Here is a 72,089-nt window from a genome sequence, read left to right as displayed (position 1 = left end):
TTTGGCGAAAGCTTTGCCATTGCACTTGACATCTCAAAGGCTTTCGATCGAGTCTGGCATAAATCTTTAATTTCCAAACTGCCCTCCTACGGTTTCTATCCTTCTATCTGTACCTTCATTGCTAGCTTCCTTTCTGGTCGTTCTATAGCTGCTGTCGTAGACGGCCATCGTTCTTCTCCTAGATCTATCAACAGTGGTGTTCCTCAGGGCTCTGTCCTATCACCAACTCTCTTCCTTTTATTCATCAATGATCTTCTAAGCTGTACATCTAACCCTATCCACTCATACGCTGATGACTCCACCCTTCACCTTTCCATTCGGTTCCCCCAACGCCCATCTCAACAGTTACTTCAAGAAACAAGGGATGAGGCTATGGCACACCTAATGTCTGACTTGGCTCATATCTCTGACTGGGGTAAAAATAATATGGTTGTCTTTAATGCATCTAAGACTCAGTTCTTACACCTATCAACCTGACAAAATCTTCCACAGGTATACCCACTAATGTTTAATAATATTCAGATTAATCCTGCATCATCCTTGAACATGCTTGGGGTTTCATTTACTCGGGACTTATCTTGGAAAGATCATATTACATCTCTTGTAAAATCTGCTTCCAAGAGATTGGGTGTGCTAAGCCGACTCCGCTCTTTCTTTACCCCTGCACAATTGTTGACTCTATACAGGGGTTTTATCCGCCCCTGTGTGGAGTACAACTCTCATGTGTGGGGAGGCTCCCCACATACAGCTCTTCTCAATAGGGTGGAGTCAAAGGCTTTTCGTCTCATTAACTCTCCTCCTCTTACTGACTCCCTTCAACCGCTGTCTCTTCGCCGCACTGTTGCATCTTTATCTCTTTTCTATCGCTACTTAAATGGTCACTGCTCCTCTGAACTGTCTGCTTGCATTCCTCCACCTCTACGACGGGCGCGTAGCACCCGTCTGGCAGCAAACTCTCATCCCTTTTCTGTCCAACTCTCTAATGCAAGAGTTAACCGTTACTCCCAGTCTTTCATTCATGCAACAGGTCAGCTCTGGAACTGTCTCCCTCTGTCTGTATTTCCTGCTTCCTATGATCTCCAGTCTTTCAAACGCAGTGTGTCCAGGCATCTCAAAATGATCGGATCTTGAATTTGGCTCTCTATTGTATTTTGTTTTTCTCTTGGAGGGAACTGTTACTGCGGGCTCATGGCCTTTGGTTCCTTCTTCCTCGCATAAAAAAAAAAAAAAAAAAAATTGGTGTGCCATAGTCTCATCCCTTGTTTGTTGAAGTAACTGCTGAGATGGGCGTCGAGGAAACCGAATGGAAAGGTGAAGGGTGGAGTCATCAGCTTATGAGGGGATAGGGTTAGATGTACAGCTTAGAAGGTCATTGATGAATAAAAGGAAGAGTTGGTCATAGGACAGAGCCCTGAGGAACACCACTGTTGATATATCTAGGAGAAGAACAACGGCCGTCTACAACAGCTATAGAACGACCAGAAAGAGAGAGAGGTAATGAGGTAAAGAGGTCAAAAGTAGCTTTAAAAGTTTATCATTGTCAAAGAAAAATTAAAATGATTATATTGTTTTATAAAACGATGAGTGATGTATGAAGTACATGCTAGCATGAAGGTGTTCTGTCAAAAAGTTACGTGTTTTGTAATGCAATGATGTCAACTGTAAGGACTCGTACTAGATTAGCTGCTGCTTTTAATTATTCTGAAAAAATGTCAGTTCGCTTAATTTAAGGAAAAAAAAAAAAGCATTTGTGCCTGGCTTTATTCTACATGACTCAAAGAGAAATGTAGACAAATTCGAGATTAGGAGTTCAGTGGGCAAATATTTTCCACCAACACATTACATGCTGTGTCAAATCGTCAGTTTCATATTTACGTAAGTATTCGCCAAGATGCGCTTTGCATCGGTCACTATAGTTCGGGAGATACAAGATCAAATACTATTCCTGAAATGTTATACCATCTTTTATTTTGTGTTATTTCTGACTAAGGAAATATTTGAAATTGAAAAACGGCAGCACAACTACAAGGGGGGAAAGTAGAACAGCGCATGCCAGTCTGCCGACACTGCAACTTAGGCTACTCCCCAGTTTTTTAAGGGTTATGGTTGTTTATTTCAAAGCTTCGTACTTCAGTGTGATGATGTTATGAAGAACTCTTATTATAGAATTGAAAAATTCCTTGATATATATCGGTACTGATACCTACTGATGATATTTTCCCAGGATTAATCTCTCTCTCTCTCTCTCTCTCTCTCTCTCTCTCTCTCTCTCTCTCTCTCTCTCTCTCTCTCTCTCTCTCTCCTTAAAATGCGTTTTTTGATGAAAAGATAAATCTCTCTCTCTCTCTCTCTCTCTCTCTCTCTCTCTCAAATGTACTCTCGATGAAAAGAAATCCTCCTCTCTCTCTCTCTCTCTCTCTCTAACATGCATTCTCTTGATGAGAAATCCTCCTCTCTCTCTCTCTGTATATATATATATATATATATATATATATATATATATATATATATATATATATATATATATATATATATATATATATATATATATATATATATATATATATATAATGCGCTCTCCTGATGAAAAGAAATCCCTCTCTCTCTCCCTCCCTCTCTCTTTCTCTATCTCTCTCTCTCTCTCTCATGATCTTTGAAATTCTCTCTCCTGATGAAAAGATTAATCCTCTCTCTCTCTCTCTCTCTCTCTCTCTCTCTCTCTCTCTCGTGTGTGTTTTGTGAATGGTATAAACTCTACCATATGGACTCAGATTTATTTATCTATCTATCTATCTATAGCCCGACGCCCTAATCCCGCAAAGGGTGGCCGCAGACAAAACGCCTCCAAGTCGCTCTGTCACCCACCATTTGACTACCCTCCCCCCAATTCACCCCCCCTTCCTCATATACCTCTCAACTCCATCCCTCTACCTCATCCTCGGTCTACCTCTCCCTCTCCCTCCCTCCACCTCACCTACATACACTCTCTTAGTCAGTCTTTCATTCTCCATTCTCTTCACATGTCGAAACCACCTCAGTGTATTTCTCCTAATCTTCTCAACCACATCCACATCCACCCCACAGCGTTCCTTCACTTCTTCATTCGTCAACCTGTCCCTCCACGTCACTCCACATGCTCCTCTCAAGTAACTCATTTCCACTGCTCTCACTCTTGACTTGTTCCCCTCTTGTAAGGTCCATGCCTCGCTTCCATATGTCAGGGTAGGGATCACAATACTATCATGCAGTGACTTCTTAACTTCCATACTCACCTCCCTATTTCTCATCACTGCTTTCAGTGTACCAACAACCTTCCTTCCCTGCTGTACCCTTTCATGCACTTCATCCCCCAAAGTTCCATCCTTACTCATCACACTACCCAAGTACTTGATTGCACTCACATTCTCCATATCCTCACCATCCAACCTCACTGCACACTCTGTGACTTCATTCCTCTCAAACACCATAGCTTTACTTTTGTTTACATTAACTTTCAGATTCCTCCTCCTACACACTGTCCCAAATTCATTCACCAAACCTTGCAAACTCCCATTCATCTTCACTCAACAGTACTGTATCATCAGCAAACAGCAACACCGGAAGCTTCCATATCTCACCCTCATTCATTAGAGCCACCCCCACATCCACTGCCCTACCCTGCACCTCCTTTACAACCCCATCCATGTATATATTAAACAGCCATGGAGACATCACACAACCCTGTTTCAATCCCACATTGAGATCAAGGAACTCACTCAGCTCACCATCCACTCGCACCATAACCCTAACTCCCTCGTACATACTCTTCACAGCACTCAACAATTTTCCCTCCACTCCATATATTCTTAATACCTTCCACATACCTTGGCTATCTATTCTGTCATAAGCTTTCTCCAAGTCCATGAAGGCAGCATACACTTTCCTTCCCTTCTCTAGATACTTCTCCACTAAACATCTTAGAACAAATATCTGATCTACACACCCTTTTCCCTTCCTAAATCCCCCTTGTTCTTCTCCAACTAGCTCCTCTGTCATATGCCTAACCCTATCAATGAGTATTCTACCATATATTTTTTCCAGTCCCACTAAGGAGGCAAATACCCCTAAGGTTACCACATACTTCTCTCTCTCCTTTTCCTTTGTATAAAGGAACAATTATACCTGATTTCCAGTCCTCTGGAACCCTTCCCTCTTCCCAAGCCAATCTACACAACTTCCATATCCACTCCACAACAATCTCACCCCCATACCTAAGCATTTCACCACACACTCCATCAATTCCTGGGGCCTTTCCCAACTTATTATTCTTCATCGCTTCCACTACTTCCACCCTACTGATCTCTTCCTCCCTCCTCTCATCTCTTCTTCTCCCAGCCATTCCCCAACCACTTATACTCGCATTGCTCTCACTCTCCACATTCAACAAATCCTCAAAGTGCTCCTTCCATCTCCTCAGTTTCTCTCTCTTCTCCACCAACAATCTATTATTCCTATCTTTCACTCCCCTACTATTTCACCTTTCACACTGCTTTACTTTCTTTACCTCCTTCCAAAACAATTTCTTACTCTCCCTCCATTTTACACTCAGATTCCTCCCAAACTCCTCATCCACTTTCTTTTTACTCTCCTTCACCAGTCTCTTAACCTCCCGTCTCCTGCTCACATATACCTCTCTCTTCTCTCTCTCATCTTCTCCTCTACCTCTACTCGCTAACCATTCACTATATGCCTTCTTTTGTTCCACAGCTCGTTTCACCTCATCATTCCACCATGCTGTCCCTTGCACACCCTTGCATCTCCTCCTCACTCCACAAACCACCTCACACGCTGCGCCTATCTCTTCCGTGAATATCTTACATACGTCTTCCACCCCTTCCAAATGCTCTAGCTCATACCTTCCCAGTCTTTCTTCCACTATGCTCTTATACTTTGTCATTTTCTCACTATCTTGCAATTTCTCCACTCTTCTCACAGGAGTTGCTTCCTCCTGTCTTCCCCTTCGTCTCTTCAACCACTTTCTTTGCAGCTCTACCTTGGTCATCACTAAGTGATGGTCTGAGACTCCATTCCCCCACCCTCTCCACACTCTTGCATTCAACACTTGTCTTCTCATTCGCTCATCCACACACACGTAGTCTATCATTGCCTTTCGTTCACCAAGTTCACTATCCATCCTCCTCATTACTCTCCATGTATACCGGTGGATCATCTTATGTCGAAAGTAGGTGTTGGCTATTGCCAACCCCTTACAAGCACAGATGTCCACCAATGCACTTTCATTCCCATCTACGTCAAGTGGCACAACCCACTGACCAACCACTCCATCCACTCGTACATTCCCAACTTTGCCATTCATGTCTCCAATCAACAGCACTCTCTCGCTCCTCTCAAACTTGTCCATACACGCTTCTACACTCGCCCAAAATCATCTTTCACTCTTGCAACTCGATCCTCTGTCGGAGCATACACACATACAGTCGCCCATGCTTGTATACCTACTTTCATCCTCACCCATACAATCCTTGCACCCACTGTTCCATACTCTCTTATATTCTCCTTCCACTTCTTGCTTATCATCAGACATGCTCCCTCTCTTGCCCTCTCATTTTCACTGACTCCCGCACATATACCTAAACCATATTCCCATTCTGTCACCCTTTCACCTTCCCATTTAGTTTCAGTCAATCCACATATATCCACTTTTGCATCCTCAAGCACCTGAACAATCTCTCTCTCTTTCACTTCATCATTCACTCCTCTCATATTCCAAGTTCCCACCCTAAGAATGTCCTTCATCCATTCCTTAGTCGTCAACGTATGGTCCGTCCGGGTCCGAGGCGCTTTGTTCGCTTTTTTAGTTAGTTCTTTTTATGGGGTGGGGCACTAACCCACCACCAATCCTTTTAGTCGCCTCGTACGACAAGCAGGGATACTGGGGGAGTATTCTTGAAACCTCCCTACCCCCAGGGGTTAGTAATACTTAATTTTAAATTCATAAAAAGAATACAAAAATGCATATATATATATATATATATATATATATATATATATATATATATATATATATATATATATATCATCATCCTCATCATCAGCCGTTTGAGTATCCACTGCAGGACCGGCCTATTCCGACCGAAGTCGGGACGATACAGCCAATGTATCTCTACCAAGTGGCTTAGGCTGTCTAGTAGAGATTGTATGTAGGGTGAGAAGTGCTTGTTAGTGTAATTGTAGTGTTGGAGTGGCTTTGGATGTGTGTATAGTCTGTGAACCAAGTGTAATCGGCCCGCACAAGCCGACTGGGTGCAAGCATACTTTATAGTAAGCGACACTGGTTCAACCACAGCACCCCTGGTGTCCGCCAATGCAGTACGTGGCTGGGTGAACACTCCCAAAATTTATTACCCTGGCGGGGCGCGAACCCTGGCTCACCCGTGTACCAAACGCACACTACCACTGTACAACAGAGGCTCAGATTTAGCTTCTAAAATTAACAGCTGGAGACTACTGGTTGTTATATTTTCGACTTAGGTAGTATGATGTAATCGACATGACAGGTGTCGTGAACAGGTTAGGTACCGGTACGGCGTTAACAGAGCAGGTGGATGAGCCACAGAAGTGTTATAATAACCGTCAGATTTTGAAGTCTTAACCAGCAGTTATTAAGTCTGATTATCGTATAATATCAAAAAATATTATAGATCTATCTTAATTAATGCAGTTCCTTGGTCTAAGTAAACCAACAGATTGCCATGAAATGTAGGCTAGGCTATTGTAAAAGTCTGACTGGTGCCGGGTCGCCACCCGATGGCCGTAGATGTTCCAGCGGCGGCCAGTTATTGTTGTAACCAAAGTGATTTCCTACTCCTTGCAATCATCACCTGTTTGTGTCCAACTGTACCAGCTAAGCTTTGTGTCCACCCACCTAACTGATCCAAACGAACATGGTTTACGCACCAAAACTCGTCTCAGTACCATTCAGCTTCACAGTCTGATTGACAGACAAATCTGAACCAATTACTCGTAACACGAGTCCCAACTCGAGACCCACTGACTCCCCCTCATCCTTCCCCACCACACGCTCACTCCTCCCATTTGCCAACTTCGCTCCTTTCTAAACGAAGATCTCGGCACCGTCTCTCCACTGACAAATTTCCTAAATCCGAGGACTTTAGTCTTGGACTGTACATTTCAACAGTAAACGTACTAACATCTGCATTCATTTCGGCCGTATTCCTCTTATTAAAAGTAAAAGTCGAAACGCATATTTATAAATGGATTTAATACCTTTTTCCACACTTAAAAATCAGTCTTCTAGACACTTGCCACTATTAGGCCTATTCTCAGTCAGATACTTCTTCCAAAGCAAAGGAGGTAAGTGATTAGAACACTGCCATAAATGGTTATAAGCAGTGCAAGTATTAATGTGCTAAAAATTATTATGACTAGTAACTGAAAGGAAATATGAGATTAGACAACCTTACCAGCCAAGATCCGTAATCGTTTTATCCTCACGAAGGTAAGCATTCGTCACTGACTTCGCAAACGGCCGGCAAAGATTAGAAATTACATACATCTTTGCTCATTCAGTTTTAAGAATGTTCCTGTTGTACACAATCTGCGTAAATTACAGCACACACAGGTTGTCCTGCTCGTTCATACGCAAACACATTCAGAGCACGCACACTCATAAAAGCCAAAACACTAAACACTTCTTTCTCTCAGAGACTGGTTGAGAACAGAAAGACTTCCCTTATGGGAACGAAAGAGAAGAAATATTCTCTCTCTCTCTCTCTCTCTCTCTCTCTCTGTTTATTCATTATGAAGTGTGTGTGTGTGTGTGTGTGTGTGTGTGTGTGTGTGTGTGTGTGTGTGTGTGTGTGTGTGTGTGTGTGTCCAGCTCTGGGCATAGGCTTCACAGCCTGCTCCTAAGGCCCAGTAGTCCTCCTACATACCTGGCACCTCTACATGTCACTCTTTCACTGTTTCGGCACTAACACCAACCATCCACAATGAATACATGCTTGGGCTGTCTCCTACAGGACTGGTGTACCGGTATTAACGGGGGTATTTTTATGACATGTCGGCGGGTATTCTGGAAGGTTCATAAAGTCTGATTTTACGAAATTCAAATCCTTAAACTGTTCCCTGCCCAGCTGGGATTTGAACCTGGGTCCGGTAGGACTGCAGGCCACCTATCTACCGATTGAAATACTGCCTTCCTCTGTGTGTGTGTGTGTGTGTGTGTGTGTGTGTGTGTGTGTGTGTGTGTGTGTGTGTGTGTGTGTGTGTGTGTGCGCGGGCTGATTACAAATATAAATAATTAATCCTTACTTTTGACTATATCTATTCATTTCACTCACAGTGAAGCCAAAATATATAATCTCCACTAAGTGTTTTTCGTTCTATTATGTGCTCTTGCCATCATATGAAGGAGACTCCTTCAAGCTGTGTACACAATAGCCTTGTCAGTTTTTTCCTATACGCAACAGTACGAAAGTGGCAGCACTTCCAGCCTCTTACACAACCTTCTGTAATTCCCTTACTCACCCCAGTGTAATTCACCAGCCAGAAATGACCCAGTGCTTTTGTGCATGAGCTAACACTGTCTCTGTTTCACATGTTTCCAAGTTTACTTTCTTCTTTGGTCTTGCTGTCGCCAGTTGATGTACTTAGTTTTAAAAACAGATCCCTCGTAGTGAATAGTTTAGAAAATATATCAAATCGAGTTTTTGTACCCTGATTTCCTATTTTTTTATTTACAATATGCTTGTTGTTTATGTTGTTCCTCTTAATGATGTTGTGACCCCAAGGTGATCTGAAACTTAAACTGGGTGGGTTCAGGCTGAAGCTGGCCTTCTCCAGCAGCCTACCAACCTCATTCTTGGGGAGAGGGAGGAGGTGAGGGAGGTTTTTATAGCCAGAATGCCCGATACATCGGAGTAACCACGACATAGGCTTGAGAGAGCTTTCTCGTAACGAAGGGATTCACGAGGCCTTCTTAAGAAAGTGAATATTGTCAATTTGCTTTCATCTATTGGAATTGGACTACCCATATAACTTGATTATAATAATTATTATTAGTTTTGGTTTGAAACTCGATGAGCCTTGGGTTTGAGGTAGGGTTGAGTATCTTCGGGTGCAAGTCAGTTTTATCCTCCAGGCTGACTACACTTTGTCGTCACCTAAGCTGAAGGACAGTCAGGATTTTTGTCAGGTTACAGTACGCGCAGTAAAATACCTTTACATAATATTGCTCACTGGTGTACGGGAATATCGTTCACGAGAAGCAAATCGCTTCGTGGTAGATAGCATGAAATATGCAAAAGTAGTTAGTATTTCAGGTATTAATGAAGCCTGATTCTTGCTCTTTCTGTGTTACAGCTATTTTCCAAGCTGAATCAAATCAGGAGGGAGTTGCCTGAAATATATGAATACTTACTTAATGGAGATTGTATCATACTCCGCAGTAAATGCACATAATATGGAATAAATGGAAACAGTTTCTGCCGCATTTTCTGTAAATGGCCTCTCCGAGGGCGAATGCCATCTGCTCAAGGTAACAGGATTCAAGCAAATATGACGTTACTCTGCGGCAGGATATAAACAGGTTTGCTAAAATAAAAGAATAATCAAGATCAAGCCCTGCTGAGAGCGGTGTTATAACTGTGAGTCGTGTGAGTGAGACTAACACATAGCTCTTTGTTGCTGTTGTTGTGGCTCCAGGCCCGAGTGAATGCTGAACTCAATGGACAGTAGGCTGAAGGTACCCTATTGTGCACCCCCCCCCCTTCCTTTCTTCCTTTAGAGGGACTGGATAGAGTTGAGGGACGATTGTGCACCTAGGCAGTGGAGCCGCCTGGGTATGTAAGTGCTATGCGTAAATTCGTCCCTATCCAGGATGAACAAGGAGGCTAAGTAATGGTAGCATTAGGAAATGGAGTGGCTGCTTTAGTCCATAAACTCGACTCAGAGAGGAAGAAGTGGTAGATACGTGGCAGATGGAAATGAAGTGGTTGACTGAGGTGGCAGGGTCCATTTCACCGCTGGTGAATATGGCCATACCTGATGGCGGTGCTGTGTTGATGGATGGTTTTTGTGGGTGGTGAAACATTTTGGTATGAGATAATAGATGAAAAGATGACTGCTATTTTACCTGATTTAATGGTAAAATATCGACCCCAATGAAGATCACAGTTGTAATGTACTGGCACTTATTTTTACGCATCCGAATTTGTAATATGCGAGGAAAATCCACTCCAGCGATCTGATAGTCCACACACTAGACCAGTGATTCCGAATCTTTTCCGTTCTTTGCCCCTTTCAAACAAAGTATGATAGCATTTGTGGCCTCCACTTGAATGACAGTGGTCGATTAAACGAATAACAGCTGATGAAATTAAAATAGAGATATGCTGCATGCACGATAAACACTCAAAAAGTAAGCTGAAACCGGTGTTACTGTTGAAACTGCTTTTTGGTTTCCAGATGGGTTATCACTGGCCACGGAACAGTAAGAGCACAGACGAGATCATCTTTCGCATGGAACTCAATGCTTCTTCAGTTTGATGTTCAACAGCTTGGAAAAGCCTGCTTAGTTGAGGTAGGCAGATGAAACCAACAGATACTGACAGGTAGCCACAATGCTGCTAATATTATAGTAGCGTTGTATTCGGCCCTTAAACTCCAACAAGTTCTTTTTCCAGCTGTTCTTAGGCAAATCCGTCATTCCGAAGTTCTAGGAATTGATCTTGCATTGCTTTAAGGTATCATCTGCACAAGATGGTTAATAGATTCTTTTTTAAACAATATTTGCCTCATGATAGTGATAATAATTCTCTCACCAGTGAATCCAGATACTGAGGACAGTATTTACCACAAATGTAAATCGCCCATCATCACTAAAATATTATATCAGTAATCCTCTGGCAATTGTAAGCATATAATTGCAGCTGCGCCAAAATTTAATGAGTTCAAGCCACATATCCTGTGATACTGCTAAGAGAGTTTGAATACAATTTGCCCACTTGATTTTGAGATATTTTGGTAGCAGACACACAAACACACAACAGATTCAGGTAGTTATATAATCGCCTTGCTAGGTGACCGATAACGAAAATGACAAAACAGAAAAAAGTCTTAGGATTTCATCCGCCGCATTTCACTATTTCGTTGCATTCCCGTCTAAATGAAGTTATATCTGGCAATCGGAGGCATATCACCACAACTTCGCAAAAATCTAGCCAGTTCAAGCCAAATATGCCGGGATACTGCCCACAAAATCTGAATAAAATTGGCCCACTTGATTTGGAGATATTTTGGTAACAGACAGACGCACATGCAAACACACACACACACACACACACACACACACACACACACACACACACACACACACACACACACACACACACACACACACGCACACACACACACACACACACACAGGCGATTACATTATCGGCTCGCTATGCAGACGATAAAGATTACTCCATGGTTCCCATGAGAAATACCTCATGATCTCTGATGAGATTAAGACCCCCCGTTTGAGAACAGTTGTACTAAGTAGTGACAAGGCTGTGTTGAGAGTGGTAGACTGACAGTGAGAGTGTATAAGTGGGGTGTTTGGAGGTAGGATGTGTGAAGCCCAATGGAAAAGTTGAGAGATAAAGCGGGAGTGTACGAGGGAGGAAGGTGTGTCCTGAGATGAGAGATCGTTATTAGTTGTGGAAATAAAAATTTCCAGTTACTTTTTTCGTGGCTACTTCTTACAGGTTCCGGTCTGAAGCAATACGTAAATTATAATTCTTTTATCATGACCTTACCCTGATTTTTTTTTCCTTTTACAAGTTACTTCATGTAACTCAGTGGCTGAAAAAGGCAATGCTACGGTTCTATGTCTTTTCGAATTAGACTTCTCCTTGATTATTATCATATTCTAGTGTTAATATCAAGATGGAGAGATGACAATTTAAGGCTGAGCTATAATCGTTGTTGATCAACCTCAGTCTATCTGGCCGAGCAGACCCAAGAACCCCAGGCATGCAACAACCTCTGTAGGGTTATGATAAGGAAGGGGAACAGACACAGAGATAGAACGAGTAAAAGGAAGGAAAAAATAGGTAGCGCTACATCAAGCGAGAGGATGATGGTTGCCACCTCCTACGATGCCAAGTTAAAGTAAAAACAGTAAAGTTATAGATTAAGTATTTATAATATATCAGGTGACTCAGACGTTATAAGGCTGAGTCATCGTAGCATTAATCCTTCCCTGCCCCACCAGTCATCATCCTACAACAGCTTATAACCTCATTAGACTACTTCCTCTGTCTGATCTCCAGCCTTTCATTCATTCACTTTTTGCTTCATTGTTATATTATGGGATACTTTCTCTGTATCTTTTTATGTTCAGTTTGTTTTTCTATATAAATCTTTATAATAATGAAAGTAGTAGAAGCAGCAATAGCAGCAGCAGCAGCAGCAGCAGCAGCAGCAGTAGTAGTAGTAGTAGTAGTAGTGGTGGTGGTGGTAATAATAATAGTAATAATAATAATAATAATAATAATAATAATAATAATAATAATTGTCATGCTAGGTGTTTTAGGGTCGGCTTCCCGTCCCTCTAATGCCTAGTGTGCAGCTGGGTTCTCTTTCTAGACCGGAGGTTACTGCTTAGAGAGTCAGGACACAAAAACTCAAGGCAACAACCTTACATGTATATTGCTAAGTTCTACAGTGGAACGGGGAGATGTCACAAATACAGGTATACTGGACAAATATAATTCTGAGGCCTAGTTATGGGGTATTCGTATCGTGCAGGATACTACTCAGGACAAGATTGGGTAAGGTGAATAGCACTTAGAGCAGAGAGGTTATGCACTATTATTATAGGAAAGTCTAGGTTCTGTGTACTGGTGGAGGTGGTGGCATTATTTCACTGAGGGTAGGCTAATGGGTTTGTTGGTCTGATCGTTAATTATTACATTTACACTGGGGCCTCCTTATGATCTTTGTGTGAGGTGGTGTCACCATCTGGTAGCGTGTTCACTGAGATAGACCCGTATTTCACTGCCTTGCCATGTTCACCGTTTCACTGTTACCTTGCTCATTCCACCACTCTTTTATATTATTACTGATCCTTTTCTCACTGGCTTCCCCTATTCTGTTAACTCACTGTTCTGCCCTTACTTCACTACATCACGGACGCTGTGTTTCACTATCACTCACTTTCGGGTCTGGGCATAGTGGTGGTCAGGTACAAGGGCGGCACAGGTGTCTCAGCCTCACTACTGATGGGGCTGTGTTCTGCCAGGGGCCTCTGCATTCAGGGGCCATGGGATCACTCGTAAGGGCATCCTCTCTCGTCCGGGGCTGCTGGCGGTCACGGGTTCCGCACTTTCAGGGCTTGGGGCGGGAGTCTGGCCCTCAGGGCTGGGGCCGAATAGCTGCCTGACCTTCTTGCTTAGGCACCTGTGGAGGACAAAGATCTCCGGCATCGGGGTGTAGGGAGGTCCCGCCCGGGGGTCCTGGGGGTAATCTGGAGGTCCCAAGGGCTGCGGTCCCCAGCGGTCGAGGACGCTGTCAGGAGGGGGCTGCGGCGTCGGCCTATGTTGGGGTCTGTCAGGCGAGTCCTCTCAGGAACCGGCTGAGGGGAGAAGAGCCCAGTGGTAGTCACGAGGCCTCTTCAGTACTCCTCCAGGCTAGGGGCTCCCTCTGGGTCGTACGTTGGTGGGCAGGAGTCAGCACCTGACGGAGGAGTGGCTACCGGCCGTCTTCTACCATAGGGCCCGGCTACTGGCCATGGCCTTCTAGGGGCGCGGCTACTGGCCGTGGCCTGGGGAAGGGAGTGACCACAGGCCGACTCAGGGGCACCTTCAGAGCAGCTACCAACCGTCTCCTGAAGAAGGCGGGAGCAGCCACCAGCCATCTCCTTGTTACATCCAGAGCGGCTGCAGGCTGTCTCCTGTAGGAGAGTCGAGCGGCTACAGGCCGTCTCTTGAGGGGCACCTTCAGAGCGGCTACTGGCTGTCTCCTGACGAAGGCAGGAGTGGCTACCGGCCGTCTCCTTGTTACCTCCGGAGCGGCTGGAGGCCGTCTCCTGTAGGAGGGTCCAGCGGCTACCGGCCATCTCGTTACGGGCACTTTCAGAGTGGTTTCTGGCCATCTCCTGACCAAGACGGGAGCAGCTATTGGCAGTCTCCCTGTTACCTCCAGAGTGGCTGCAGGCCGTCTCCTGTAGGAGGGTTGAGCGGCTACTGGCCGTCTCAGGGGTGCTGACTGGAGCTGGAGTAACAGCTCCACCCCTTGGTTGTCGGTGGTTAGCTTGCCCGGAAGGTAGTCCCGTATTCCTGCTATGGTGGCGGCGGGCAAGCTCCGGGTCATAGGGGCACGCAGGCAGAGCAGACTTATGTCCCTGTCGCTTGGAGTCCAGGCGTGCTGTATATGCTCCTCTGTGTGCTCCTTCTGGGGGTGTTGGGTTGCCCTCGGTGATATTATACTACATTTTAATAATAATAATAATAATAATAATAATAATAACAATAATAATAATAATAATAAAATCATCACCACCACCATCATCATTATCATCACTATTATCATAATATATATATATATATATATATATATATATATATATATATATATATATATATATATATATAAAATTATCATCATCAGCCTTTACAAGTCTACAGCTGAACAAAGGCCTCTCCCAACCTTCTCCATGAATTCCTTGACTGAGCCAATCTTTGCTACGTTTTCCCTGCAAATTCCTCTACCTCATCTCTCCATCTCCTGTCTGGCCTTTTTCTGCTTCACTTACAATCTCTTAGTGTCAGTCAATCAGCTTCTTGCTCCATCGGTTATCCTTTATTCTTGCTACATGGCCTGCCCACCTCCATTTCTGTTTTTTGTTTTTAACTTCTGTAATATCTTTTACTTTAGTCTGCACTCTCACCCAAGGTGATCTTTTCCTGTCTCTTAAAGCTATTCCCAACACTCACCTTTTCATTGCTCTCTGAGAGCAGATTAATTTATTTTCCATTGTTAGTTTCCAGGTCTCTCACCCATTCGTCATAGCTAGAATTAAACATTCGTTATACACTTTTTGTTTCATACAAACTGGCGAGCTACTTTTCATAATGTCTCGATGTTTACCGAAATCTTTCCATCCAATTGTAATGCGCCTTTATATATTGCCATCATGATCTTTTGTTAATTTTAGTCTTTGCCCCAAGTAATTGTACACATCGACTTCTTCAAGAATTTCCTCGTTTATTCTGATGACGCTGTTTAGTGTCTTTGGATTAAACATTAGTTTTACACTTGTTCATCTTTATCCCTACTTTGAGACTTTCTTTGTTCAGGTCATTTAACATTTGTTGCAATGTCTCTGCTGTTTCTGAGATTAGGACAATGCCATCTGCAACTCTAAATGGTTTAGCTTTTCTCCGTCTATGTTCACTTCTTTCATTTCCCATTCTAGCTTTCTGAAAATACTTTCTAGGCATGCTGTAAATAAATTTGTTGAAATTGTATCTCCCTGTCGTACGCCCTTCTTAATCGTGATTTTTTTCCGGGTCTTTATGTAATTTAACTGTAGCAGCTCCCTCTTTGTATATGTTCTCAAGCAGTTTTACACTGTTCTCATTCATTCCATGTTCTTGCAATGAATTAATAATTGTTATGTGCTCCAATGAGTCGAAAGCCTTTTCGAAGTCAACAGAACCTTAGCACAATGGTTTAATATAGTCAGTAGTTTTCTCAGTTAGCTGATTCAATGTGTGTAGATGATCAGGCCTTGAATACCTGCTCCGGAATCCTGCCTGTTCACGAGGTTGGTTTTCCTCCAAATTTGTTGTTACTCTGTCTGTAAGGACTTTTAGTGAAGAGTTTGTAAATGACTGATAATAAGCTAATTGGTCGAGTTACTACGATCTTTTGAATCACCATTTTTGTAAAGTAAAATAATTATCGCATTACACCATGTTTTGAGAATTTTCTTCTTTTTTATCCATTAAGTAATTAAGTGCGCAAGCCTGTTTTGTACTACTACTCCTGCATCCAACAGTAAATCTGCTGCTATTCCATCTTCTCCAGGAGCTTTCTCCAGGGCCGGTTTTAGAGGAGGACACGGGGCCAAATTTTTCGATTGCCCCCCAAATGCAAATTATCAATATATGAAATGTGCTGCAGACTACTGTGATCGTTCTCTTTGTAAATGTACAAACAGTACGATAATCATCGTACGTGTAACAACACTGAGAGGAACGTTGGCAACAACTCCCAGTAGTTTAAATATGCATTATTGTCAACAACTACAGGACACTGTAATGAACATAAGAATAATTATAAAGTAATTCTTATGCTTGATTTGAATTATGAATGGTTAATGAAAAGTCTTATTTCTAAATAATTATCATGAAGGTTGTTATTGGTAACTGATGAAAATTTATATCTGGCAATACTCAAAGTTGTTGGCTTGCTGCCTGTAACTGTTAATATATAGCTCATTTAGCACAGAGGCAGCTGTCAGCGGGGGTTTAGGTAGGACTTCGATCTTACTGATGTTGTTATATCTTACTGCATTCGTATTATACTATATTGGTCATCTAATCCGTACCGTAACGTTAGCTAGATGGAATAATTTTTGAATCGTAAACCTAAGCCTGCAACAGATGCAGCTACGAGCCACATTCTACAAGTTCCACCAATTGTATTGAAAACAATGCTTGTCCTTCTCCAAGTACATCAGTCAAGAAATATGATTATTCTAGCTTTGCAAAGGATGACCTCAATGATAATCGTCCAACACAGCCAGTACTAAAATCCCTCCCCCCCAAATTTTTGGACAGAACGCTGGTACAATTTGAGGCCATGGCTAAAATACTCTTAACACGTGATGCACGCTTGTTTCCCTTGTCGCAAGTATGGTGTAGCAAATGACAGATTTCATTTTTACTAAGCGGGGGTTTTCAAATTGGAAGGTTCCTTAGAACGTGAAAAAGGATTCAGCAAGCATGCATCAAGCCCATATCATTTGCAAGCTGCAGCCATGTGGGCAGACAATCAACAGGTGATACAGTAGCATGTTTCTTAGGATCAACGCAAGTACAAAACAGTCGCTACTATGTGAGAAGCATAGGGAGGTAATACAGTTTTTATTTGTCAGTGAGCTTGCTTTACGTGGAAGCAATGAAAGGTTTCATAGGAGTGAAGACAGACATCTCCACAGGGCTTCTTTTTTTTCTTTTTTTCTTTTTTTTGTTGTTGCTCTATGCGTATACCTTGAGTAAGGACAAAAAATTTCAGAGATAGCTAAGACAGTGCCCAAAAATGCCAAATACACTTCAAAGACATACAAAATAAGATAATCGACACACTGGGTACTTGAGTTTTGCAGGAAATTAAAAGCAAGTATGAACAATCAGATACACCAGGCTTTTGTATTAAGAGTGTTTCAACAAGAGACTAATGTGGAGAATCTTTCCATTATGATACAGTTTTTTCGCAATGCTTTGCCTGAGGAACACTTGATTGGTTTGCTTGACTTAAGCCAGTTAAATGCAGAGTATAAAATAACACAAATACTTGACCATCTGCAAGATGGAAGTTACAGTACTAACAATGTAATCAGTCAGTGCTATGATGGTGCAGCAGTCATGAGTGGGGTCAACGGTGGAGTACAAGCATTGTCACAAAGAAAGCTTGGTAAAGATGTTCCAAATATGCATTGCTTTAATCATGAGCTTCACGTATCTATAGTGCATGCTAAACAAAAAGAACCTTGTGCCAAGTCCTTTTTTGACCCTTAAAGTTCACTACATTCTTTTTTCCGTCGGCATCATGTACCACAAAATTATAATGCTCCATCGCTAAAAGACTCCTAGAAATCCGTTGGACAAGTCATTATGATGTGGCAAAGTACATAGTAAAGAATAAGGATTCTATCCTCAACATTCTGTCTGAGGTTTCTGAGAATGAAGAAGCAACAATGAATGTACTGTATGTACATAAGCATTAGGCCTTCAAGTACAGCTAAAGAAGCAGATTTTTTTTTTTTTGCAACTGGTCAGTTTCTTCTTCGAGTACTTGGTTCACTAAAACCAGCCAGTTCAATCTTGGTTTGATGATTTTGAGGCTTCCATATGTAACCCTCCTTCGTTGAGGAAGAGAACCATGAATAAGCAATTAGCCGAAAGCATTGTGCTCTCCACTGCTAGGCATAAGGATTCTGATAATCCCACCATCACTCCTTGTCTGTATCTAAAGAGATCTCTTCTCAACATCCAAGACAGAACAATAGCTAAAATGGAAAACCGATTTTCTATGAAAACCAGGATATTATGAAAGCTGTGTCCTGCTTATTGTCTAACCCGAGGCGTCCCGTCGACGTATGGATATGTTGCAACATTTTGCATTTGCCAGTCCCGATGACGTACTGGTATGTCGCCCAATTGCAAGGTGCATAATTTGCAAAATTTTCAAATTTTACACTTGATTTTCGGTACGTATGGTCACTCAACCTTCCCCTACTTGCCACCAGGCTGGGACACTCAGTGATCCCGCGCGACCCGCGCTCACCCACGGCTCGGTCACTCACCTGTTAGCAACAGTCCTGCTCTGACATGGCACATAGAGGTCTCTCCGAGGAGGAAATCCAAGCCACCCTGGATGCCTTTACAGGCGACAGTGTTTCTCCAATGGACGATGAGGTTGTTGACAAGGATTATGTGCAGCCAGAGGAGGTGGAAAGCAGCAGCAGTGACGAGAAAGTTCCGTTCCCCAGGAAGCGGCACTACGTGACTTATCGTACTGCTAGAGAGGGCCAGCCTGCACAAAACAACGTGCAACCTCCTCTAGCCAGCCCCAACGTGATGTGGAGCCCAATTTTGATGAAGAGGATGAGGACGAGGACGAAGCCGTGGGACGTGCTGCCACGTGGTACGGCCGGGAAGTTATCACTCATCGTGGCCCTGAGTGCACACCACGTCATACGAGCCTAGTCTTTTGTTTGGGGAGGTAGGAAGTGCCGTGGAGGGAGTGGGGAGTGAAAGGAAAAGTGCAGGGAGGAGTATTGAAAGTGAGAGATGCGGGAGTGAGTCATTGCTCTCCCATGGTGGTGTAAGGCGGCGGGGTGTATCACGTGGGCGAGTGAGGGTGTGTCCTGAATCATGTGGGGTTGTGATGAAGGGGGAAGGTGGGGAGGAACCACTCCCCAGTACATCTTATGCTCCCGAATATACCCAGACACGTGGGTGAGTGAGGGTGGGTGCAGAGTCATGTGGTGTTGTCATGGAGGGTGAAGGTGGGGAGGAACCACTCCCCAGCACGTCGTATGCTACCCAATATTCCCAGACTTCATCCTCACAACCCCCTAATGTTCCACAAGGCTGTAAGGGAAAGGGGAAGGGTAAAGGCCGAGGGAAGAGGAGTGAAAGTGGGGAAGCCCTTCGCACTCCTCCTCCCCAACCTCCCCCACCAGCATCTCCTCCCCACCCAGACGAAGGAAATGATGGGGACGATGGGGACGAGGGATTTGTTTCATGGAACTGGGAGGATGGGAGTAATTTTTCTCCCATCATTCACCCCTTCACTGAACAGGGGTGCGCTGGGTGCTTTTCTCCCGGAATTCACCCTAATTCCACCAGGCTGGATTTTTTCCACCTTTTTTTCAGTGAGGGTTTTGTGGAGCAGATAGTTGACCAAACAAACCGTTTTGCAAGCAGTCAGCGCCGTGAGAGTGAAAGATTGAGGACAAGGAGCAGGTATTCTATCATATATGATTACTCTGTCTCCCTTTCAGAAATGTTTTTATTTTTTGCCCTGGTCCTTTTGACGGGTATTATACGAAAGAACAGAATTCCGGCATACTGGACAAGGGACCCTGTTATGCTGACACCAATATTTGGCCAAGTCATGAGCCGTAATCACTTTCAACAAATTCTAAGTCACCTCCACTTTTATGATGCTGATGATCCTGCAAATGCGAATGACACTGATAAGATAAGGCAAATTACGTTGGTCTTTGATCACCTAAGGGAAACATTTCGTTCGTCATTTTATCCCTATAGAGACCTCGTCATAGACGAGAGTCTCGTGTTGTGGAGAGGCAAAATTTCATTTCGGCAGTACATACCCAGCAAAAGGCACCGTTTTGGGTTCAAGATCTTTGTTATGTGTGACTGTAGGACTGGTTATGTGCAAGACATAGTCTTGTACACCGGTGCACTGACAGACATAATAGAAGATCGGAGTATTGGACTGTCAGGAGAAGTGGTAAAGACAATGATAGAAGACTACCTTCATTATGGTCACGTCCTTTACCTGGACAATTGGTATACTAGCCCTCTTCTCGCTCGTTATTTACACAGGCATTACACGGGGATCTGTGGTACCATAAAGGTGAACCGGCATCACATGGTCAAGGTGGGGAGGAAACTTGACAGAAATGAGGTTGTCTTCTTCCAGGCAAACACCATACTTCCGACTGTGTAGAACCATAATAGAGAAGTCAGCCTCATGTCCATGGTTCACTGCCCCTTGATGCACCATACTGATTCTGTGGATTACCGGAGCGAGAACAGGCGCCACATATGGAAACCTGAGCGTGTCCTAGATTATAACATCAATATGCGCCTGGTGGATCAGTCAGACTCCATGATATAAACGGTCGAGTGTGCCAGGACCACGATGAAGTGGTATAAGAAGCTTTTCTTTCACTTGCTAGATATCACTGCTCTGAATTGCCACCACCATCACGCCATGACAACAGGAGTTCAGGAAACCTTTGAAGGGTTTGTGAGGGAGCTAACAAGAGAGATGTTTTCCCGGTATGCGGTTGAAAGGCCCCAACACCGCACCCACACTGCCCCTGTCACCCAAACTCCCCTGAGAATATTCGCCTGCCATTTCCCCACTCCTATCCCTCCCCAGCCAAATAAACCTAGGCCCCAACGCAGGTGTCACGTGTGTAGCAATTCCCGGGTGAGACCCACCACTCAGAGGAAAGACACCCGCCATGGGTGCGTCGACTGTGACGTGGGTCTCTGTATTCACCCATGTTTCAGCGAGTATCACACCTTGATACACTTTTGATATGGTGTGAATGCGATAGGACGCTGATACTCAGAAATAAATGCGACAAACAGATGCTCAGTTTAATTATAAGGCCTGTAGATCTCTATATAGTTGTATAAAGTGGAAACGGGTGTAATATAAGTGGAAAATTAGTATGTAAATGTATAAATATGATCTAAGTGGAAATATACCTAGCGAGGGTATTTTGATGCAATATTCTGAACCTCAGTGGAATAAATAAGGCCCGTAAGTATGTAAATATTTGTATGGAAAATGCAAACGGGTGTAATATCGGTTGAAAGTTTTGTAAGTGCTGCAATTCATTCTAAGTCAAAATATTCCTAGCAAGTGAATATAGATGCGATACCCTAATGCTCAGTGGATTGAATAAGGCCCAAAAATATGTAAATAGGAGTCTACAAGTGGAAAAGGGTGTAATATATGTGAAAAATTAGTATGTAAGTGTGTGAGTATTATCTTAGTCAAAACATTCATCGTGAGGGTATTTTTTTTTTTTTTATGCGAGGAAGAAGGAACCAAAGGCCATGAGCCCGCAGTTACAGTGCCCTCCAAGAGAAAAACAAAATACAATAGAGAGCCAAATTCAAGATCCGATCATTTTGAGATGCCTGGACACACTACGTTTGAAAGACTGGAGATCATAGGCAGCAGGAAATACAGACAGAGGGAGACAGTTCCAGAGCTGACCTGTTGCATAAATGAAAGACTGGGAGTAACGGTTAACTCTTGCATTAGAGAGTTGGACAGAAAAGGGATGAGAGTTTGCTGCCAGGCGGGTGCTACGCGCCCGTCGTAGAGGTGGAGGAATGCAAGCAGACAGTTCAGAGGAGCAGTGACCATTAAAGTAGCGATAGAAAAGAGATAAAGATGAAACAGTGCGGCGAAGAGACAGCGGTTGAAGGGAGTCAGTAAGAGGAGGAGAGTTAATGAGACGAAAAGCCTTTGACTCCACCCTATTGAGAAGAGCTGTATGTGGGGAGCCTCCCTATACATGAGAGTTGTACTCCACACAGGGGCGGATAAAACCCCTGTATAGAGTCAACAATTGTGCAGGGGTAAAGAAAGAGCGGAATCGGCTTAGCACACCCAATCTCTTGGAAGCAGATTTTACAAGAGATGTAATATGATCTTTCCAAGATAAGTCCCGAGTAAATGAAACCCCAAGCATGTTCAAGGATGATGCAGGATTAAGCTGAATATTATTAAACATTAGTGGGTATACCTGTGGAAGATTTTGTCGGGTTGATAGGTGTAAGAACTGAGTCTTAGATGCATTAAAGACAACCATATTATTTTTACCCCAGTCAGAGATATGAGCCAAGTCAGACATTAGGTGTGCCATAGCCTCATCCCTTGTTTCTTGAAGTAACTGTTGAGATGGGCATTGGGGGAACCGAATGGAAAGGTGAAGGGTGGAGTCATCAGCGTATGAGTGGATAGGGTTAGATGTACAGCTTAGAAGATCATTGATGAATAAAAGGAAGAGAGTTGGTGATAGGACAGAGCCCTGAGGAACACCACTGTTGATAGATCTAGGAGAAGAACGATGGCCGTCTACAACAGCGGCTATAGAACGACCAGAAAGGAAGCTAGCGATGAAGGCACAGATAGAAGGATAGAAACCGTAGGAGGGCAGTTTGGAAATTAAAGATTTATGCCAGACTCGATCGAAAGCCTTTGAGATGTCAAGTGCAATGGCAAAGCTTTCGCCAAAGTCCCGAAAGGAGGATGACCAGGAGTCTGAAAGGTAGGTGAGAAGATCGCCAGTAGAGCGTCCCTGACGGAACCCATACTGACGATCGGAAAGAAGGTTGTGATAGGAAAGATGCCTTAAAATTTTTCTATTAAGAATTGACTCGAAAACTTTTGAAATACAGGACGTTAAAGCAATTGGACGATAGTTGGAGGGTTGAGAATGGTCACCCTTCTTTGGGACTGGCTGAATGATAGCAAACTTCCAGCAAGAAGGAAAGGTACAAGTTGACAGACAAAGGCGAAACAGTTTGCCTAGGCAGGGTGTAAGCACAGAAGCACAGTTCTTGAGAACAACAGGAGGGACCCCATCAGGCCCATATGCCTTGTTAGTACTGAGGCCAGTGATGGCAGAAAATACATCAACTGAAGAAATTTTAATGTCAGCCATGAGGAAGTCAGAGGGGGGAAGTGATGGAGGAACAGCACCGGAATCGTCTAAGGTGGAATTGGAGGAGAAAGTCTGTGCGAAGAGATCTGCTTTATCAGTAGAAGAAATAGCTACAGAGCCATGATTAGCAAGGCTGAGTGATTAAAAGACAGGGTGGAGTGGGGTGAAAAAGAGCAAAGTGATAACAAGCTGTGGTGAAGTGGCATGATGAGAGTCACTGTCTTAGCTGTAATGGCTATAGTATAGATACAGAAGCAAGAGTTAGGTGGGAGTGAAGCAACAGTTAGGTGGGGAGTGAACGATGTTGGGTAATACGTGTGTGTCGCGTGTGGGAGTGGCGTAAGTGGGTGAGGAATCCGTGGAAGATAAAAATAGCGATTGACTGGAAATATACAATACGTAGTAATAAGAAAGAAACCAACTAGGTACAGTGTAATTTTCTGATGCATTACGGTTATACACAGAATATCTTCAAATGCCGGTGTGAGTTCAAAAGCGACCGACATTTGTTCTTTCGATTCTTCAGTGTTCTGCGAATTTTGGTATATTACTGTCTAATGCCGAATGCATTACAAATGACTTCTGTCTAGCTAAGGCATAAATTAAGATGTTAAGGTAGTTGTTTAGCGAAGTTAATCTTATCATATTGTAATTAGTGAATTTTCGTTCATTCACTTAAAGACTCTGGTTTTTGTTACTTAGCCATAGCCGAATAAAATGCTTCGACGTTTTTGGTATACCGAACGTGTGTTGTTCCGACCATAAGAGGGTTATTGGTGACACTGTTAACAGTCTCTGTCATTTATCACTCATTCTCAGCTCAGCAAAATCGTGTGCCATTAGCTGGAATAAATGACAGAAGACGCTGCCTTGACAGGCTAAGTAATGAAACAACTGTCATCAATCGGTTCAGGGTGTGGCGTGGGTGATGGTCGGTACTGGTCAGGTCAGTCACCTCCACCATGTCTGTGTGGATTAAAAAAAAAATGCACTTTAGTGCTTCACTGGTATGATGAAAGTAAAATTTAATATCTTCTCTGCTGCATTCTATCTTCTGACACCGCACGCTTTACTGACCTACACATGTTATGAGACTGCATTAATTTAACTCCCTCACCACGAAGGGACTGCCATAAGTAGTATAAAACTGTTTAGTTGTAATAAGACTAATTACAAGAAGTCCTTGTGGTATCGATGGAACAAAAGAAGGTTGCTCGTAACACTGTATTCCATACAACCCTCACTGTTCCTACGCCACGACTCTGACTGTGCATATGTTCGCTGTCTTCAGGTATTCCTTTAGATATTTCCTGTAAGCAGCTAAGCCCAGACGTATGTTATTTATATGCTGTTGATACTATGTTATGGCATGTTGTGTCTTTTCATTTTCGTATAATAAATCTTAATCAGCAACTGAAAATTATGTTTACTTCTGAACACTTATATTCCGTACGTGGTGGTCATTTTCAGAGACCAAAGATATTGAACAACAGTGAAGTTAAGTGAACAATATTGCCAGCGAAATGCAACATTAACTGTATTAATTCCGTCAGTGCATTGGTATATTATTATAATTTTGTTTTTGATATTGCCATATAACATGCTTCAGCATATGGAGATCTCTTGAACCGTAGGGGTTACCAAAAAAAAAAAGTATTCATTACCACGGTTGGTCCAATTATGTCAGTTTTATATATCTTTGTTACTTCCAAGCAAATCTCTCTGAAACACTGGGTAGAGTGTGTTCAATACTATAATACATACAGTATTTCAAGATGGAGCTCTCCTTCCCCACCCCCCGAAACAAAAAGGAGGAACAACAGTAAGAGAACGTCTTTTTTAATTCATAAAAATTCACCTGTCCCTCAGAATCGCAAAGATGATAACTCAACCTCTGGATGCTGGGCTTAATGTTGTAAGAGTATAGCCAGTCATTCAACTGCACTTTCTGTTGAAAAAATTTCAATTCTTTAAATATCAAGTTATAAAAATAATGATTCTAACAAAATTAAATGATATTGACATTAACGAGAGGCCCCTGCTAAGCTGAATAATCATCTAGAGGTGGCAGGTACAAAGTGAAATCATCATCTTTCTTAAATGAGTAAGGAATTGATTCCGTAATATGAGATGGCCCTCTAAGTTGAGGATTATAGTCTTGCGTTGGCAATAACAAGCATAATAGAAGTCACTAATAAAACAGTCATCATAAATTATCTCAACAAGACTTAGTTCATTCATCATTGATTTTTGATTACCTGAGATGGAGAACGACAATTGCCAGCCTTTCAAAGTGGTAAATGAAGGTACATCACTTCCCGCTGCCGTTTCCTTATATGCAGGTCGTGGTAACATGAAATAGAGAAAATAAACCAAACTCTGCCATCCTTTTCTCAAAGGAGAGAGGGTCTTCCTGAAGTGAAAAATGTATTGTTTGCTAGTGGCAGAGAGACAAAAGAATTGTTATCATTGTACTGGAGGAGCTAAAAGAGATTGTTCTTAGCGTCTCTAGTGCCATGGATCAAAAGACCATTACTTGGTAGTGAAAGGATTATCTTCACGTCGGGAAAACTGTAGTTTCCGTGGGAGAAGACTCTGATAGAATCTAGAGTGGTGGAGGCAGGTAGTTGAGAGGAGACTGGGTGAAGGGAGGGACTGAGGTGAGAATCGGGGAAACATTAAATTTTATTAAACTGGAGAAAGGAGGGAAGCTGTTGAAGAGTTGGCTAGATGTGTGCATAAAGGACTGAGAATATCTTTGTTAACCATAAATCTGAAGAGTTTGACAAGGAATGGGCAACATGACTTGCGTGTCTCCCTTAGATGTGAAATAATCCAGGTAGAGATTTCAAAAGAACAGTGTCGAGTGTAATATCCAGAGTAAAGAGAGTGATGCAGTACTGCAGAGACAAATAATTAATATATATATATATATATATATATATATATATATATATATATATATATATATATATATATATAATATTGCGTACCGATACAATTAAATTTCCGTACCTGGAACACTACGTAAGCAACATCTGCGTTATATAGAGTGACCCAAGGGATTTTTTTTTTAAGAACATTTAGGGGTATTTCTAGGGCTTCTTTGGATCACAAAATGCTATATCAATATAGGTCCAATTCTCAGTTGTTAAGGAGCCACAGTTACTGATAATATGGGTGAATAACAAGGGAGAATCTCTCTCTCTCTCTCTCTCTCTCTCTCTCTCTCCCAGAAGGGTGAAGGGTGGGCGGGGAGGTATGTGAAAGGGATGGGGGATTGAGTTATCTCCGTACCCTGAAGATTGGGTCTATGAATGTGCGTGGATGTAGTACGATTGAGGCTAAAAGAGAGGAGATTGGGAGAATGTTTGTGAGAAGAAAGTTGGATGTGTTAGCTTTGAGTGAAACGAAGATGAACGGGAAGGGTGAGTCTATGTTTGGAGGTGTGAATGAAAGATTGTCAGGGGTTGATAGAGGAGGGGCAAGAGAAGGTCTAGCCTTGTTAGTGAGTCCGGAAGTACAGCAGTGTGTGACTGAATGGAAGGAGGTGTCATCGAGCCTGATGTGGGTGAAAGCGAAATTTGAACGTGAGTTGTGGGTGTTTGTGAGTGCATATGGGCCTTGTAGTGAAAGGGATAAAGAAGAGAGGGAGTCTTTCTGGAATGATGTTGATGAGTGTCTGCAGAGTTTTGGAGCGAATGTGAATGTGGTAATGATGGGAGATCTGAATGCTAGAGTGGGAATGTAGCAGTTGAAGGTGTGCCTGGAAGAAATGAAAATGGGGAACGAATGATAGGGATGTGTGTTGAGCGAGAGATGGTGATTGGAAATACGCTGTTCGAGAAGAAAGATATTTATAAGTATACATGGGTGAGACAGGAGGGTAGAATGGTTGTTGATAAAGCATTGATGGACTATATGGTTGTGTCTAGGAATGTAATAGGAATATTGTTGGATGTGAGAGCTCTGATAGGGAAGAGTGGAGGCATGTCTGACCACTACCTGGTGGAGGGAAAGTTAAGAGTAGGTAAGAGATGGGTGAGAGCTAGGAGGGTTAGGTGTGGCAGGGAGGTTTTGAAAGTCAGTGAGTTGGATAAAAGAGAGAAAATGATAGAGTAGCCTATCAGGAGAAATTGAAAGATGAGTGGAACGCAGTGAAAGATCAGGAAAATGGCAGTGTGGAGGAGGAATGGCAATTGTTTAAGAGTGCTGTGGTGGGGCATGCAGAAGAGATGTGTGGTGTGAAACGTGTGGGTGGTGGTGTAAGAAAAGGAAGTGAATGGTGGTGCGAGGAAGTAAGTATGGCTGTGGCTGAGAAGAGAAGTACATATGAAGTGTTGCTGCAGAGGAAGGATGAGGTATCATATGAGAGGTATAAGGAAAAGAGGAATAGGGCGAGAAGGGCTGTGCGTGATGCTAAAGTGACAGCAGATGAGAGGTGGGGTAGGCGGCTGACTGAGAATTTTCAACAGAATAAGAAAATATTCTGGAAGGAGGTTAAAAAGGTACGAAAGGGAGAGTCTGGGAAGGAAGAGCGAGTAAAATCAGGGGATAGAAGGATGTTAATAGAGATGGATGCAGTAAGTAAGAGATGGGCAGAGTATTTTGAAAGCTTGTTAAATGTAGAGGAGGAAAGAGTGGCTGCGATTGTGGCGGATGGAAGGGTGCAAGGAATAAATGTGTTGGGAGAGTTGAATGATTCTTTGATCACGAAGGAGGAAGTGGAGAAAGCAGTGATTGAGATGAAAACAGGGAAAGCTGCAGGTATGGATGGGTGTGCTGTGGAATGCCTGAAGGGTGGAGTGAATATTGTTGACTGGTTAGTAAGATTGTTGAATGTGTGCTTTGTGAGAGGTATGGTGCCAGTTGACTGGGCAAGTGCTTGTGTGGTACCATTGTATAAAGGCAAGGGTGATATGTATTAATGTACTAGCTTTAGCGGTATAAGTCTGTTGAGTGCTGTAGATAAGGTGTATAGTAGAGTGTTAATTAAGAGAGTTAGAGAGAGTACAGAGGGAGTGATTGATGATGAGCAGTGTGGCTTTAGGAGAGGGAGGGGATGCGTGGATCAGGTGTTTGCTGTGAGACAAATGTGTGAAAAGTATTTAGTGAAAGGCAAGGATGTGTTTTGGGCATTCATGGATTTAGAGAAAGCGTATGATAGAATTGATAGGGAGGCTTTGTGGACTGTTTTAAGATTGTATGGACTTGATGGTAGGTTACTAAAAGGGGTGAAAAGTTTTTATGTAAAGAGCAGAGCGTGTGTAAGAGTGGGAAATGCTGTGAGTGATTGGTTTCCCGTGAGAGTGGGGCTACGACAGGGATGTGTGATGTCGCCTTGGTTGTTTAATATTTATATGGATTGTGTTGAAAGGGAGGTGAATGCAAGAGTTTTAGGTGGAGGTCTGAGTCTGGTGAATGTTGATGGTGGAGAGTGGAATCTGAAGCAGCTGCTGTTTGCAGATGATACTGCACTGGTGGCTGATTCAGAGGAGAGACTGAGACAGTTGGTAGAGGAGTTTGGAAGGGTGTGTGAAAGGAGGAAATTGAAAGTAAATGAGAATAAGAGTAAAGTGATGAAGTGTACGAGGTTGGTAGATGGTAGGGGGATGAGTATAGTTTTGAATGGTGAGTTGCTTGAGGAGGTAGATTGTTTTAAATATCTAGGGTCACATGTTGCTGTGGATGGAAGAATAGATACAGAAGTGAAGTTTAGAATGAATGAAGTAGGTAAGGTGCTGGGAGGAATGAAAAAAGTGTTTAGATATCGTTCAATTAGAATGGATGTAAAGAGAAGGCTGTATGAGGGTGTTGTGGTACCGACTGCGTTATATGGGGCTGAAACATGGAATATGGGTGTAGCAGAGAGGAAAAGTTTGAATGTAATGGAGATGAGGTGTCTGCGGAGTATGTGTGGAGTGACGCGTATGGATCGAGTGCCAAATGATGAAGCGCGAAGGAGAACTGGAGTTGTTCGGGAGATGGCTGGTAGAGTTGAGCAGAGGGTGTTGTGATGGTTTGGGCATATGGAAAGAATGGATAATGAGCGATTGGTGAAAAAGATAACTAGATCTGATGTGAGAGGTGTAAGGCTGAGAGGAAGACCACGAATAGGATGGATGGACAGTGTGAAGAGAACGCTGGATGCGAGAGGGATGTCTGTTGAGCAAGGAAGAGTGGCTGTGCGTGACAGAAATAAATGGAGAGAAACTGTGAATGAATAAATGATGACGCAGCCCTGAGGGGATATTCTCCCGCATTTGGTCTGATCAGCTAGACAGGTCAGGTGCGTGTAAGGGGATGGGTCTATTATGATGTGGCAGGGGTAAACCAGCTCTGCTGTCGGGCCCTGCTGCGGATGTCACTGATTGCACTGCGCAGTTGACCCTTGTGCGGTGTGGTGCGGTGAGGTTCTGTCCCTTTGCCCCTTTGGGGCTAAGATGCGAATGAATGTGTTTGAATGGATGAATAACTGGGGAGTGTGTCGTCCTGTCTCGGCTACCTCCCTTTCCTTGGGGGAAGCAGCCTAGGTATATAGATAGATAGATAGTATGTGAGGCTGTGAGGGAATAATGAAGTACTTCACAGGGTAGTGTAGTGTGTGAGGGATAGTGTGACTGAAAACGACCGCTGGTTCGCTGAGATGGCACTGACAGCACTGCCCTATGTCTCCGTAATTAAGTCTGGAATTTTTGTCAGTTTATAGCACCACTCAACAAATTTCAACTTTTTATGTAGTTCAGAAATGAGAATGGGTGTTTTGGGGCAACTTTATGTGCTGAATACAAATATGTTTTTACCTTTTCTCTATCAGGCACAGATACTCTAAAATTTAGCCTTGAAAATTTTCTTCCATTAGTCACACATCAATATGCTCCTGTCGCCTGGTTATGCCGTGAGTATTTTTATAACCGAGGAATATTCATTGGGAGTAAAAGTAATATGCAGAAACAAAATCACGTGTATTATTCCACCTCTCCTTGTAAATTTCGCTGTGAATACAGATGATCACAGTAGTTTTTTTTTTTCTTATTATTATTATTTCATTTTGTACTCTACATCGGTTTCCCGTGTCAGCATCCGACAACAGTCCGCCATCATACCAGCGCCAGCTCTGCCTTGGTATCTTTGTTCCATTACTGCAATATCCTGGTGAAAACGTCCACCCTGTTCGTCACTAACATTATCCAAGTTTGTCGGGGAAAAAAAAAATAAAAAATCGAGATGTGAGTGGAGAAAACGGATTTTTAGAGACATGCGGTATCCAAGTTCGTGGTACGCAACCAGAAGCTTTTCAACGATTTCCACGTAATCTTCAGTGCGACGGCTGCCCAGAAAACCTGCACAAATTTTCTTAAGAGACCTCCAAGCTCTAAGTTCGTCTGCCTCGAGGGTTGCATCAAACTGACTGTCCTTCATCAGGCTACGAATTTGCGGGCCAACGAAAATGTCTTCCTTCAATTCGGCGTTGCTAATGTTAAGGAAGACTTTCTTCAGGTGTGTGAAGCCTGCACTTGTCTTATTTAAGGCTTTGACAAAGTTTTTCATCAAACGTAACTTGATCTGAAGAGATGAAATATGATGACTTCTGCTACGACGAGTGGTTCATTCCTACGTTGTGTACACCAGCTTCGTAGGAACTTCTGGGAGGCCAGTCACTCTGAATGAACAAGTAGTGCTGCTGCACATCATTGCTGTACCATTAACACAGTAGGCAACAGAATTTCGTGAAGGCTTGTAGTCTAAGCAACATGGCAACGATTTTCAAATAGCTTAAGATTTTCCATCCGAATTTGTCGCACTCAGTAAAAATGAGGAGATTTTGCATCGATTCGTGCTTTTCCTTCAGTTCAGGAGCCAAAACAAGTGGCATACTGGGTAACATGTTCCCATTGTGGAGGAGAATAGCTTTTAGACCTGATTTGCTGGAGTTAGTAAAGGTCGCCATTCGTCAGAATCATGAAATCTTCCCAAGGCTTCCAAGAGACATGCAATATTGCTACATTCTGGAATGCATATTGATTTGTTGGTGGCCTTGGAATGGGAAAGTCCTCCGTGTGATCAACCGATCTTATTGGATAAACAATGTTGTTTTTGTTTTTAGAAGAAAATCCCACAACTTTTGTCATGCAAAAGTAGCAATCTGTTGTATGGTCACTAGATTCTCTCCACACCATGGGATCGGCGAAAGGCATCCCTGTTTTCCTTCCTGCTAGCAATGCACGAAGAGAGTTGGAAAAAGTCACGCAGCAGATATGGGGCGCGCATAGTTTGTCTTGGTCACCAATCATAACACCAATATAACGTTGATAGGCTATCTTAAAAGGGGACTTGATCTTCCGTTTCTATTTCTTTGGTGTGAAACTTCCACACATATAACAAAAAATATAAGGGTAAGTCATACATCCGCGAGTCACTGTCAATCCATAATTCGGAAATAAGGGTTATATTAAGCAAACTGAATTCATATGGTCATACTTTAGATAGTGGATGTAGACGGCTGACAATTTATATGCTGGATATTATACACTGCATATCTATCTATCTATCTATCTATCTATATGTATATATACAGTATATATATAAAGACGCGTAACGAGCACGAATGCGGTAAAGCGATGAAAAGAACGACCATTGTACTATAGGGATGCGTGTGTGAGTAGTTAGTTCAGAGAAAACTGTACATGCTAGACCAAAATGAACATCATATTCTAGGTCAGCGCCATGTTGTTGTCCTGGGATACCCATTTTTGTCTCTGAACTAAAATTCTTGTCGATTAATGTCGTTGCTGAATGATGTGGAAGTATTTATTCAGCCACTAAGGCAGCTACGCTAATATTTTTCTAAATTTATTTTTGTTTGCTACTTGAAACTTATGATACACGATTATCTAACTCAGTTCGTCCTATGACTTTTTTTGCTTTACTCCAGCCCTGAATTCCCAGAATTCCTTCCCTGGGGAGACTGTATTATTAAAGAGGCCTACATTTAAGGCGTAAGGAATGCTTGTGTACGCTTAGATGTCTTGACTATGTATTCATTTTTGTAAATTTGTACTTCTGAAGTTTTTTAATTATAATACAGAAAACCTGTACGTGTGAATGAATTCAGCTTAATGCAACATTTTGTTTCAGCTTCAATATATGCTTACATTAAGAGATCTCAAAAATCAATATTTGATTAAGAAGTGGAAAAAGCTCGAACGTCTTGCTGAAATAAAATACTTTTGTTCCTCAAGTCTTCAGTTGTTTACCAAATGGTGTGTGCAGTCTTTCTTAGCTCTGGTGCTACATAGTTTTGTCCTTGTTTCACTGTCTTTAACACAAGTCGCATTATCTACAACTAGTAATGATTATAACAGGTGAAAAAAAAAAAAACAAGGAAGCAGCACCAGAGAATTGATGTTAACCTCTGCACGTCACATAAATATGATTCACAAACAAGCCTAAATTATGCATCCATTAGAGAATTGATTAATTAAACAAAATTTATCAAAGGCCTAAACAAAGACCAACCAAATTAAGAGAGGCCATGGCATAACCAAGCCCAGCAGAGGATATAATTCAAACATCCCAAAACTCACCAAACTACCAAAATTCATAAAGAAGCCGAAAGCAAAGCAAATTAGAATAATTCACAAAAAATTAAAGAAATTACAACATAACACTCACGCCTTAAGGAATAAAAATAAAAATAACCTTCAAACCCCTTCTCTGCGTTATTTGATGCTCGAGCCCGCCACTCAAAGAAATCCTGACATCAAACAGGCAGGAAGGAAAAATATTGGTAGAGTTTTCCTGTGGTCGGTCCGTACATACAGGCACGCTTGACGCAACCCTTTTTTCACTTCCTTTTGCTTTTTTTAGTGTCCTACACATTTCCGAGCAATTTGTGAACAGATAAAAGATCTGAGAAATTTTACAACTTGGTACTGACAGAGAGTAGTGAATCTGCATACATTTCTTAGGAGGAAAAATTAAGCAGAACTTTTATACTGACTGATGATAATTCTTTGAGTTTAATGAGATTCAAATAAATATGCGATGAAGCTCCCAGACGAGAGACCTTTTTTATTTTTCTGGTAAAGCCTTATAATTTTTTATTCAGCATGAGAAAAACGTTCTGGGTCTACATACGTTACCTCTTTCACTACTTTGTGTCACTTTCTGAATCACCAGTATAATCACAGGTAATCCTATAAAGACGTAACAAATCGTCCCTTTTTAACTGTGCCTACCTCGCGACCGTTCTTGTCATCACTTCTAAGAGATAAAATTATTTTACCTACTCTTCCATGCTGTAAATAATTACATCCCCATACCTCCAAACGATTTTCCATTTATCAGCTTTCGATAGTCTTACCAGTCTATGAGATAAAATAATGAACGCTTATACTGAATCAGGGATTACTGTGTGCTGGTAATTATACGAGTAACTTTTCAGTTTATCTCCGTTAATAAATGGAACACTTTGGCCAGGCAGCACCTAATTAATCGACTGTCATAATTAAATGCTTAACTGACACGTAACTGTAACGATTATTATGAAGTGATATGTGTCATCACCTGATTGTTTTCAGTTATATAGAAATCATAGCTGGACTCACTTACTTCGTCACTTATTAGGAACCTAATGAAATCACCGTATTGAATGGAGTTGAACGGGTCCTAATTACTTCTATGGTCAACAAAATAATCGCAGTATTGGATGAATGGCATTAGAAAGCAAGTTATAAATGGAAACGTTATTGAAACAGGACATACAGCACAGAGTTTCAAAGCTCATCGATCGGTGTTTCAATGTAAAGCATAGCCTAAGTATTGATTTAATATCCTTATTGGCTCTGCAGTGCGTCTAATATGTCAGAAATTTGTACTTAAAGTTTCCGTCCATCCATACAGATATTAATGTGAACAACCACTGAATTATAAATCTTGCTTTTGTGGTTTAACGAGGTCGTCCTAGCACCTTTACATCAGCATTATCTAGTCTTCTTTTCAAACAGCTTATAATATTACACACCTTTACTGAACGCACTGAAACCTATTACGATATATACTGCGCAGACGTATGCAATATCCCAGGGAATAACAATGGCTAGAACCCACGAGTTTACATAGTTTACAAAGTACACTGCAAATTTAATTATTAGTGTTTAATGCATGGCAAGTTTAGGTAGCGACGGAATAAATTATCAAAGGGATGAGTTAGAGTGTTTGCGCGCGCGCGTGCGTGTGTGTGTGTGTGTGTGTGTGTGTGTGTGTGTGTGTGTGTGTGTGTGTGTGTGTGTGTGTGTGTGTGTGCGTACGTGTGTGTGTGTGTGTGTGTGTGTGTGTGTGTGTGTGTGTGTGTGTGTGTGTGTGTGTGTGACCAAGTTTTACCTAACAAGGGTTGTGCTATGGATCGGGTAGTCAGGTTGGGTGTCATTGTTTACCTGGGACTATTAAACGCAATTCACTTCAGCCAGACTGCAGTCGCTTTGTTCCCTTGCCACAGTACCTGCATATTTGTTTGTTGTCACTGATGCCCATCGCAATTGTTCAGGAGCCCCAGTTTTTTAGTGTCTGAGGCAAGAGTAAATTCGTCTATAGAACTATGTAATAAAAGGAAGTTAACGTGAATTCTCAACCACTGCAGTATGGTTTACTACTCAGAATCCCAGAAAAACGTCAATATGTTCGTCATTTGTGGATGGACTTAAATGAATCTCCATAGGAAGAACCTTCATTACATGTCAATTGTATTTGGTGATTGGGAAATTCCCCGACACTGGATTTAAAAGACATCTGTTGGAAATGAAATTCCTCTTTCCTACTCTCACAACTTTGAGTGGGCATCAGCTGGGCTGCAATGCTGATCCAGTGAAGATCTCGTGTCTGATAACTGAACTTTGTATTCTTAACCCGTTAACTGCGCATGGCGTTTTTTTTTTTTTTGAGGTGTCCGTGGTGCACAGACATAGGGGTAAAAATGAAATTTCCCAAAGGTCAAATTTTGTTTTAGGAATTGAGAGAACACATGCCAAAGTATATAGTAACGAAATATTTGCTCAATATTTATCTTGGTAAAGCCATGGATGAACATCGAAGTGTCTGATTCCCTATTGGAATGTATGGTTTTCGGTTTATTTTTCGGTTTTGGTTTCGGTTTCGGTTTTGAAGGCTCAAACATGCTTGCATAGGTCGGCCTTCGTCACCATGGAACTATATTCGAAATTCACCTGTGCAGCCAGGGCTGTATTGAGCAGTCGCACTCGGAACAGCCCAGGCTGTATAGAGCAGTTAATTCTCCTGACTTAGCTCAGTCGTTTTCTCTAGATGTGGGGACATCTTAAGAGAGAAGTAATAAAAGAGAGTTTAAGAGTTAGCTTTTGAGTGAGCAAGTGAGTGCAATCTCCTTATTTTGGATTCATTTTGAAACATGAAACGTTAAATTTATTTCTTTATAATCAATAAATTTAACAGTTCTTTTTCATGAGCTTAATGTAATGTAAACTCGTGTTTTATTTTCCATATTAAGCTTATTTCACTTATAACTCCTAGTCTGCATAAACGTTTTGCTATTCATAACTGATACTTAGACCAGTCCTTTTGTATTAACCTTAAAATCCATTGTGCAGCCACGAGATAATGCATCAGCAAGAACCTGTTATCATTAATAGCATTAGTTATTGATTGTCAGGAGTGGAGTCACTTTCTCCAAAGGCTAACAGTACTAACAAACAGCAATTGTGAGGAATTAGTCTCTGCTGTGTACTGTTGAGAAAGTTTATAAATTCTCGTCCTTAGAGAATCGGCGAAGTACGTCGGCATAAAGTAATCATAGCTTGATTTTCACAAGACAATTCTTTGTCCTGTTCTTAAGTATTATTGAATAATATTCTTTAATATTACATATTATTAAAAACCCCGTGACAGAAGTGGTCATCAGTTGTAATCCATTCATGAAAACGGGTCTTTTTTAATGTTAATATAAGTATCTGGTGGTAGCAAGATTAACAAAAAGCGGATCCAATGCACAGCAAACCCGTTCCCGGCAGACATTTTAGTGCTGAAGTATATACCCACAGGATATCTAGTAAAAGATGTAGCATATCAAATATGGAGTAAATCGGGTGAAAATTTACGATTTTATGCCCATTTAAAATTTTAGGCCCGACACACTTGACATTGACCCCCCTACCGCTAACTGGGGGGGTAACCCCTTTGATGTAATGAGGCATGCTATAGGATGCAGATTAGAAAGATGCATCTTCAGGTTTTGGTTTCATGTCGATATGACGAACGCAAAAGGAGTTATGGCGATTTTTTTTTCTTACATTTTTGAGGCCTACTGCCTAGGCCTTGGCCAAATTTGGCCGAAAATTTAATCAAGCGATTAGAAGGTCATACCCCATGATTCCTGTAAATTTACTCAAAATCAAATAAGTAGATTTCGCTTATAGTTGTTAACAGACAAACTGACAGGCAGACAGACAGACAGAGAAACAGACAAACCGAGTAAAAACAATACCTGTCCCCATGCCCCATCGGGGCTGCAACGGGTCAATTTTAAGAAAGATGTCAAGGTAAAGAAATAGGGGCCATGTATTCATCCCCATTCCACCCCCAGGTCAATGTTGGGGAGGATCAAGAATTGTTAAGGAGTGGGGATGTGTATCGACACCTTGCAATGCCTGACCCCCCACCTCTCTCTCTCTCTCTCCTTCTCTCCTTCTCTCTCTCTCTCTCTCTCTCTCTCTCTCTCTCTCTCTCTCTCTCTCTCTCTCTCCCTCTCTCTCTCTCTCTCTCTCTCTCTCTCTCTCTCTCTCTCTCTCTCTCTCTCCTGGGTGTCCCAGTACCAGAGTAGTCACTTAAGCAAAGAATCTACAGTAGAGGTGCAGGAGTTAGAAGTAATTACCTACCTACAGGCAACTTTACTGGGCTAGAAAGGATGCATGGCAGTGAAGATGTTAATGGTTATGTCAACATCTTCAAGGCAATTGTGTAGCCCTAGGAATGGCCAGGATGGTCCATATTTTCGGAGAAATACCTGTAGACGATTGCTGAGCAGTTCTTCTTGGGACAACTCATTAAAAAATAAGCCTAGCTATTCCCTGGCTCCCAGGCCAAGGTAGAGATTAGGTAACCAGTGTTGGTCTCCGTATCCTGAGTTACCTTCTTCAATACGATGGCTTCATTTTTTCATCGAGCTGTTACCATCAAATAATTTATTCAGCTCATGAAAGACTTCTCGTGCTGAATGGGATTGAAAGAGTCTCCCTTAACTCCAGCACCAAAATGATGTACTGTGCATTTCATACTTGCTTGCTCCATGCATCATCCATCATCCAATCCCATGTTGCCCAATGAGGAACTTAAGAGCCCTTGGCTAGGCAAGTTGGTCCTGACATTTAAGATGAAAGTGACCAGCGTTACTCATTCCTGAGTGACATTACGTGAGTAATAAACCCCAGCCATACCGTGGATATAAACCTCCACCGGCTCAATCCGATTGGAGCACCGTAATTACTCACTAAACCACCACGCGCCATAATTTGGTTATACGGTTACCACCCAGTGTAGTAAATGGTTTCCTGGTGTACAGGAAACCATTTGGCTTGTTACTCAGTGTAGAGTCACCCATAGGCAGAAGGAAAAGGAAAAAAAATGAAGGAAAGAGAGATGGAAGAGGGAGTGTAAAGTCACCTATAAGCAAAGGGAAAATGAAAGAATGAAAGGAAAGACAGAAGAGAAAGGAAGGAAGACAGGAAAAGGCAGACACCCAAAGCAGCACTACATCAGGTAAGTGAATGGTGAGTGCCCCCACCAACCACATTATTTAATTCTTAATAGGATGGTTTCATAGTTACGGTTGCAAGCTGTAATCTGATTCCACTTTCTTCGGACGGGAAGATTGTTTACAAGCTTCGTTTTTTTTTTTCTAATTTCTTAACATAATGCTCATATATAGTCAGAGAGTACTTCAGGAAAAATCACCCCATTTCCTGAGAAAATATTAGGTAGACGTTTTGGGGCATTTGTTTCATTAATGCAAACAGTACTGTGCCAATGGCAGAAGGCATGCAGATGTTATCCATCCCCAAGACAACTTGAAGACAAAAAATCTAGCATTAAGATCAACACATCTCACGGTGCCTGAATACTGTATGGGTAAAAGTCCTGAGATCATAGGTAGCGGGGAAGGCATAATATAAAAAGAAGGTTCTGGAGTTCACTACTATAGTCGAGGCGCACGACTTTGAGGTTGTCATTATCGTCCCCTAACAACCTACCTGTCAGCATCAAGTCCGATTTCGTATCATATTATACACGAATCATTATCATTATACACGAATATATTATACAAGAATATTATTATACACAAACATTTTAGAAACGAATCACAAGTGGTCTAACATATACACGAAATTGGAAGCATTGTTGACCGATATGTTGCCAGGACACGATAATGACAACCTCAGAGTCTCGCTCTGTGACTGTAGTGTACTACAGCATACATGAAGGGCAAAGAACAGGCGAACTGGTTTACATCAGCATCAAAGAAATTATGGTTTACAAAAGCAATCAGTATTTTATAAATACAATAAAACCACTATACAAAAATTGCAGACTTGTTTTAAAAGGTGACTAAAAGGTGAAAGACCGAGGGATTGACTCAAGCTCCCTCTCCTAGTTGCCTTAGGGACGTGGCCAACACAACACAGACAACTTCTGGCGTAAGCAATCAAGTAACTAATATAACGCAAGAAAATAGACATGGACTTTGGAACGTCATCCTCCCCACTGATTCATGTCCAGCAAGAAATCGCGCAGCATTGGCACTTTTGACCATCCTACTTTATATGAGTATGAGGAAGAGGCTAAATATGATGGATGAGGCATGACAGTGATAATGATTTTAATACTCCTTTTTGAATGAAGAAAGACCAATTGAGACAATGTATACTTGAACCTGCAGGCAACTCTTGGTCTAGGATTTTGTTTTCTTAATATCGACTGAACGCTGCATAGGAAAATAAATTTTTTACTCTCACTCATTGCATCCCACTTTATCAGCGGTGTAACACTTAAAAATATTTCTACAAAATTTCATAGTCGAGTCTGTTTCAAGATAAACCGTTCAAATAAACATATTATAACTCTCGCAATTCGTTATAAAGATTTAATATCAGCTACTTCCAGCCTTGTTTCTGGGGGGCTTAGATTCTGGACAGAATATTATTGTATAGTGGTAGTGTGAAGGACAATAAATAGTGTCATCATACTGAAATTGTTATTTGAGATTTAAAAAAAAAAAACCTATTATTGGTTCCTTCAGTAAGTTTATAAAATTTCTCCCGAGCGTCATAAGAAGACCTGGTGATAGTCAAATTACGTGGGCCCTTCAAAAAGTTCTCGGCCTCGTCCAGAAACAACGGGATTAACCACAACTTTTGGGTACGATTGTACAACACAAATCCTCATATGACTATACACAAGAAGTCAAACCTTTGTCGTCATTTATTTGCTGGTGAGGCTGTTTGAAATTCAGTAGGTTAGAGCAAAACCCAAAAATGGACAAGAAAAAAACACCTTGCTGTTATGAGGCATCTGAAAAAAAATAAAGTGTGACCCCCAAGAAAATCCATCAGGGCATGGTCAGCACACTTGATGAGGACTCTCCTTGCTATTTCACCATAATGATGGGGCTACTGATTTCAAGCGGAGCAAGGAGGGCACCGAAGCTGACCCAGGGACTGGGTACCCATAATCATCGACCACAGATAATCAAGTGGAGGCCATCCATCGCATGGTCATGAGTGACAGACGTTTGTCTGTGCTACAGATAGTTGCCATCTTCAATACTGGCTCAGTGTACACTGTTTTCACTGACATCTTGGGTATGAGCACGCTGTTTGGAAGATGGGTGCCTAGAAGGTTGACACCAGACCAGAAGCTCACCAGACTGACAGCCTCAAGAACACTTTTGGTTCGTTTCCAGGCTGATCCATCCAATTTCTTTTGAAGATTTGTGACCCAGGATGAGACGGGTTCGCCACTTTGAACCTAAATCAGAGAATCAGAACAAGCAGTGGAAACACCATGGTTCTCCACCTCCCCCTAAATTCAGGCATGGGATCTGTCGGCAAGTTGATGGCCACAGTATTTTGGGCCAGTAAAGGAGTTCTCATGATTGACTTCATGCAAAATGGTAAAACCATTACTGGGGCTTATTACGCATCAGAATTGCTGCAGTTGAGTGAAGCAATAAAAAAGAAATGGAAAGGAAGCTGTTACCGGTGTTGCTGTTGCTCCAGGACAACGCCACTGTTCACATGGCACATGTGAGAGTGGCTGATGCAACATCTGTGGTTTTGAACTGTTGCCTCATGCTCATTACTCGCCTGACCTGGCTCCGTCTTACTTTTTCCTTTTCCAAAACTGAAATTCCATCTTCATGGTCATAGTTTTCTGAATGATGAAGTTATCCATGCTACTGAGACGTATTTGGAAGCTCAACAGGCGACCTTCTTCCACGACAGGATACTAATACTTGACCGTTGATGGACCAAGAGCATCAAAGGGGATATTATGTTAAGAAATAATGCAAAAACAATCTTTCTCCTGTAGCGTTTTGTTTTGGGCGAAGCCAAGAAGTTTTTGAACGAACAAAGTAGAAAATAATTTAAATTACGTAAGTGTGCTGAAGTTGCTGAAGTAAGCAAGGTGCAGGCTGTATGTTACAGGTTGACAGGCCAACCTTGCAGAAATCAGCGTACCTATAACCAACTGTTTATCCGCGTACCTATAACCAACTGAATGGACAATCGCTATTTCACACTAATCTTGTAACCACCAGGCGAACCCATCAAACTGTGGAAGAGAAGCATCTCCAAGTGAATGGATTAGTTGAATTTGCAAATTATAAAAAGGGTATATAGTTTATCGACAACCTTTACACAGGCGTGTATCTGTAGCTCTATATCAGTCAGTTATTACCACACTCTTTGCCCTTATACTGGTCGGAGATGAAGTGGCGGTCGAGGGGATGCACAGTGGATTGACAAGGTAACTCCACATTCGCTCTCTCCCTCATCCACTCACTCCATTTATGTCCAACTTCGAGTACCTGCTTCATCGCTACTCAGGTCACGTAACTCCACTGCATGTCATCCCACTCTTTTTCAACCAGTCACATTACACTAAGAATATCCTTGTTATGTCATCCCACTCTTTTTCAACCAGTCACATTACACTAAGAATATCCTTGTCATCCTCTACCCTTCTTCTCATTACCAGCCAAATAATACCAAAACTCAAGCTAACTATGAACGGTTTTTACCCACGCACCTTACTCAAGTTTTCTGGTAAATTCATTACAAAATACAGAAAAGCTGGTTCAAATTACTTAAACTAAGAAACACATGGAGTTTTTTGTCCTACCAAATAATCATGTCCGTTTATGTGAAAAATGCGTGGTACTCTGCAGAAAGTGATAACTGTTAACTTGTTATTTTTCACCTTCTCCACCGTGAGAAATCACTCCCTCAAGCTGTCGTTCCTGTAGCAAGACTGGAATATAAAGTCATCATTCAGACGGGGTTACTGAGTGACAGTGCGTATCGCTTTGAATGCGGGCTGTAACAAGCATATATACACTGTAGCCTACTTATGTGTTCATTTGTTTGCATTTGTTTAGTTGCATGTATATGCAGTCATCTTTTTTTTTTTTTTTTTTGTTCTTATCAATCAAGTAAAAACTGATAATAGTCTGATATATCATGCATTCGCAGACATAGGTATGAAAAATTACTTAAAGTTCTTTAATTTCATCAGTACAAAATGTACTAACCGGTTATTAAACCTGGTTTTCCGTCATCGAATTAAAAGTGTTTTAATTGTTGAAATCGGTTTCACAAGTTTCTGAATGTGATCAATTCCAATTTAGTTAGTGCTTTCCCTTGCTGTATATTGCCTACCAATATATATAATGGCAATGAAACACGCTTGAACATATTCTAGACACAGTTAATAGTATAACAAGTTTCGCATCTTCGACTGTAATAAAGTATCGTCCTATTGCTCATTCAGAGGCCATAAATAGGGCATAGTAAGATTTGCTCTATGCAGACTTTGCTGACGTTGCGAAAGTGTGACTACTATACGAAGATATTCTTTCGTTAATCGTACACACACACACACACACACACATACACACATGATAGTCATGTATAATAGCACCATCAAGTTGTCCTGTACAACTGTATCATAATTAGCTGACCTCGACCGCAGTTTCGTCAGCTGAACATGTCACAGCATTCTAGGAAGTCTTTTTAAGCACAACTGTTCAAGTGATTCATTATCTCCGCCAAGGAAATTATGTTTTTCCCGCGTTTGTTTGTTTGTTTGTTAGCAAGATTGCTAAAAATGTTATGAACGGATTTGGATTTAATTTTGTGGAAAGGTAGGCCATTGACCAAGAAAGAAATTATTAAATTTTGGGCGGGATCCAGATCCGAATGCGGAGTATCGTGCACAATATCTCCAAAAGTTCTCAAAGAATTTTAATGAAATTATGAGGAATGGAGGGCCATGGAACAAGAAAATAATTATTAAATTTTAATCCGGATGAGGACCCGGATCCGGGTCCTATATCCACGGATCCGGATCTGAGATTACTGAAAAAGTAATGAACGGATTTTGATGAAATTTTGTGGATGGGTGGTCCATGGACTAACAATGAAAATATTAAATTTTGGGCGGATCCAACTATGGATCCGAATCCTTTTAGTGGCAGTGACATTGGCGGAGGTATGAGTTTTCTGAGCGCTTTCTAGTTTAAGTTGTAAATCCTTCGAAACGGATGAGAGTGCTCAAGTACAGAATGATTATGGGGTTGTGTTGCTGTAAGTCCCCGCCGATTATAAGGATTATACCGGCAGTTACTTTTGTTGTTATTTGAAGGGGACATACAGAAATTAAATATAATCGTATTTTAACATTACTCGTCTCCACATATTGCCACCTCTGTAACGCTTACCACTAATCCATTGGTCACTTGGGTTAATTTACTATTTGTCAATGCGTGTGACTGAGTGGATAACAAGAAAAGCAGCCCTGGATAAGTATATATGAATATGGCAGTCGTACACAGTGGCCAGCCTACTTTAAGTAGCAGCCTACCTACCCACTCATCCCCCCCCCCACCATAGCTGGCCATACACACCATCACCACCCAAACCACTCCCCACCATTCCCACCTGTCGAATCCCATACCACCTCCATTCTTACCACGTACTCTTCTTCCTGCCTCCATCCCCATCCACTTTCCTGCACTCTACATCAAACAGGCTGAAATCGACCTTTCCTATTCGTTCGCTTCTCCCTTGCCATCCCCACTCATCCATCCTCTCATCGCTCATCACTACCCTAACCACTTACCTCACCGCCTCACTCATCCACCTATTCCCCATCCATTCATCCCTGCTTCATTCACTGTTACCCAGCCCAAACACCTCTCGACCACCCACCTCATTAAATCACTTACTCACTCCTAGCAGTCTCACTCTCCACACCCTTACCTACCCATACTCCCACCCTTCCCCACCCCGTCAGCTGTTCCCCTTACAAATTCGTTTTATATTAATATAGCATCATTGGATGAGGTATGCAGCGCGAGCATCTCATTCATATTCATGTCAGCATGTTTGTGTGATTACAGAACCAGATGGTTGGCGAAGGTACTCGCGAGAATAAATGAAGCACACACACACACACACACACACACACACACACACACACACACTCATACGCATGTTTGTTTTTCTGTCTTTCTGCTACAGAAATTGAGGGAGGATGCATATAGAACTCTCTAAAGAGCTTTAACAATTGTAACCTTTTACGACGAATTTAAATGTGTATATTACAGCTGTTTAAAGTGGCGCCCAAGATCAGAACTACATTGGAGGTAATCGTTGACATCACGGAGAAGTGATTAGTAATTACCCGAGAGTTCTATACATCTACACTCATATAATTAATACCCATCCCCGCCCCGGATGGGCTCGGGGAAGCATATTGTTTTCACTTGGTTTGTCTGTCTGTCTATTTGTTTGTTTGTTTGTTTCTTTGTGTGTCTGCCTGTCTGTTAACAACTCTACGCGGAAACTACAGGCGCGATTTTGACTAAAGTTACAGGGATGATGGGTTACGACCTTCTGATCACCTAATTAAATTTTGTGCCAACTTGGCCTGAGGGCCAGGCTGTTCCCCCCCCCCAAAGAAAAGGTTTTATCCCATAACTCCTTTCAAATTCGTCATACCGACATGAAACCAGAGGCTAAAGGTGCATCCTTCAAATTTGCATCTTATAACATGCCTCATTACTTCACGGGGGTCACTGCCCAGTTAACGGTAGGGGGTCAATGTCTTGTGAGTCGGGCCTAAAATTTCAATTGGGCATAAAATCGTCCATTTTCACTCGATTTACTCCAGATGTGATATGTGACATCTTTGACTAGACATTGTGTTGTGTTTATACGTCAGCACTAAATTGACTGCCGGGGACGGGTTTGCTGTGCCTTGGCACCGTTTCCTGTAATTATTAATTACAGGCCGGATGAATGGACAAATTGATGGGGTGGTCAAGGTCGGTTGGGTGGGTGGGCAAGACACATCGGTGATTTTTAAATGAAGGCCGCGATTCAGTTCCTATAATCATAAAATTTACTTGAGGTGTCTTGAATTTAAATACTATGTCATAGTACCATCATTTTTTTTTTTTTTTTTGGGGGGGGGTCGCTTTTTGAGAAATTCGGTGACTGATTTCCGCATAGTTTTTCCAATGTTCTTCAGATATCGTTTGTAGAGAAAAGTTACCTTATCCAACGACATATTTTGGCGGAAGAATTGCATTCGGCCCCCGAATGCGTTTGTTTGATCCAAACACGCTACATCTTCCCAAAACAGCAACTGCAATAAATATTCATATCCAGCCCTGCAACATCCCATAATTCTTCCCGTACTTGCATGGTGCGGTTAGAAATTACATTACATTGTGGAAATTAAAAAATTGTATTTGATATTCCATGCCACCGCCATTTTCTTTGGGAATTTCTCTATCTGATTTGAATGTTACTTGTTACAGTCATTCTTGTTTACTTCGTATGTTGTCAAATTGTTACCCCTCTACCGTCATTTTTTTGTGGAAATTTTTAATACTGACCAGTTTGTTACTGTCTATCATCATTTTATTTATTTTTTTTTATCAGGTGAAGGCGCCAACGGGGTGGGACGCTGAATCGCGCCTGAAGGCCAAAGGGAAAGCACTATAATATGATTAAAGATCTGCAGTTTTCCCTTTGGCCTTCAGGCGCGATTCCGCGTTCCACCTAGTGGATGCCTTCACTTGATGAAAATGAGAACCTTACTTATATAAATCAATTTTTATATTTATCTGTATCTATCTATCTGTATCTATCTATCTGTCTATCTATATGTACTATATATGTACAGGATATATATATGTGTGTGTGTGTGTGTGTGTGTGTGTGTGTGTGTGTGTAAAATATATAATGATCAATTAGAACTAGCACTCGTGACACTTTCTTTTATTAATATTAATTGTTAGCCACTGAAGCTAGTATGTAAATATAAAAGTAATAATAACAATAAATGGACGCCTACAAATCCTTGTACAGGCTGACCATCTGAGTTTGTCTTAGGATGTTAACTTCTGACTGATTGTTCTAAAGATGAACCTTTTTGATTCTTGCCTGACCTTTAAATCTTCTGTCAACTTTAATCCACATCGGATCATAGTTGTCTGAGCTGACCTTGCCCTGTGATCTTGAAATATTGTTCTCAAAACCGTTCCTTCAACCAAGTGTGGTCCAAACTGTACCAAAACTAAGTTACAGGGTCGAACATTAAACCAAGCCCTGTGACCTTGACTTTAGGCAATATATTCCCTCATTAGTTAATCCCCTCATCCTTGCTTTAACCTGAACTCCCCCAAAAACTTTGCTCTAAATCGGACTGCTTAAGTATATCATTCTATATGTTTTTGAGCTGTGACCAGTTGTTCGAAATAACAAAAATCAAGACCCCTCAGCACTTCCACAGTTTGGTTTAAGTCAGATTAGAATTACTGTACTTAATTTGTCCACACGCAGACACACATAATTTAAACTTTGACCCTGCGTTGTAACCTCAGACAGCGACTTGTTTTTCTGAAATTATCATCGTTCTTGCCCTATCTTTCATCCTTCCATCAAGTTTAGTCCATGATTGGATTAAAACTGCTGTAAATGAACGTGTCATGTGGTCAATGACCATGCCATCTCACCTTTCCCTGTAACCTTAATTGACTCTAGGCAGATTATTCTCATAATCCTGTCTCCTAATCTTTGTTTTACTCGGAACTCTCTAACACAGTTTGGTCTTAATTGGATAAAACCTGTAAGTTGACCTTGCCATGAGACGTTGATTATTGATCTACTGTATAGTACTTGTATTTAGAAAAAAAAAATCGACCCTATGGTTGATCCTCAACCCTGCCACTAGTTGGGAGAAAAAAAAAAATGATTATTTTCTTCACACAGACATACACGGATCGAAATTTGATGTCCTGCGACAAAAGCTGGGAATAGCGCAGATATTAGTAGCGATGTGGTAACGCCATTACTTTTTTTTAGCCAGTAGCGGAACTGAGAGCGCCGCTACTTTCTGGCTGTACTCACACGTTACCGCGCTCCTCACGACTCACGCGACGAATACAGGTCCGGAGTCGGTGAGTACATACAGATATGCCGACGGTTTGGTTGTATTTATTAATGACGAAAAACAATGCTTTCGTCAATTCTATCAATTCATGATGTTTGTTATACATTACATCAGTAATTTATCAATCATTCTTTATTAGTAATGTCACGGATGCCAGCTACAGTAGATGTAGGCAACACACACACACACACACACACACCTCTAGGCTATCGCCGTCTCTAACTCCCGCTTTCTCTCACACTCTCTCTTTCAGACTAATTCTCACTCACTACGTTATTATTTCGCAACAGTATGTTACTTTCAGTTTAAAGTAATGGAAAAAACATTGCTATTTTATAAATTGCCTTTAAAAGAAAGCCCCAGTTCATTTTTACTTTCGTTTTCGTATATATTTTAAATAGGTATCATTGAAAATATAATAAATCTATATGTATCAATGGTAGGCCACATTTTTTTTGCCATTTATTTACGTATGTTACTTTCAGTAGGTATAGGCCTACTAGGTAACAATGTAAAAGAACATTTTTTACATTATACAATAAATAGCTTTTTCCTGTACCTTCGGCTCTAAGCTTCATTAAAATGACACCGACATGTATATGATTTTTTTTTTTTTTTCAGTGCAAGTATACAGTATACTGACACTAGTGGTACACAACATAACCACTCAGACTGACTGTTATCAAAACAGTATATGGCGTATTGCTATATCACAGATTTTTAACCTTTCCTTCGTGTACCTTTTTCTTATCCAAGTAGCGGGAGCGCCGCTACATTTCCTATGAAGTATCGAAACCAGTAACGCCACTACTTTTTCGAACTAGTAACGGGAATGGGAGCGCCGCTACTTTTTATTAGTAGCGTTCCCAGCACTGACTGCGACCTTTATCTTTGACTAATCAATGTACAGTATCTTCATTCTTTCCTTATTCTTACTCCAAATTAATTCATCTTTCTAAATCTTGACCTTTGAACCAGTCTAAAGAGCAAAAGGTCAGCCCCTCTGTTGACTATCAACTTTTTCACCAAGTTTGGTTGAAAATATGTTAAAACTGTTCTTGTTATTTTGATCACATCCAGACACACAAACACATTTACTGTACAGACATCGCGCAAAACATAATGCCAGGTGTTCTATCGTGAGGACGGATGTAAGAAAGTAACCAAGGCAGACACAATGCGATAAATAAAAAAAAGAGCATCACATGAAATTGGTATATGAAGGCAAACATATTTAGGGGAATAGGAAAACGAGTAAATGAGATTATGAGAAATTCTACGCGAATAGCTACACAACAAAAATCTATAGCATAGGAAACCTAGTCACTCCAGGTACAGTATTATTGGGGAATATGATGGTGGTGGGTGTGGTGATGGTGATGGACGATCAGGTAAATGAATAAGAAAGCAAAAGTAAAACTGAAAGAACTGAAAATTTATTTGTAAAAATATCTCGTGTGGGCTGGATAGCATTGCATTGGTTATGAAGGACTGTGTATTTTCAAAACTTCAAGCAGAGAAAGGTGAGATTTTCACGTAAATGATGAACAGAACACTTGCGACAATTTGAATCATATTGAATGCATGCGTCATAATATACAATGATTATTATTCTTGTTTCAAAAAATTATTATTATTTTAAGCCAGTGAAACAGAAACACTGCCACAAACTGGACGAACCAAAACACACAGTGATTTTGGGTAGAAAAATCTTCATTACCGGAGGTGTGCCCTAAACTGAATATAATCGTCAAGCGGCCGCAAAAAAAAAAAGAACACCTTATACTGCAAGTGATAAAACTATCATTATACTGATTTCCAAATATAAATCTCAATAACCATAGTGGACACGGCATGAGGCAGGTTACCTGTCAAGGAGTAAATATGTTAGTGTGCTGAAGGAATATAGATGGAAGGTTAATATGGCAGACTGACAGTCCGACAGTCCAGTGATCCCTCTATCTTTAAGTATTTCAGCGATAATTTGACATTTCCTGCTACTCCAAAGTAATACAGTAATATTAAATCTTGGAGGAAGCTAGTGGAATATATAATCAACCTTATAAATAGATACACATTTTATCCAACGTGTTTACAGGGCTACATCTTTAGTTCTACGTCAGTCTGGTCACTTGCCTGTGTTAACACCACAAGTTCTACCAATACTGGATTACTGGCAGAGGATCGAGGGGCGGACGGGAGGATGGACAGTAGACAGTAGGCTACTGACCAATAACTTCGTACTCACTCACGCCCTTATGTCCATTCACTCATTTCTACCCTCATCCATTTATTCCATTCATTCCCACCCTCATCCACTTACTCCATTTACACCCACACTCGCCCTCTTCTTTCCATACTCATCCACTCTTTCCCACCTCCATCGACTCATTCGGGCTCTCTTATTCTCATCGTCTCATTCTGCTCATTCCCATTCTCATCCACTTACTCCTCCTATTCTTATCAACTCACTCCCGTTCTCTTCCCTCATTGCCATTCTTATCCATTCACGCCATTCACTCCCATTCCCATCCACTCAGTTCCACCTTCATCCACTCACTCCACACATGTCCACCCTCAAAGATCCACTCTACTGTCACTCCTTTCACCTTAGTCAGCTACAATCCACTCTGTTTTCAACCAAACACATCCAAATAAGTATGTCCTTACCACCTACTGTTCTACATACGGCCAAACACACACTATTTATGGTATATAGATGTTAAGCACATTCTCTTCCTGCTTTAAAGATTTAATAACTTTTTTCGGTGTGCTGTAAGTCACCTTAACTCGGCGGATATATATATATATATATTTTTTTCAAACTGTCTCTCGTGGACTAAAGTCAGAATAAGACAATACTACGGTTCTGTACACAACACTTTATCGTAACAAGCAACGTTTTTAAGTAGTAATGTCTTCTTATAGCTCAGCACTGAGTTAGAGAGACGGCAATTTTACACGTGGTTAGAGTAATCAGAGTATAGACAACGATGAGCATAATGGAACATGACTGGCACTGACGAAACGCTTATCCTTTTATGTGGGTGGGTGTAAACAGGTACAGTCTGCACATTTGTTTCCTTTTTTGTCCTTTATCCTCATCAGTACAAGAAATCTCACCTAGGATAAGTAAAATCGCCTACCGGTAGAGAGTGAAATATATAAATTCATCGTACTGAAGAGGTGACTGTGCGACATTATGTGTCGCTATGCAAACAGGCGTCATCAGGCACTTACGTACTGTACTCTTGGCAGAGAATATCCTGTCTCCTCACCGACTTAAGGGCCCCATGGGATTGACAGTGAGCGTCGTGATCGTGCAGCAACTGACACTGATTACTTTATCTGGCCATAGATCAGTGTTAATCAGTGTCATTTGCTTCGGATTCAAGGGACTATTTTTTCAAGGCCGTAGACCGAAAAGCAGGAGAGATATCAGGACTTTAACTTGCGATAGCATATTTATTTGGTAATGCGAACGAAAATTATGTTCTTTGACGTGATAAGATACAAATGCAATCATCTGTCGTGATTTTCCTCGTCTATTATTTTGCTTTGTTACAACATAAGTACAACAGATATTAGAAATTCTGGTTCACTGTACTTGTGGATGCGTGTATGGAGACTTTAGTAGATATCAGATTATTACTGTCGCTATTACAACATATTTTTGATACTGGTATTGTGATGCAGTCTTGTCTGCTTTTCTGTCATCCAGTTACAGATGACTGCTGACATCATTTTTTTCCCTTTCCTCTTTATGCTCTGCTTACCAGCTTTTATGCTGGCAGTGAGATACACCTGAGGCTCTTCTCGATTCATTCACAGCATACCTAGTTTGAGTTCTTCGATATTAATTAACGAACGTCTTACTTCACAACCCGGATGCCAAGATAAATAAATTACGATGTATTTAGCACTTTCCTGGATTTGCTAACGTTCCTTTAGTGTGATTATGATGTGAAGAAATGTTGAATGTTTCATTAAACACGCACGCATGGCCGCACACACGCACACCCATAAGTCTAGGTGCACTCAGGCGTGTATGCATTCAAGTACACACACTTATAAGCTAATTAAGTGAAATACATAATATTGTAAAAGTAATATAAGTGTATGAATATTGTATACATATAATATTTAATAGTAAATAGTGATTATTCAGTAATATTACATTTTAAACAAGTTGTATACATATTTGAATAAATGCAATGGTAATACTGCTAGGTTATACATTACATATTGAGTTATCCCTTTAGTAATGTCTAATATTTCACCTAACTTGTATGATGATACTGGTAATACAGAACTGTGGTATAGTTGTATGACTTATAACATTGTAGTAGCATTGTGGTAATACATAATTGTAACATTTTATGAATTCTTACAAAATATTGTGGTAATGCATAATTGTGTTGGCCTTATAATTGTAGTTACATTTTGTTAATGCAACTGTTACATAAGTGTCTTGGCCTTATAACTGTAGTTAAAGATACATAAAAGTTACATCTTGTTAATGCAACTGTTACATAAATGGTAAAGTGTAACATAATGCAATCGTTTGTCGTTACATAATTGTTACATATCGTTTGTAGTTACATAATTGTAGTTAAAGTTACATAAAAGTTACATTTTATTAATGCAACTGTTACATAAATGGTACATATTGTTTGTAGTTACATAATTGTAGCAAGTGTAACATAATGCAATCGTTTGTCGTTACATAATTGTTACATATCGTTTGTAGTTACATAATTGTAGCAAGTGTAACATAATGCAATCGTTTGTCGTTACATAATTATAATATGGAGTTACATAATTGTTACATATCGTTTGTAGTTACATAATTGTAGCAAGTGTAACATAATGCAATCGTTTGTCGTTACATAATTGTTACATATCGTTTGTAGTTACATAATTGTAGCAAGTGTAACATAATGCAATCGTTTGTCGTTACATAATTGTTACAAATCGTTTGTAGTTACATAATTGTAGTTAAAGTTACATAAAAGTTACATCTTGTTAATGCAACTGTTACATAATTGGCAAAGTGTAACATAATGCAATCGTTTGTCGTTACATAATTGTTACATATCGCGTGTAGTTACATAATTGTAGTTAAAGTTACATAAAAGTTACATCTTGTTAATGCAACTGTTACATAAATGGTACATATTGTTTGTAGTTGCATAATTACTGGCTAATTTCCTTGGGATACTATTTTAAAGTTTAGTTTATATTGCACAGGTATTACTGAAAATGATATTATATAGCCCCATATTTTGTTATTTTATATAAAAAAATATATATACACTATATACAGTATTAACTATACACACTGACTTGTTGTTCACTTGTACCTATCGTGAGTAATATGTGTGTCAGCACTGTGTGGAAATCATTGTCTTCACGATTGTGTTGAAGATGTTCACTCTTGCTAACGTCATTTGTGTTGGCCATTTTTTTTCTCTAGTTTACCTTGTAACTTAATATATATGTTTCCACTAGGTAGTTTTAATTAATAAATGTTTAATACAGTTCTTTTAATCGCTCACTGAGTAACTGTGATGGTATATTTTCTTTATCACTTTGTAGATATAATAATGTATAGCTGTATGTATGAAACACGTATTTTATGTAGGTATAAATGGTAACACTCGTTGGTAGTAAATAAATGTTATAATAAATGAATGAATATATACAGTGTAGAATATTTATTGTTGGTGATTATTAAGTGTTTGAGTTATGCAGATAACTGTAGTAAGTATGTGTATTTAAGCTGTAACTATACAGCACGTTTTATATGTTTGTGAAGAAGCTTATTATCTATCACTGTGTATTGTATAAATGAAGTAACTATGTAACTCACTAACTTTTACCGTGGTGGGAATGGTGTGAGTGGTGGTGCAGGTGGTGAGTTGACTGACGTGGCGTCTTTTCAGCAAGCACGTATGATGACGTCGACTTCCCACACTGGTAGCTGTGGTGAGTGAATGAGTAGCGATAAGTAGCTTGAGTGAAGATGAGTGAGTAAGATGAGTTGTGAATATGGACTTGGTATTTGCTTCGTCGTCTTGACCTCTTCACATCTGCGTCAGCGGTGGAGGTTGGGTGGATGTAGCAGAGAGAGGAGGGTGAGGTCTGGTAGTTGTGAGTTATGAGTCGTGTCTCATTCTTCGTTTGTTTGTTTTGTTTTTCTTTGTCGATGTTTTCTCGGTCCTTTTCTCTTGTGATTTACTCATTGTGGGATGAAGACTGCCGCTACTTGTAGGTGCGTGTAGAAGATTATACAAACGACTCGTAGAGTTGTTACTTGAAGTTGATTGTAGATGGTTGTAGTTCGTTGGTTCGTCGTAGAAATTTCAAGATTGTTTGTATCAGTACTTTGTTAAACTACTTGCAAGGCGTCCTGTGACCTCTTCACCTCTACATCAGCGTGATGATCGTGGAGACGGAGGGGGAGTTGGAGAGAACTGTCAGGAGCTGGTTGTAAGTTGTTGGTTGTGAGAGGTATTTTTTTGTTTTCAATCTTGATATTTTGTAGGAATTCACTGTTGATTCGTAGACAAGGTTCGTTCTTTTTGCTGCTACCAAATGTCATAAAAGAAGACTTTGTAGTTACTTGTAGAGAAGTTATATATATTAGACTTGTGGACGAGTGGTTGTTATACTTGAGTAGCTTTGTAAGCAGATAATCTTCTTTCCCATTTATCACTCAATGACAGGAGAGATAAAGAATAGTATGGGACTATTTTTATCTGTCTTGGAAATAATAACAGTCTCTCACACAGAGCGAAGTATAAAGTAGAGTCCCGCCTGCTACCTCCTGTCTCGCTCTCTCTCTCTCTCTCTCTCTCTTGCCCATGTTGCTAAGCCCTTCTCCCCACTACCTGCCTGTTCTAAGGCTAGCCTCCATCTGAGCTCTCTTTCCTAAATTCAGGTGAAACAGGAGTCGTATCACGTGTGTTCCCTGTGGTTGGAAAGTTCTAGAAGCCTGTGTGTGAGTATGTGTGTATATGTGTGTATGATCTCGAGGTGCTGTCGTGTGCCTATAAAGCATTCCTTGAGTTAAGAGTGTGTAAGCATGTTTAGCATTGCTCGATTCTTGCAGACACAGTACTTTCTCATCATCTGACTTCCTGCTTCTATCTGTCTCTCTATCTATCTATTTATCTATCTATCTATTATGATTTGTAATTATAATATGGAGTCCTAACATAACGACTGAGCTACCGCCTCCCCAAAATGCTAAGGCTCCGAAGAATATTATGTCATGACCGTGATTCTTGGGTGGAATGTTGCTCTGGAGTACATCCATACAAAAATGACATTTAGTGTTGAAACTCACTTCGACTCGCACCATCTAGGAGTTGTACCTCTGGTGGGCTATTTCGCGAATTTCAGGTTCGCTAACTCCACAGCGGGTGGATGGAATCGAACGAAACTTTGCATGAGTACTACAAATTTACTTCGTACATGCATGACCTGTATCTGCCAAATCAGGGGTCATAGGTCATCAAGTGCAGAAAATATGAAAAGTGCTAAAATTACGACTTTGCCTGCGTGAAATCCAAAGGCTCCAAAGATTATTAAGCCAGGGCCACGTTTCTTGGGTGGAATGTTGCACTGGAGTGCCCCTATATACAAATGACTTTTAGTGACGAAACTCACTTCATGTGGCTGAGAAAGCTTTGTTCAGTAATAGCTGGCCATTGTCGCCTACCAGTTACTGTAGTTGGATGTAGAACTCATTCGGGATAAAGGTGTTGCCAAGTGTTAGACATACATAAAACCTACAAATATACTGTCCTCTGTGCATTATTGTTCAAATCATCACATTCATGTAAAATGATCTGTTTCTTACGTACTGTATGTACTGGAGAACATAAAGGAATTCAGACCACAGGGAGGAAACTTAAATATTCATCTAGTCAACTAACCAAGTACCATAATACGGCAATGAAACGTTTCTTTAGACGCAAATCTGAAAGGCCAGACTGCCAGGCCAGCCAAAGAATCCTTGCCTTCCCTTTGCATGAAAATTTTCTTCATGTTGTTCACTATCTATCTATCTATATACCTTGGCTGCTTCCCCCAAGGAAAGGGAGGTAGCCGAGACAGGACGACTCACTCTCCATTTACTCATCCATTCAAACACATTCATTCGCATCTTAGCCCCAAAGGGGAGAACGGACAGATCCTCACCGCATCACACCGCACAAGGGTCAACTGCACAATGCAAGCAGTGACATCCACAGCAGGGCCCGACAGCAGAACTGGTTTACCCCTGCCACATCATAACAGACCCATCCCCTTACCCGCACCTGACCTGACTAGCTGATCAGACCAAATGCGGGAGAATATCCCCTCAGGGCTGCGTCATCACTTATTCATTCACAGTTTCTCTCCATTTATTTCTGTCACGCACAGCCACTCTTCCTTGCTCAACAGACATCCCTCTCGCATCCAGCGCTCTCTTCACACTGTCCATCCATCCTATTCGTGGTCTTCCTCTCAGTCTTACACCTCTCACATCAGATCTAGTTATCTTTTTCACCAATCGCTCATTATCCATTCTCTCCATATGCCCAAACCATTGCAACACCCTCTGCTCAACTCTACCAGCCATCTCCCGAACAACTCCAGTTCTCCTTCGCACTTCATCATTTCGCACTCGATCCATACGCGTCACTCCACACATACTCCTCAGACATCTCATCTCCATTACATTCAAACTTTTCCTCTCTGCTACACCCATAGTCCATGTTTCAGCCCCATATAACGCAGTCGGTACCACAACACCCTCATACAGCCTTCTCTTTACATCCATTCTAAGCGAACAACATTTAAACACTTTTTTCATTCCTCCCAGCACCTTTCCTACTTCATTTATTCTAAACTTCACTTCTGCATTTATTCTTCCATCCACAGCAACATGTGACCCTAGATATTTAAAACAATCTACCTCCTCAAGCAACTCACCATTCAAAACTATATTCATCCCCCTACCATCTATCAACCTCGTACACTTCATCACTTTACTCTTATTCTCATTTACTTTCAATTTCCTCCTTCCACACACCCTTCCAAACTCCTCTACCAACTGTATCAATCTCTCCTCTGAATCAGTCACCAGTGCAGTATCATCTGCAAACAGCAGCTGCTTCAGATTTCACTCTCCTCCATCAACATTTACCAGACTCAGACCACCTAAAACTCTTGCATTCACCTCCCTTACAACACCATCCATGTAAATATTAAACAACCAAGGCGACATCACACATCCCTGTCGCAGCCCCACTCTCACGGGAAACCAATCACTCACAGCATTTCCCACTCTTACACACGCTCTACTATTTACATAAAAACTTTTCACCCCTTTTAGTAACCTACCATCAAGTCCATACAATCTTAAAACAGTCCACAAAGCCTCCCTATCAATTCTATCATACGCTTTCTCTAAATCCATAAATGCCCAAAACACATCCTTGCCTTTCGCTAAATACTTTTCACACACTTGTCTCACAGCAAACACCTGATCAACGCATCCCCTCCCTCTCCTAAAGCCACACTGCTCATCACTAATCACTCCCTCTGTACCCTCTCTAACTCTCATAATTAACACTCTACCATACACTTTACCTACAACACTCAACAGACTTATACCCCTAAAGCTAGTACATTCATACTTATCACCCTTGCCTTTATACAACGGGACCACACAAGCACTTGCCCAGTCAATTGGCACCATACCTTTCTCAAAGCACACACTGAATAATCTTACTAACCAGTCAACAATAGTCACTCCACCACCCTTCAGGCATTCCACAGCACACCCATCCATACCTGCAGCTTTCCCTGTTTTCATCTCCTTTACTGCCTTCTCCACTTCCTCCTTCGTGATCAAAGAATCATTCAACTCTCCCAACACATTTATTCCTTGCACCCTTCTATCTGCCACAATCTCAGCCACCCTTTCCTCCTCTACATTTAACAATCTTTCAAAATACTCTGCCCATCTCTTCCTTACTGCATCCATCTCAATTAACATCCTTCCATCCTCTGCTTTTACTCGTTCTTCCTTCCCAGACTCTCCCTTTCGCACCCTTTTCACCTCCTTCCAAAACATTTTCTTATTCTGTTGAAAATTCTCTGTCAGCCGCCTACCCCACCTCTCATCTGCTGCCACTTTAACATCACGCACAGCCCTTCTCGCTCTATTCCTCTTTTCCTTATACCTTTCATATGACATCTCATCCTTCCTCTGCAGCCACACTTCATATGCACGTCTCTTCTCAGCCACAGCCATACTTACTTCCTCGCACCACCATTCACTTCCTTTTCTTACACCACCACCCACACGTCTCACACCACACACCTCTTCTGCATGCCCCACCACAGCACTCTTAAACAACTGCCATTCCTCCTCCACACTGCCATTTTCCCGATCTTTCACTGCGTTCCACTCATCTTTCAATTTCTCCTGATACTCTATCTTTTTCTCTCTTTTATCCAACTCACTCACTTTCAAAACCTCCCTGCCACACCTAACCCTCCTAGCTCTCACCCATCTCTTACCTACTCTTAACTTTCCCTCCACCAGGTAGTGGTCAGACATACCTCCACCCTCCCCTCTCAGAACTCTCACATCCAACAATCTTCCTATTACATTCCTGGACACAACCACATAGTCCATCAATGCTCTATCAAGAACCCTTCCACCCTCCTGTCTCACCCATGTATACTTATAAATATCTTTCTTCTCAAACAGCGTATTCCCAATCACCATCTCTCGCTCAACACACATCGCTATCATTCGTTCCCCATTTTCATTTCTTCCAGGCACACCATGCATACCAACTACGCCTTCAACTGCTATATTTCCCACTCTAGCATTCAGATCTCCCATCATTACCACATTCACATTCGCTCGAAAACTCTGCAGACACTCATCAACATCATTCCAGAAAGACTCCCTCTCTTGTTCATCTCTTTCACTACCAGGCCCATATGCACTCACAAACACCCACAACTCACGTTCAAATTTCACTTTCACCCACATCAGTCTCGATGACACCTCCTTCCATTCAATCACACACTGCTGTACTTCCGGACTCACTAACAAGGCCACACCTTCTCTTGCCCTTCCTCTATCAACACCTGACAATCTTCCATTCACACTTCCAAACATAGATTCCCCCTTCCCTTTCATCTTCGTTTCACTCAAAGCTAACACATCCAACTTTCTTCTCACAAACATTCTCCCAATCTCCTCCCTTTTAGCCTCAATTGTACTACATCCACGCACATTCATAGACCCAATCTTCAGGGTACGGGGATAACTCCATCCCCCGTCCCTTTCTCTGGCCTGTCTCTTTTTAGGAACTAAAAAACAGAGGAGGGGGTCCCTAGTCCCCTCACCCCGCCCCTTTTAGTCGCCTTTTACGACACGCAGGGAATACGGTGGCAGTATTCTTCCTAACACACTGGAAAAATTTTAATGCATAGCCAGCTTTGAGGTACGAGAACACCGTCTTGAAAACCTTCATCAGGAGAAACTCTTCATGTAATTCAGGTGCTGCATTTAAAACTCAATGCACTGACTGCAATAAATTTTACATCGAATAATCTGGAAAAGACTTTCAAACCAGGATCTCAAGCATAATTGTTATGCAAGGACGGTCCGGCAGAGTAGTGGCTAATTCCAACACCAAGCATCCACGCTGGCAGGGAAGGTTCTAAGATTCTAGGGAGAGGAAAAGGTTTGAGGAAAGAAATATACCCTAATTCTGAATATTTTCTGGCCCATATGAGAATAATGTAAACATGAGCTATGGTCATTTTAAATGTGGTAAATTGTTAACAGAATTATTTATAAAGACTACCTCTTCCCTGGCAAACATTCTTTGTATAGGCTTGCTATGGATTAGGATGTAAATTCATCTGAAGTGGGATGAGATGATTTCACGTGTCAGGTCGTCAGGACCCTCTTTGTTCTGTGTGCCCCACCGTGTTGGAGGGGTGAGTATGACATCCACCCTCATGTTTCTGTGCAACTGTGAAAATATATTATACGAAAGTACTTACTGTCTCTACGGTTAATTCCTGTGTGCTTGGTTTACACACACACACACACACACACACACACACACACACGCACTATATATATATATATATATATATATATATATATATATATATATATATATATATATATATATATATATATATATTGTTACGTTGTTCGCCTTTCCGTTCCCACGGATGCAGCCGTTACAGCTGGGCTAGGGGGATTATGCAGTATGTATCCGCGTCATTCGCGGAGTTTATATTAGCGAGTGCTACAAATTCTTTTGTTTCTTTCGTTCCCGCCACTGAGGGCAATTTTATTTTATACCATGATGCTGAGTATGCATTTGATTATTTTGATTGTCTTATGTGAGCTACCAGTATATTTAATGATGTTTTGCTTGCATTAGAAGTACCAATTCATTGTATAGAGAGAGAGAGGGGCACGAATATAAGTTCTTATTAATTAATTTGATTCATGCGTTCGCGCTTGGCCGTGCGCGAGCCTTGATCAGAGGCAGTATCTTCCCAGCCAGCTTTAGTATCGGGTGTTTGTACACTCTCTCTCTCCCCAGTTATTTTTATGCCGAGCTGGCGTTTTCATTTAAGTTTATTTTTATTCTTTTTGTTGCTGACTGAGGAAAGTAGTTATTTTATTTTGTTTTGTGACCTTGTTGTCTTTGGAGGGCCAGTCTGGCTCACCGTAGTTTCTCGCTGCCTTAATTAACGTTCCCCCAACACACGTACATACACACACACCCCTAACCCCTACACTGTTTAATCCCATCTCTTTGCACAAGGCTAGTGAGAACTATCGTGAGCCATTAACTGCGTTCCCCCTTGGACACGGGTTAAGTAGAAGTCGTCACCACCGGAAGTAAGTGGGAGGTGTTCCTGTATACTGTCTCGGGCGGTATTACTTCCGGTAGTGACGATAGTAGGCTAGATCTATAGGTAGGCTGTTCCGTTTTATTATCAAAGTATAGAGTGTTGCGTTCTTAAGTAAGTACTTTTCCGTTGCGCAGTTTTTCTCTAGTTTGCGGAGTGTCAGTGCCGGGGTCTGCGTTATTTTTGCAACGCAGTGGAGGCCGATCATCTAAGGCTGACTTGTCTCTTTGTAATAGCCCCGGGCCGGCGCGACCGCAACAATATATATATATATATATATATATATATATATATATATATATATATATATATGACAGGGTGGATAGACAAGGATTGTGGAAAGGATTAAGAATACATGGAAGCGATTTGTTTGTGGCCACCCCTTACGGGAATAAGGCTTCTGGCAATAGATAGATCATCATCATCATTCGGATCTCCTCTCCCACCCTAGGGCAGGGTGAGGAGTAGCAATGTCCAGACAGCCCAAATTTTGTCAATCCAATAGGCCATGCTTCTATTCATTCATCATTCAAGCCCCCGGAATCCTGGCTCAATCGGATACACCAGAAACATTTGCCATGTTCTGTAGCTTCCCATAAACGTATCTGACAGAGTCAATACGGACGTTGCCACGTTGAAAAGAGGTGCCAAATCCCTGGTCACGCACTTCTCCTCACGACATTCATCCAGCCAGCTCGATCTCTTGTAAGTTCCCTAGCCTCACCAACTTCCAAACCTCTCATCCTCACACACTCATCCACCATATCCCCCCACCTTCTCCTTGGCCTACCTCGCCTCCTCCCTCCTTCAAATTCGCTCAGATATACCTTTTTCACCACTATCGGTATCCATCCTTTCCACATGACCATACCACCTCAGTACACTCTCTTCGATTCTGGTGTCCACAGACTTCCTCACTCCATATCTTTCACGAATCACATTATTTCGTATCCTATTCATCCTCTGTACTTCACATGCATTCCTTAGCAGTCCCATCTCCACCGCTCTTACTCTTGACTTTTCATTTTCATGCCAAACCATACTCTCGCATCCATATGTTAAAGTTGGCACTAACACTCCTTCATGTAAGCATCGTGCAGCTGCAACACTCAAGCCTCTGCTTCTTATCAAGGCCTTCATTGCACCAGCTACTTTTCTCCCTTGTGTCACTCTACTTTCCACTTCTGCAGATTTTCATCTTTTTTTCTATCGTTGTACCCAGGTATTTGAACTCTCTCACCTGATCCAGTCTCTCTTCATTCACTGTAACATCGCATTGGGAGTCACCTTCTCTCTCAATAATCATTACTCTTCTACATTTACAGTCAAGGCATGACGCTCACAGACATCAGCAAAACTCTGCACTAACCTACAAAGTTCTTTTCAGGTATTTGCAAGCAGTACTGCATCATCGGCGTACAATAAACTTGAGATATTCCATCCATCACCATTCATTACCAGCGCCATCCCCCTCTCCATTACTCATGTTCTTACGTCTCTCATCACCCCATCCATATGTATATTGAACAACCATGGGGACATCACACAACCTTGTTGCACGTCCACACCGATCGTGAACCATTCACTTAGATGCCCGCTTCACTACCATCATAAAAACTCTTGACGGCACCTAGCAGCTGACCAGCCACACCGTGCATGCGCAAAAGTTTCCACAATCCTTCTTTGTCCACTTTGTTGTATGCTTTTTCCAGATCCATGAATACCATAAACACCTTATAGTCCTTCCCACAAGCCATCTCTGCTATCTGTCTCACTGCATATATTTGATTCACACATCCTCTGCCACTCCTAAAGCCACCCTGTTCATCACTCACTAGGACTTCTGATATTTCTCTTACTTTCTCCATAAAAATTCTTTCATACACCTTCTCTACCACACTCAATAAACTTATCCCACGATAATTCTTTCACTCACTTCGCTCACCTTTATTTTTGTTCATGGGTACAGTCACAGCCTTTTTCCACTCTGCTGGCACAGCAGATATATATGATGGAAATCATTACCAAGGAGTAGGCTTACTGCTGAGTAGAGATGCTTGTACGACAGTATGTGAGTTTGAACCAATTAATGAGCGCTTGCTTTGTGCTCGTTTAAAATCTGACCATGGTAATATCAGTATGGTTGTAGGGTACGCTCCGACAAATGAGGCTGCTGATGAAATGAAGGATGACTTTTATGAGAAGCTGCAGGATGTAGTGAACAGAGTGCCAAGATATGATGTGTTAGTTTGCATTGGTGATTCTAATGCGATTGTTGGCAGTAGTAGGGATGGCTTTGAAGATTGTATGGGTAAGGAGGGTGTTGGTATAAGGAACGAAAATGGGGTGTGACTTGGAAGCTTTTGTTTGGCAAATGACCTTATAATTGGTGGAACTATCTTTGAGCATAGAAAAATACATAAGACTACTTGGATTTCACTATGTGGTAAATATTGTAACCAGATTGACCACATTGCAATTAGCAGAAGGCATAGGAGTTATTTGCAAGATGTTTGCGTAAGGAGGGGGGCAGATATAGGTAGTGATCATCAACATGTTGTGCCAAAGATTAAAATAAAACTTAAGAGAAACGTTAATGGTAATTGTACAGAAGGTAATAATTATGATTTGCATGAGCTGAGAAGTGATGAGAGCACGAGGGAAAAGTTTCGGTGGGAATGTAGGAACAGGTTTCTAGTCCTGCAGAATTTGATGGAATCTGAAGACAATGATATTAATCAAATGTGGAGAGAGGTAAAAGAGGTTTTGCATGAGAGAGCTAAGGTTACTATTAAGAAAAAGGGAAAAGCGAGAAGGAAAAAGTGGATGTCAGATGAAACATGCAATGCAATTCAGAAAAGGAAAGAGGTTAAGTTAAGAAGTGAAGAACAACATGTTGATGACCAGGTTACTATTAAGAAAAAGGGAAAAGCGAGAAGGAAAAAGTGGATGTCAGATGAAACATGCAATGCAATTCAGAAAGGGAAAGAGGTTAAGTTAAGAAGTGAAGAACAACATGTTGATGACCAGGTAGTTGAAGTTCTTAGAGCAAAGTACTAGAGTTTACATTCTGAAGTAAAAAGACTCGTTAGACGTGGTAAGAGGAGGCTATATGATGAAAAGGCGACAGAAACAGAAATTAAATTAAGTAAAAATGACGGTCAGAGCACAAGAGCAGCGTATCAGGCCATAAAGGAGTTAATTGGGACTGAAAAGAGAAGGAAGGAAATACCTGTACGAGATAGAAATGGTAATATGATGACTAAAGATTTGGATATAAAAGGAAGGTGGAAAGAGCATTTTGAATCTGTTCTAAATAGACCAATCCCAGCTGAAGAGGACACTTTGCCAGCCGAGAGAGATTTGCAGATAGAAACAGGGGATATAACTTTGGATGTGGTAGCAAAATCTATAAAGGAGTTAAAGAATTTTAAGGCCCCAGGAGAGGATGGAATATTCCCTGAAATGCTTAAGGTGGAAAATGACGAGTTGATAAATTCGCTTATGAAACTTTCTAATGTGGCAGGAAAATAAGAGTGACAGGAAAATAAGAGTAAAAGTAGATGATGTATATTCGAATTTCCACTCAACGCCAGCGTGCCGCAGGGATCAGTTCTGGCGCCAACCCTATTTCTGGTTCATATTAATGATCTCTTATCTGTCACAATCCCGTTCACTCATATGCAGATGACTCAACACTACATAGTTCATTCACACTCAGACATCCATTTACAAAGTCTAATATCTACCTCTCAACTCAGTACAGCCATGTCCATAAATCAAGATCTAGCTACAATCAGTGAATGGGGACAAAACAACCTTGTCTCTTTTAATGCTAGTAAAACTTAATATATACAGTTTACTAATAGACAGATATTGCCAGATTCGTACATTACCTTCAGTGCTACTAATATTCCCATCTCCAAAAGTATTGAAATTCTTGGTGTCTCACTTAACAGTGCCCTCAGCTGGACCTCTCATGTCAGATCACTTGCTAAAACCGCCTCAAAGAAACTTGGATTATTGCACAGAGTCCGTAACTTCTTCGCCGATGAGCAGTTAGCTATAATTTATGAGAGTCATGTGCGCTCTCAGCTGAATATTGCTCACCCTTGTGGAATGGTTGTGGAGAGGTTGCATTAAGACAACTAGACAAAATTCAGAATAAAGCTGTTAGAATCATTAACAACCCTGCCATTACATATAAACTACCTCCCCTGCAAGTAAGAAGGAATGTTGCCTCCCTTGCATTATTTTACAGATATTTTTTTGGCAAATGCTCAGACGAAGTTGCGTCCATGGTGCCCCCTCTCCATGCCTTCCCTCATGCTACAAGGGCATCTGGTAGCGCTCATGACTGGAATGTCACTCAACCATATTGCAGAACTTCTGCCTATCAGAATTCTTTCATTCCCCGAACTGCATCTCTCTGGAACTCGCTTCCCCAGAGTGGTTTTCCTCCAAATTTCAACCCACAACTGTTCAAGTCTAACTGTTACAGATATTTTATGAATAGAGGACACCAGTAATCTGGTGTATGGATTTTTTTTTCCCCCATTTGTTTTTCCTTCCTCCGTTGTTATTAAAAAAAAAAAATGTTAGGATTCCAGAAGAGTGGAAAAATGGAGTGATTATAAAAATACCAAAAAAGGGAGATTTAAGTGTATGTGGCAATTGGAGGGGGATAACTTTGACACCTGTAGTTGCAAAAGTCTTTTCCAAAATCTTATTGAACAGACTAGAGCCAGTAATCGATAAAATTTAAAGAGAAGAACAAGCGGGATTTAGAAAGGGTCGAGGTTGTAATGATCAGATTTTTAGTGTAAGGCATCTAATGCAACAAGCTAATAAGATGAAAATGCCACTTAGTATGTGTTTTGTGGATTTTGAAAAGGAGTTTGATAGTGTTTCACGTGGAGCTATGTTGAAAATTATGAGATTCTATGGTATACCAGAAAAGTTTGTAAATATTATTAGAAGCCTGCATGAAGGTACTTTTTGTAAGGTAAAGGTGGGTGGTTCTTTGAGTGATCCATTTCAAGTTAGGTCAGGAGTGATTCAAGGAGGAGTTCTTTCGCAATTGTTGTTTGTTTGGGTTATGGATTATGTTATGAAAAAGGTTGTAAGGAGAACAGGTGCAGGAATGAACTGGAAAGACAATAAGAAGTCGATGGATTTGGACTATGCTGATGATATTGTACTGATTTGCGGAAGTATTTACGAGATGCAGAGGGTGCTTGATTGTCTGGTGGAGGAAGGAGAAAAAGTGGGATTGGTAATAAATTGTGGAAAGACTGAAATTATTAATATGAACGTGGAGAACCAAATCGATTGTGTAATTGGGAATAATGTGGTGAAGAATGTAGAAAACTTTAAATACCTGGGAACAATTGTATCATCTAATGGATCATTAAACAATGAAATTGAGGAGAGGATTAGACAGGCTTGGCGAGCTGTTGGACTGTTGAAATCTGTTTGGAATAATAATATGCTTTCGGTACATACTAAAGTGAAAATTTACAAGTCCATGGTTAGACCAATTTTAATTGACGGGCATGAGTCATGGTATAGTACAATTGCAACAGATCAGAAAGTATTAGGATTTGAGAATAAAATACTAAGAAGGATTCTTGGGGTAAAGTGGCAAGACAGAATTACAAATGAAAGAGTAAGGGATATTACGGGAGTGGAACCAGTTAATGAATATGTGAGACTGTCTCGCTGGAAGTGGCTGGGGCACATATACAGAAGAGAAGGCAGTTTAATACAGGATGTGCCAGAGTGGACTGCTAGAGGAAGAAGAGGTAAAGGTAGGCCGAGGGAAACCTGGTTGAGGATAATGAAAAAAGAAGGAGAGGAGTATTGGTGGGACCTGAAGATGGCAAGAGACAAATATTGGTGGAGAGAGTTCATATGCATCCCGTGGGGTGCCACAGGAAATGATTGACTGCTCTCTCTCTCTCTCTCTCTCTCTCTCTCTCTCTCTCTCTCTCTATATATATATATATATATATATATATATATATATATATATATATATATGAGTATATTCTGCGCGCGTGCTGATCATGCTAGGTCAAACTTTTACTCAGCCTTGTGTCATAGTTTGTCCTATTATTCTAAAAAATAATAGACTGACCCCTTGACTATGAGGTCATTCACCAAGTGTGGTTTAAATAAAATAAAAACTGTTAGAGTTATTAAGTTCACGTTCCCACACCCTCCACTTCCCCCTCACAAGATCATTAGTTAAAAGTGGAACAAGAAGTAATATACTTACAATGTTAACTGGGTTACAAAGTTTTTATGTTAGTGATGATGGCACTAATGACTGCAGTATTGATGTTACCGATGAACGAATGAAACCATCGCTGTGTTTTTCCGAGCACCAGGAGATGCCTTGCGTAGCTGGCCGAAAAGATAGACTGCATGACAAAGACCCACCTGGACACCAGGGTTCATTCCTCCAACTACAAAATTTTACTGGGTGGTGATAATGATACTGGTGACAGTACTGGTTTTAAAGTAACAGTGATAATGATGGTATTGATATAGACGAAGAGCGGTAGCAGTTATGGCCACACTAGAAATTATAGAGTGAAACTGATAATAATGACGATGGTTATTATCTTTGTCATTTTTACGGCAGATGTTAAGATAAATTTTTGTATTACCAAATTAACTTGAACGACTTCACCTTTATTTCTGCTCATCCCATCCTGCCTCACCCAGTTCCATTCTCTCCCACGATTTATCGCTCCACTAACTCCTACCTTACACCTTGTCCTGCCTCTCACTACCTCGTCTTATTTTTCTGACTTCACCCCACCGCATCAACCTCACTTCATCCGGTCCTGCCTCTTCCTATCCTTTCCTCCTGCACCCCATCCCACTCTATTCGCCTCACTCCACCTCGTCCTAGGACATTACACCCTATCCACACCGATTTCAAAACACCCCTGGGAGTTTCACAAATATTATATTTAGTCACGGTCTTAAAACAATCAATAAGCGTAATGCAAGTATATTTGATAAAGGGTGGTTACTACATGTTGGTGTGAAACATTACCCAACGATTAATCCAACATTTGACGTGCGAAGTGTGGGAGCGAACCTTGCCTCGGGTAACCAGAGTAATTGATGATGAAAAATAATAACGGAGGGAAACAGTACGAGTGATTTTCCCCAACAGATTAGTTTATAAATACCTTCCATCATATGTCCGTATATTCCATTCTGTTCAAATAAAATTCTACCATTTTTTTTTTAAACCTAGCAGATACCACTATTTATGGGATGCAATTTGTTTTCGGTGACACTGCTGTATGGAACAACAACACTGATATAATATAACTGAATTATTAATAAACTTCAATGCAGTACAGAGCTTTGGTCTATTACTTTACGACAAAAGCCTCACCCACGACTGGGAGTATGAATGAATCAGCATGTGGGTTCTCTTCTCATAATAGGATATATTTTCCTTTCCAATTTCTGGGCCCTAAAAAGCTCTCAAATGAGATGGAAAATTAACTTAAGGATTATGATGACAATAGTTATTATTATGACAAAGGCAAGGACGATTATGATAGCGATCCATTTATGTATGGCTCAGAATCATGCAGATAAGTTTGGTAAGAATGGTTGTCGTCGCTGACACCTCTCTGGAATACAGCCTACCCAAAAAATTGTCTTGTAAGAGCAGTTCCCTGCACTTCCGCTTTATCTGGGTTCTGTGAAAAGTTACGGTATTGTCTGTTGATGGCAGTTCAATATAATCATAAAATTGGACTGAAACAAGGCCTCAGTAGTAGCAGAACTCAAAATATCTTCATATATTATGTCCTATGTGATCATAATATTAAAAAAAAAAAACTTCCAGTATTTGGAATTATATGTGTTTTACACACACACACACACACACACACACACACACATATATATATATATATATATATATATATATATATATATATATATATATTTATATTCGTTTCATCGTTTCATTTTTAAAGGCTCGAACATGCTTGCATGCGTCGGCCTTGGTCACATAATGGCGGCTTTCCACGCTGCACGATCCATTGCAGCCTCCCTGTTCAGTCCCTTAACCCTGAGGTCACACTTAATGACCACTTCCCATGTCTTTCTTGGTCTACCTCTCATAACCCCACACCCAATATTAACACATCTCACCTTCCTCACACAATTATCATCTCCCATCCTCTCCACATGTTCAGATCATCTCAATCTACCTCTCCTCATCACAACACCAATACACTACCTCTCAACTCTTCCATCGTAAAACCAGCCCCCCCGGACCTTGCACGCATGGACGCACTACACATCCATCTAATCATTGTCATTTCTGTATGTCTGAGCCAGCGAATATCTTCCTCCTTTACCGCCCAAGTCTCACTACCATACAGCATTACACTCCTAACACATGCTTCATACAGAGATTATATATATATATATATATATATATATATCACGGTGCCATCATTAGGTATCTACGTTCCTGGTTATTTATGTCAGCAACATCATTAGATTTAGCAGAAGAACCTTTATTTTAGAATATTTCCTCTCTGAACAAAATATAAAGTAATAACAATCAAAAATTATCCTTAAACACAAAAGAAGAAACCAACAGAGCAACTCCTAGGATCAGTTTTTGTACCAAACTTGACGGAAGAGTTGAGTGTCAGGCAGAGAATAAGCGATATGAATTTGAGAGCAATTGATCGAAGGTCAAAGTACGGTAATACAGCAAATAGAAATGTTTGGTCCATAGACCAATTTTTGAGCATTGGTGTTGCACTCTTTGGGTGCCCCTTCTTGATGTATATTATATCTGGCATGGTTTGGGTGCGTCAGTCTGGGTGCATGTCTATTGTTACGTGCAAATCCAAACACTCAAGTAGTGACCAGATGTTACTGCAAATTCCAGCACTCAGATATCCGGATGCTATAAATCAACTGATGTCAGTAAAAGTGTAGATCAGATAACTATCAAGTGTGCTGGACTGGCTTAGCTAAACCCTATATATGCAAAGAGTACAATGGAACTGGATATGTATATATATATTTTTAATCTCCTTCTGCCTGTGGGTGACTCTACACTGAGTGACAAGCCAAATGGTTTCCTCTACACCAGGAGACCATTTACTACGCTAGGTGGTAACCATATAACCAAATTTTGGCGCCTGGTGGTTTAGAGGGATATTACGGCGCTCCAGTCGGACTGAGCCGGTGAAGGTTTATATCCAAGAGATAGTTGGGGTTTATTGCTCACGTAATGCCACTCACGGATGAGTGAGGCTGGTCACTCTCATCTTAAATGTCAGGACCAACTTGTCTAGCCCCTGGCTCCTACGCTTCACATGGGGCAACGTAGGATTGGATGATGATGATGATGATATAAATCTCCCACTTAATGAACTACAGATTCTTTTTCTTTTATTTTTTTAACTCTTAAGCCAGTCATTTTATGCTTGATATCTCTTCTGTGGTTAACCTCGTCAGGTTATATTCATTCCAGCATCTTTCACAGCATTCGCTTCCAGTTCTTTCTTCCTAAACAATGCTGGCAATATTAAGACGACAGGTAATATATATTCTCATTATTCTCAATCATCTGAGTTGACTATGAAAAAGCTCATATTCAAATTGGTATTGCATATTCAGGTAAGCTAAGGCAATTGTTCATTTTCCTTTAATAAACTTCATAACTGTTTCCTTCTTCCACTGTCCATTTCATCCATTCGACTTGCTGATTTCTTCGTGAATGTCAGTAAGCTTCCATAACAACAGTTTTGACACATGTCAGCGCTTATATTTACAGCAACTGCTAGAAACACCCTGATCCTCACAGCAGTTGCCAGACTTATTCTGAACCTCTGAGCAGCTGTCAGACTTCTCCTCCTCCTCACAGCAGCTACCAGACTCATCCTCTTCCTCACAGGTTTCCCCATCATGTCAAAATGGTATCAAGACAGCGACACAAGTATGAGTCTCTGGAGGAGGCTCTAACAGTTAGAAGTGCAATATTTCCTCCTCTGTAAAGTTAAGTTTAACTTCTTGGCTACGAATTAAATGTATCGTATCGCTATCTTAATTAATATTGATTACATTATTCATGCACAATATATATCTCTTGTTTGTACCAACATAATTATATCTTCCTGTGAAAAGCAATGAAACAAGAGTTTATGCAGCTAAATAATCTTCCTCTCCATTCAGTATTTCATATTATATCCAACCGTCAAATAGTAAAATGTTACACTCCTCTGCCAGTCCATATAATTCCTGCCAAGTATGAGGTACGAGAGCTAATAAAACAGGATACCCGCGTGGACCGTGACTGACAAGCGTCTGACAAGAGCAGCGGAACGCACTGAAACAACCTTTGAGTCTGTCCCTGCTGCTTGCCTGAGCTGATAGATCAGAATGAACAAAACATTTCTTGCTTCACAGTGCGGGTGGACGTGTTGCTCAGCTCTGCTGTAATGCAGATTTGCGGTGCAGTGCTCCTTTGCTCCTAACTGTGATCCATTATTTGTCACTCTCACTTATAACCTTGCTTCTGTCCCATGCATAACATTTCAAATTCTTTTTGATCATCGTAATGCTCCTACAATGACAATTACAAATGATTATTATATATTTTCCAAAGATCACCCCTATCGACTTGTACCCACACTTCCGTTTGCTCTGTAAGGTGTAAGTGTGTTGCCTTAGACTGTGGAGTCGCTCTTCATGGTGGTGTGGCTAAGCGTTTATGGTAGTGATCTGTTTCTCATGGCAATGCAGGTCTTAAACTCAGCGAATGTATGGGAAATTTTTATGTGATTTGTCATTTGTTTTTCGCCATCCATTTTAACGGTACGGCTTGTTTTCCGAGGAAGCGGCGGGCGGGACGCATATTAAACTTCCAGCTACTTCGGCTAAAATGTCTTGGAATGGCTCTTCTCTTCTCGTCTCTTCTCTCTCTCAAACACACACACACACACACACACACACACGTGTGTATTTCTCTCTCTCTCTCTCTCTCTCTCTCTCCAGTACACACACACACACACACACACACACACACACAGATACAGTATATATATGTATATGTAATACGGCCGCGTTGTTTGTTTACCAGCCACGATAACGAAGCTGGTATTGTTTTCTATGTGTGTGTGTGTGTGTGTGTGTGTGTGTGTGTGTGTTAGCACGATAACTTCGCAACCGCTCAATATATAATCACAAAATTTTACAGGTGTGTAGTAGGGAAAAAATGGATCACGAATTCGAAATTGGTGAAAGTAGGTCCAGGTCTGTGTGTCTGTTACCACGATAACTTTGGAACCACTCAAGATATCGTCACAAATTTCTACAAGTGTATAATAGGGATGAAAATCTACAAAAATTGTTTTCATTGCTTCCACAACTTCAGATAGAAGTTGCGGAAGCAATGAAGAAAGTTAAATCGGGGAAAGCCACAGGAATTGATGGAGTGTGTGGTGAAATGCTGAAGCATGGGGGAGAGATAGTAGTATAATGGATGTGGAAGATGTGCAGCTTGGCCTGGGAGGAACGCAGAGTCCCGGAGGATTGGAAGTCAGGTATAATTATTCCCTTGTACAAAGGAAAAGGGGAAAAAGAAGTGTGTGGTAATCATAGGGGCATTTGTCTTCTTAATATAATAGGAAAAGTGTATGGTAGGATATTTATTGACAGAGTTAGAGAAAGAACAGAGGAATTAGTTGGAGAAGAACAGGGAGGCTTTAGGAAGGGAAGAGGTTGTGTAGATCAGATATTCATTCTTAGATCTTTAGTGGAAAACTTTCTAGAGAAGGGAAGGAAGTTGTATGCGGCTTTCATGGACTTGGAGAAAGCATATGACAAGGTGGATAGACAAGGATTCTGGAAAGTGTTAAGAATATATGGAGTAGATGGGAAGTTGTTGAATGCTGTGAAGAGTATGTACGGTGGTGCGAAGACTGCAGTGCGTGTAGATGGTGAACTAAGTGAGTTTTTCTCTTTGAAAGTTGGGTTGAAACAGGGATGTGTCATGTCTCCATGGTTGTTCAATCTGTACATAGATGGGGTAATAAAAGAGGTACAAGGT

Source organism: Coenobita brevimanus, chromosome 105, assembly GCF_032717465.1.
Source record: "Coenobita brevimanus isolate Jiangsu-jjx chromosome 105, ASM3271746v2, whole genome shotgun sequence".
Lineage (NCBI taxonomy): Eukaryota > Metazoa > Arthropoda > Malacostraca > Decapoda > Coenobitidae > Coenobita > Coenobita brevimanus.
This window is presented reverse-complemented; position numbering follows the sequence as displayed.